The sequence below is a fragment of the Vipera berus genome, assembly GCF_964194415.1.
Source record: "Vipera berus genome assembly, chromosome: 6".
NCBI classification, from domain to species: domain Eukaryota; kingdom Metazoa; phylum Chordata; class Lepidosauria; order Squamata; family Viperidae; genus Vipera; species Vipera berus.
The window spans coordinates 15,424,115-15,482,206 of NC_138208.1; the positions used below are offsets into that span (position 1 = coordinate 15,424,115).

The 58,092-nt window shown below is 40.9% G+C and overlaps 1 protein-coding gene across 1 annotated transcript; it reads right to left on the bottom strand.

Annotated features, from left to right (window-relative positions):
• Positions 1–2,477: 2,477 nt before the first annotated feature.
• CERK (ceramide kinase) lies at positions 2,478–47,151 on the bottom strand. Its single transcript, XM_081330934.1, has 13 exons — positions 46,738–47,151; positions 36,750–36,863; positions 33,499–33,621; positions 32,373–32,498; positions 26,459–26,522; positions 20,277–20,422; positions 17,737–17,811; positions 16,596–16,748; positions 14,744–14,849; positions 13,545–13,615; positions 10,638–10,846; positions 8,144–8,352; positions 2,478–7,197 (listed from the first exon to the last, which is right to left on the bottom strand). The coding sequence occupies exons 1-13, from the start codon at positions 46,886–46,888 to the stop codon at positions 7,113–7,115; spliced, it is 1,632 nt and encodes a 543-aa protein (XP_081187060.1). The 5' UTR covers positions 46,889–47,151; the 3' UTR covers positions 2,478–7,112.
• Positions 47,152–58,092: the final 10,941 nt, after the last annotated feature.

The window sequence follows — 58,092 nt, forward strand, 5'->3', positions numbered from 1 at the left end:
TATGTTTCCCTTATGGAAAAGAAGCCACACTGGATTTGATGTGTTTACTTCTGAGTAAAGATTAAAAAAAATTGCATTGCCCACACTTCTATCTTTACAATTCTTACCTTCAGTTGCATATACCCTGAGAAGATTCAACAAGTCAATGGATTAGTGTTTGAATATGCCCAATTCAACAAGTGTGTATAGTCAAGGCTATGGTCTTCCCAGTTGCAATGTATGGCAGTGAAAGCTGGACCATAAAAAAGGCTGAGCGCCAAAGAATTGAGGACTTTGAACTGTGGTGCTGGAGAAGACTCCTGCGAGTCCCTTGGACTGCAAGGCGATCAAACCGGTCACTCCTAGAGATCAAACCTGACTGCTCTTTAGAAGGCCAGATCCTGAAGCTAAAACTCAAATACTTTGGCCACCTAATGAGAAGGAAGGACTCACTGGAGAAGAGCCTAATGCTGGGAAAGATTGAGGGCAATAGAAGAAAGGGACGACAGAGAATGAGGTGGCTGGATGGAGTTACTGAAGCAGTAGGCGTGAGCTTAAATGGACTCCAGAAGATGGTAGAGGACAGGAAGGCCTGGAGGAACGTTGTCCATAGGGTCGCGATGGGTCAGACACGACTTCGCAGCTAACAACAACAACAAATGCCCAATTCACAAACTGAAATCATGGAGACAGTGGAACAGGAAATGGAATCAGAATTGGAATTAATAAAGTAAAATGCATATGTATATATCACAAATCTATCTATCTACCTATCCTTTTTATTTCTTGCAAGGTTTGGGAAAGTTCTGAATGCCATCTGTACTGGGCAAGGGTAAATTTGTACAGGTAATCCTCAACTTACAGCCATTTGTTTAGCAACTGGTCAGTTACAATGGCACTGAAAAAAATGACTTACAACTGGTCCTTACACTTACGACTGTGGTAGCATTCCCATGGTCACATGATCAAAATCCGGGCACTTGACATCTGGCATGTATTTAAGTGATGCTGGATTCACTTAATTTTCATTGTTTCAGAAAAGGAAACAGTGATTTGATGTTGCATGAGCGCCGCAGAGAATATTTCAGCCCCAGGGGGCAATATAGTAAAATGCAGAGACCAAGATGATCGCTTCAGAGGAAAATTTAGGGAATGGCTTGCAAATAGCTATAATAGAGAAACTGTATGCCTTTCTCTGTTGGTACGTGATTACAACATAAACATATCCTGGCAATTTTCTTTTTTTTCTGCCGGTCCCCGTGAAGCCCTCTATGTCATCTGCAGCCCAGAAGTGACGCAGATCATACTTAGCTAAAAGTAAAGGTAAAGGTTCCCCCGCACATGCGTGCTAGTCGTTTCTGACTCTAGGGGCCGGTGCTCATCTCCGTTTCAAAGCCGAAGAGCCAGCGCTTGTCCGAGGACGTCTCCGTGGTCATGTGGCCGGCATGACTAGATGCCAAAGGCACACGGAACGCTGTTACCTTCCCACCGGAGTGGTCCCTATTTTTCTACTTGCATTTTTACGTGCTTTCGAACTGCTAGGTTGCCAGAAGCTGGGACAAGTAACAGGCGCTCACTCTGCTACGCGGCACTCGGGATTCGACCCGCCAAACTGCCGACCTTCCGATCGACAAGTTCAGCATCCTAACCCACTGAGCCACCGCGTCCCTTATACTTAGCTATACCAGTATTATTGCAACATCATCCAAGGACAGCTTCGAGTATATAAAATCTCTTTTATCACCCATTAGATGATAAGAGCCATGGTGGCACAGTGGTTAAAGGTAAAGGTTCCCCCGCACATGCGTGCTAGTCGTTTCTGACTCTAGGGGCCGGTGCTCATCTCCATTTCAAAGCCAAAGAGCCAGCGCTTGTCCGAGGATGTCTCCGTGGTCATGTGGCCGGCATGACTGGATGCCAAAGGCGCACGGAACGCTGTTACCTTCCCACCATAGTGGTCCCTATTTTTCTACTTGCATTTTTACGTGCTTTCGAACTGCTAGGTTGGCAGAAGCTGGGATGAGTAACAGGCACTCACTCTGTTACACGGCACTTGGGATTCGACCCGCCAAACTGCCGACCTTCCGATCGACAAGCTCAGCATCCTAACCCACTGAGCCATCGCATCCCTTATGGCACAGTGGTTAAGAGTGCAGTACTGCAGGCTAATTCTGCTGACTGCCGATTGCCAGCAGTTCGATTCTCACTGGCTCAAAGTTGACTCAGCCTTCCATTCTTCCAAGGTCAGTAATTGTTGGTGGCAATATGCTGATTCTATAAACTGCTTCAAGAGGGCTGTGAAGCGGTATATAAGTCTAAGTGCTATTGCTACTACCTTGGAGGGAAGTCAGGTCACTGCGTCATCTCGAAAGAGAAATAATAAAGGTATAATATAGTTCTTTGCTAAGTCAAGGATCGCTAGATAACACTGTAACCCAGCAATGGAATAAAGCCTGTTGGGATAAAGAACTTGAACAGATACAAGAGGAACACACATAACATCTGCAGTATAATTTTATTTCCAGAAATATTTTCAATTTAAAAACAAAAAGTTGCATTTCAATCTTGAAACCAGCAAGACTGATAAATTCATCCCCATGGCAACGTGGCGCTTCCCACCAAACATAAGACATATTAAGAATGCTGATTCTTCTTTCAAGCTGAGCTTTAAAGACAGATAGAATATGTGTTTGTACATTTATTAAGCACCAAACCCCAGCTAGTTTAATGGGGTTACTCTCAAAATCAGCATTCATAGGATTGCATTCCATATACAGAGAAATTGCTTTATAATAAGAATTACTTAATGCAGTATATGAAGCATGAATTGTGCTTTGTAACAATTTGAGGAAACAGAGTTCCAATGTCTATGTTTACCATGATTTCAGAACTATGCTGGATAGTCTCATTTGTTTTCTGATTTTGAAAAGTCACTTTTTATAGATACAACTAGGTTCTGGATAACACAGAATGTTGGTAACAATATAAAGTCTGATCAGTTACATCGAGCTAATATTTTAATAAGTCCTAATAAAACTTTCTATTAATATAACATTGTCCTCACCCCAGAAAGCTTTTTCGGTAGATTACCTGATGCTAACATTATAATTGTAAAATTACTACAAGCCAACATTATAAGCAGCTTGGTTATTGAGTTTTTCTAATGGTACTGATTCTGCTACAAAACTTAATTATTGACAATTTAGAATAGTCATACTTTTGATCTTTTCCTACTCTTGGAACATTTCCTAGCAAGTATTTGTTACTACAGAATTCATCTTTCTGCTGGCAAAAAACAACAACACCCTGCTATGTATCCAGCTTATTTTAAGCTGGATATCAACATTAAAGCTACCGTAAAACATGTTAGAGAACGGAGCAAATTTTTTTAGTCAAGCCATTATTAATTTTGAGAGCATAGATCATCCTGCTGAAGACCATAAACTAGAGTTAAGAGTTACAAACGTATCTGGGAAGATTTTGTAATTTATATGCATGGAAAATCTGAATATTTATGGAGTGTACATTGAACAAAAATGTTTCAAAAACCAGGCTTTCATTTCAATAAAATTCCAGTCAAGATACATTGGGTACAAAGACATATCCAACAGAGATATTTTATTCATTTAACTGGATGGAAAATAAGCTTTGGAGCAGAACCAAAGCTGGCAAAATAAATAATACTTTAGCTATGACACAATTTAGATATGAGTTATACAAATGTTTTTGGTGGCAATAACTTAGTTGTCTAGTCATGTGTCTAGCAGCTAAATATAGTATCAGCAGGACCACTTTCCAAGCAATTGGGGACTCTAGGAGAATAACCAATGGATCGAGTTCATGAGAAACATTTCATTTAAATAACTTGAGTGCTGTGCCCCAAATTACTGAAATAACCTATGGAGAATTGTAGAAATATCTTCACTGAACAGTAGCCTATCATTATTGATGTGTACGGTGATGAATAATGACTTATTATCAAACATTATATTTATGTCAACTAGATATTATAGCCATCTAAGAAAATACAAGGAATCCTACAATTCTTACAATGAATTTTATACATTTAAATGAAAATCAGCTCCCACTGAATTCAATAGGAGTTACTTCCTTATAAATGGACTGTTGGGGAAACGATGGAATGGAACATTCTCAAGAAAAGCATAGACAGAAAAACAAAATTAAAAAAGATATATTTATACAAGTTCAAAGACAGCAGAACAAAGCGAAAGTTTGGTCCAAATAATATACAAAATTTCTACAAAGGATATGAATAGATTTTCATTATCTTTGCAAACTCCTCTACGAAGAGGTCGTATTTTTTTCTTCTGTAACACAAAGTCCTTTACAAAGAAAACATATGATTATAGCAGTTTAATTCCAGAATATCATGTACCAATCCAGGGTATCAAAATAAATAGAGCAACTCACTTGTTAAATTTTATATGAATTAAGTAATTTCTTTAATCAGTTATTAGACGCAGTCTAAACATTCAAATATTGTTTGGTGATTACAAAATCATATGGAAGGTGACACTAGCACCTTCTGGCCAGTTTATTTATCAGGAAAACCATGAGGTTTTACTAGACAACATCCTTCAGGCTAGAAATGTACAATCAGATGCTTTGCATGCAAGTAGAAGCCTAGCATATCAGAAATTACTCTAGATTTCTCTTCGATATTCTAGATATAAAAAGCACTGTTTCAGAAGTGATTAACTTAAACATGCAATTGATTATATACCTATAATCTGAATTGGTAACATCCAGATTATTATTTTTTTCTTTTCATGGAAAAAGTGAGCTCCTGCGCAGTATAAATACTATTCTCATTTAAATGGGTTCCAAGTGGGTTTAATTAACAATATTTAATTAAAAATTAAATAGCCTGCCAATTGGTAAAAATGACAAGGCAGTTCTCTCTAGTTACAACAGTAGTCAGTCTACAAGAAACAGGTTGCTTTTTCAGCTACTCCTTGATTCTACTGCAGTGTTTCTCAAACTTGGCAACTTTAAGATGTGGACTTCATTTCCCAGAATCCCCTAGTCAGCAGACTGACTGGGGGATTTTGAGAGGTGAAGTCCGCAGGGCTTTTTTTTCTCATAGAACGCTCAGAACGGAGTTCCGGCACCTTTTTTGGATGGAACCTTGTAGGGTAGGCAAGGCGGGTTGTATGACATGTGTGAGTTCCGGCACCTTTTTCTTTTACAAAAAAAGCATGGAAGTCCGCATATCTTAAAGTGCTAACACTGATCTATTGATTGCACAGACAACCCTTTGTTGGAAAGAAACACTGGCTGGTATCCATTCATGTAAGGGAGAGGCTTTTTTGCCAACATTTTCTCTCCCTCCCACCCTCCACTGAGTAGGTGCTTATTTTTTACTACATCTCACAACATTACTGGTGCTCACCAATTCTGCAGAAGCGATTTAGGGAACCATGGAAAAAGATAAAAGAAAACGTAGGATAAAACATTTCATATACTGTATTCGGAAACTGTCCCAATTATGGGAGCATGGAAAAATTAAAATTCTGTGAGTCTCCTCTATGAAGTGGCATACACTTTTATCCTGCCTTTCCTGCATCATCTGAGGGGCTTCATCCTTTGTAGTTACTCTGGCTGTATGTACAGTTTCAGATAAGCTTTTGTACATAATCCTTTAAGACAGTGTCTCTCAACCCTGGCAACTTTAAAACATGCTTTTGGGAAAATTCTGGAGGAAGTCTACATGTCTTAAAATTGCCAGGTTTGAGAAATACTGCTTTAGGAGAAAAACAAAGGGATTCTTTGAAGTATATACATATATTACATTGGAATGCATAATATGACATACAAATATATAAGATGTTTGCTACTACTTGCAACCCAGAATGTGCATTTGGACTGCACTGAGATTGCTAATGTAAAGTAGCTCGAACAATGAATGAGAGTATGGTCATTTCAGGAGAAAACAAGGTTAATGATAAGATACTAACATATTTTAAATGTCTTTAAATCATACACCATTAAAGAATCATGATTCAAAAATCTCCTTAAAAGAATGAAGTTTCATCAGCCTCTGCTACAAGCAGAATGCACGTTACTTGCATTATAATCAAAAAATCCAAACCATATTTATTAGTTTTTTTAAAAAAAAAATCCACCTTTTTACTTTATAAGTAACTCAAGGTGGCAAACATACATAATAATCCTTTGTCCTGACCTCAATGGCAAAAATTCTACCAAATCTGCAGGCGTGCCTTTAATAACTTGCCATTCATCTAGTAGCCATAAATAACAAAGAATTCTATACACAAGTGGATTGTACATTTTTCCATTTCTCTTTCACAAATCCATTCTTGATACTATATTGGAAGGAGATGAAGAGAACTATGCCTCTAGCTCTACATTGCTAGGCCTCTTGCTTGGCAGAAACTATTTAAAAAAAATAAAAGAATCTGCTCATTACCTACTGCCTATATTAAATGAAAATAATAATAAGCAGCAGCAGAACTCAATATGAATGAAGGCCAGCATCAACTGAAGAACTGGCAACTGTGACTTCACATTGTTGTGAACAGATAATAATCTGTCAATTGCAAAAGGCAGCTTTCCTCAGCTTATATCTTGCGACAATACATCTAACACCATCAAACATCCACATCTGCCTATCCCAGGTCCTTGGGAAGGAATTGATAGGTGGACAAAAATATAAATCCAGTCTGAACATCTGGCTGACTGTGCGACAGACCATAATAATAATAGCCAGCTTTTTTATCCTGGCCTAAGAGAAGGAGCATCTAGCTTAGAAACATAGCAGAGAAAACCTTTAGCAAGTTAATCTACTTATCTTTTGTGGACTTATTTTCAAGGCCAAATTAAAGTCATCAAACTGCATTGTCTAATTATTACTATACAATATCCACAGAATCCATTCATAACAAAAGAAAGCAAATATTAGCCAAAAATCTTTCACTGTCCTAGGATGAAATAATTTAAAATAAACACATTAACTGAAAAGAAATCTATCCAAAATTAAAATTTGACCAGAAAAATAAAGTTTAAAAACATTTATTAACATGCCAGAAATGCTTGTCTGTATGTTGCCTTTTTTCCTTCATGTTCTTGCAGTGTTGACTTAAATTAACTGCTCAGGTAAGTTGCTTGTAAGGTGATTCAGGTTTGTGATTCTTTTCTATTCCTCTTGCAAAGAGTTTAATTAATTGGCAGTGAACTCTGAAAATGTAAGAAATGGTAAAATCTTCACATGATAAAATTCTATCCATTTTATCAATCTGCCAGTCACTAATAAGAACAAAAGTCTCTCAATTATTCACTGTACGAAGCTATTCACAATGGCAATTTGAGATAGCAAATACAGCTATGTTTTGTGTTTTTTCCTAGTATATTTTTTATTTGGAGAAATGCCATAATAAATAAATGGAATATAGTCCAAATTAAGACCTCTTCACATATATCGGTGTGTCTCTTATTAGCTTTTAGATTGTCTGGATTGTTTATAGCATCTCAAGTCCAAGTAACATATATATTGGATTCAGGTATAAGTCAGATATAGAATTTTTTGGGATTTGGCCTAGAATTTGTAAATAATAATATACATTTTAGCATATTATTTGAACCAAACCAATGGATGCAGATTGCTCCCAACCCCAATTTTAAGATCAGTAACTCTTACTAGTCTTGTATTCTGTGAATTTATCTAATCCCCTTTCAAAATTATTTACGTCAGTAATGGTCAACAGATTCTGTAGTAATGAATTCCACAGGACTAATTAGGTATTGTTTAACCATGTTTGGCTGAACAAACCATCATATACTCTTTTTATCATGTACTTAGAAATGTGTCCGGGAAGATGATTTTTAAAAAAAAAACATGAAAAAATATTCTCCCTTCCTGAGAACTATTACTGGAGGCAATAAACAATCTAAAGTTCTGCTTAATAAAACCTGCTGACATTTTTTTTAGGTGAGAGGATTAAAACCTTTTTTTTATTAGGAGTGCAAAACGATGCAAATGTAAAAGACACCAGATCTCTACCTGCAGTGGAAGTACCCTGTCAATTTTAAAGCCCCTCTTAGGGAAAGAACTAATATGTGAATTGCACTCTTAATCTCTTTATATTCGTAGATTCATTTTTTTAAAAAAAAGAAAGTCACTCACTTGACTTCAATAGTTGAACAATCCAGAGTCTCCCCATCACAATTCCAGGTACTGCTGGGAGGGAGGCAGCAGCAAACTGGGTGGTCTCTACAGAACTGACCAAAGTGTTTTTTCCGCATACCCTGGTCATCATTGTCACCATCATCAAAATGCTTTGATGTAAAACGAAACTTTTTAATCCGATAAACCTCTACAAAGCTGAAGTCAAACTGCAGAGAAATTGTAGGAAGCAAATTACAGCCTTCAAAAATTGTCAAAAGACATGTCAGTCTTAGACTTTTTTTTTGTCTAAATAGCACTTAACTAAATTTTGTTTAAAAATGACAGCGCTACAATGTAAAATACAGTTAGGCATACTCAGACATACAATAGCCTTAAGCACATCTAAGTCTAGATTCTGATAATTGTGCTATAAAATTCAATTTTTCTGAACCTTTTCTTTGCCAGTAGAATAAACCATACACTGCATACAAAACTATTTCTATGAATGAAGGTGAAATGTTTGCATTTGCTACAATTTTCATCTGAGCTACATTAAACTGATTCAATGCCACTAGAGTAGTACAAGCAATTCCCATGTTAAGGAATGACTGGAAGAAATCCCTAGATATGAAAGAGCTACCTGTTACAAAATGGTAGATGGTTCACCTGTTACAGTATTTTAAATGTTGGACACCTGACCAACAATGTGATACAACACAAAATGGCAGATGGCATTCTCCTCTCTTGCGTTGATGAACTGCTGAAGCTGCGCAATACTTACATCAGCATTATTGAAAAAGTGCATGTTCTTTTAGTGCAGTATACAGGCTGTTTTCAACAGTTCACAAAAGCACTATGTGGCTTCAGTAATCCGTTGGCTCCAGGAAGGGGAATGCCATCTGCCATTTTGAATCAGATCACTTTGCCTGCAGGAAAAGTGAGGGATTGAATTCCAGCAGGTTCTCAAGATGGTGAGAAATGAAATTCCAGTGTATTCTCCTTGCTGGAAGTCTGTTTCTCACATAACTCATGCTGTAAGGCAGGGGTGTCAAACTCAATTTCATTGAGGGCCGCATCAGCATTGCGGTTGCCCTCAGGGGGCCAGGTGGGTATGGCCAGGGTGGGTGTGGCCTACTGGGTGGGCGTGGCTAGAGTGCGTATGGCCTACTGGGTGGGCATGGCCAGCTCTACATCGTTCATATCAAGGCTTCCTATGGGGGCCGGGCAGGAGTGGGACAGATCTGAGGGTCTCTGGCAGAAGGAGGGTCTCTGGGCCAGGGCCAAGGCAGTGGGGGCCGTTCCCTCACTGTTTCCAGGATGGCTTCGCGGGCCACATGAAACCACTTCGCGGGCCGGATCCGGCCCCCGGGCCTTGTGTTTGACATGTCTGCTGTAAGGCATAAAACCTAAAGTTGTAAATTTAAAATTTTACAAAAAGCTTTGTAAATGTTGTTGCTCCTTCCTGATATGAAGAAGTGCAAGTACAGTAACCTGTTCCAACGTAAATACAAATTTGGGTTAAAGGCAGAATTAAGGAATGGAAGTGTTCGTACTCTGCGGACTACCTGTACAACAGATATGTTACATAAAGGTAACTTTTATATCTGCTTCTCCTTCAACTCTATGAATATTATACCCCATTTACAGATGAAAAACTGTGCAATACTGTCTAATGCACGCATGTCAAACTCACGACGTCATGTGATGCCGCATGACGTATTGGGGCTTTTTCCCCATTGCCGGCAATGGGGTGGGTGCAGTTTTGGCGTGATGCATCCGGCCCATGGGCCGGCAGTTTGACATGCCTGGTCTAATGCTATCCAGAGAACATTATGTAAAGAGAGATATAATTGTAAAATAAAACAACTAGGTTATTAGGCATAGCTGCAGGGAGGGCAAAGAATTAAATGTTGAAATGTTACCTCTTACACATTTGTGGGCAGCATTACAACACAAGTATGAAAGGGTGTAACTTGTATCATGGCATTACAATGCATGATTCATCACTTTGCATGTTTCATGCAAACTCAGAATATATTAAGGGCCCTGTTGGTTTTACTATTAGCTGGTTAATCATCCCGGCTGATGTTTGTACTTATTTATTTTGTGGATGTTTTTACTGTTTCAATGATTTGTAATTGTTTTGTTTTATAATTTTAGAATTATAAACTGCCCAGAGTCACTTGGTTCAGTTGGTTGGCTATAAAAAATTGAATGAATGAATAAATACATAAAATATAGCCCCATCCATGGAGTGGTAAGGACTAAGCAGCGTCAGTGAAAATAACCAATCGATTAAGTCTCCCTCCTTCTGAGAAGGACACTTAACTGGAGGGTGATGGGATGAAGCATCCTCTGAGCTGTACGTTCTAGAAAGTCTAGATTTTATCCATACTTCTTGTAAGTTATGCAACTGTTCTGTTCTGGGTTTCACCAGAAGACTATTAATCTACATCCGATTGCGCCACCGTTCCAATTGTGAAGATATACCGTTACAGAGCAAAATACGCACCTGATCATGCTGGTTTGTATGCCTTAAGAGGTATCTTAGAAAATTTAATCGGGAACATTTACGAACTAGAATGAGGTCTGCAGAGCCATCCGCCAGGTGAGCAGCTGGTGAAAGGCCTTTAGGACTGCGTGGACAGGCACAGCTAATGTTTACAGCATTGATGGCTAGAAACTTCCCTCTAATAACTTTCCATTCTCCTTCCTCATCCCCTGAAAGAGATATATTTGCATGTTGTTCTTGCTATTCTCTGGATTCTGAGCGATGTTTTAAGACATGCTTGACTCCACAAAGGGTGAAGTCATGGATGGCAATTTTCCCAACCTTACATCTCCCAGACGTATCAGGAACGGTAGGTAAAGGTAAAGGTAAAGGTAAAGGTTCCCCCGCACATGCGTGCTAGTCGTTTTCGACTCTAGGGGCCGGTGCTCATCTCCGTTTCATAGCCTGAAGAGCCAGCGCTTGTCCGAGGACGTCTCCGTGGTCATGTGGCCGGCATGACTAGACGCCAAAGGCGCACGGAACGCTGTTACCTTCCCACCGTAGTGGTCCCTATTTTTCTACTTGCATTTTTACGTGCTTTCAAACTGCTAGGTGGGCAGAAGCTGGGACGAGTAACAGGCGCTCACTCTGCTACGCGGCACTCGGGATTCGACCCGCCAAACTGCCGACCTTCCGATCGACAAGCTCAGCGTCCTAACCCACTGAGCCACCGCGTCCCTTCAGGAACGGTAACTGAGGTTTTAATCAAACTGAGTTTTACGACTGCTTTTCCTTCAAAACAAGTGATTTTTGCAAAAAAAAAAATATTATTATTTTTAAAAAGGCAGCGTTAATATAATGCATAACTCAACCCAAGGTCCCTGGCAAAACAGGACTTCAGAGAATCACCTGCACTGTTAACTAGAATCCAAGTTTGGATATTTGTGCTGATTTCTTCTCAAAAGCTCTAAAATTACTGATCAATCCCTAAGTCTCATATAGATCGTCCTCCACTTACAACCCTAATTGGGACCAGAATCTCGGTTGAGTGAAGCAGTCATTACGTGAGACACCACATGATCACTGCTCTCAAGAATCGCAATCCCAGTTCTCCTAGTTGCAGTTGTTAAATGACCACGTAGGTTGTTAAGCGCAGCACAGGACGGGCTGCCTGGGCTTCCTGAACACATGGGCTGCAGAGAGGACCTGGGTGTTCTACGACATCTGAAAGGCCTGGGTCCCTCTTCTTGACCAACTTGGGAGAACAGTCACAAGAATGACAGTGTTTGCTAACATTTGGCCAGATTTGAGGTCCCTTCCTCAAGTGCACTGGGAGATTTTGGAGGGAAAATGCCTTGGCATGCTGTAAGAAAAAAACTTTGGAAGTGAAAGTGCAAGCAAACCGCAGCTTTCTGAAAGGCTCAGAATGCTGGCCATCACTAGCATCTCTTTTTTTTTTTTTTGCCAGATTTGAGGTCATTCTGCCAACTTGTGGAAGGAATTTCTTCTCTCTGCATGGCAAAGAGGGGAAATCCCTTGGTGTGCTGGGGGAACAGACCTCAAATCCAATATCCCCTCCACTGGCAACCTTCCCTGTTGATTTCTTCATTGACATTTTGGGGAAGCCAGCAGAGAATGTTGCAAATGGTGATCCTATGCTGCAGATTGTAAATGCAAGCAGCTTTTTGGTCATGTGACCAGAAGGTCCAGTCCAACATCTTACAATGCCTGGATGTGATTTAACAGGCCCAAAACAGTTGGTAAATGACTGGTTGTACGTTGCGGATTATCTGTATTTCTTTACTGCTTTTTATATCTATAATCTGTCTTCCAGGAGTTCAAGGCAGCCTACACTGCCCTTTTTCTTCTAGTATAGTCCAGATGGCTGGACTGTTTTTCTTATCATGCCCAACCAATTGTGGTAATGTACAGAGGAGACAAGACTTGAAGTTTTACAAAGGCTACTTGCTATCCCTAATTCAGGGACATTTAATATTTTACGCTTCCCGTATCCCAAACATTTCCATTAGATTTTCCCCCCCAATATTGGCATGGACCTGAAATAGAATTTAAATCAAGAAGAATACTCAGTCTGGCCAGTTCTTGTACTTCAATTGAAATGAGAAATCTTTGATGGCATGGAGTGAAGTATAATCAAGCTGTTTCTTGAAGAGCTGAAAACTGGAAATCTACTTGATAATATCAACAGTAAAGGAACAAGCAGTCAAGAAATATGCCATGGGCTAGTAGAATAGCCATGAAGACCTCAGAAGAGTTATTCTGACGCTGTGATGTGTCTACACTTACAAAGATCGGAATAGTGCAAGCAATGGTTTTCCATTGTGACAGTCTACGGCAGGGGTCCCCAACCCCCAGTCCGTGGACCGGTACCAGGCCGCGGCATGCTAGCAACCAGTCTGCACAAACAAGCAAAGCCCCATCCGCGGGATGCAGGCAGCACACAAAACCACACCCCCTCCGGTCCGTGGAAATAACCTCTCTCCACGTAACTGGTCCCTGGTACCCAAAAGGTTGGGGACCTCTGGTCTTAAGGAACCAAAAGTTGGACTTCGAAGAAGTAGGATAGAAAGTGGTTTTTACACCAAGAAAAATACAGATTTCAGCATTACTTTAACTCCAAAGTTGGTAATTGAATACACTGCATTTACCATAGTTTCATAAACTGTACCAACTGCAGCATCTGTTATAAATCAGCATTTATACTGAGTGATAATAAATCTGAAAAAGCCTGTCTGATTATAAACTCCTCTGAATTTTCCCTGGGTTTCTATAGCAGTTAAATTCATTCTTTTCTTGTTCTGACTTGGAACCTGTCTTTATACTTGTCTTGCAAATAAAAGAGGTATTAGAAACTAACTGAGCAAATCTAACCATTAACAAGCAAGGTTCTACAAACTTCAAAGTTACTTTTAATCTCCTTTTCCGTTTTCTTCTGCTGTTTCTCCAGCTGTAGTTTACTTTGCTTGCAAATCCGGCACCTAAACAACAAAAGTAACAACTTCAATATTGAAAATATATCATAGGTATTAAAAAATAATTTAATTTAATTTATCAACAGGACAGCCTGCGGCTCACTGAGTTTTTGTTTCAGAGCTATTTCCTTAGAAGATTTCTCAGTGCTTTCAATGATGGCAGAGCTTCTAAGGTACTGCCTTCATTGAAAAAGCTGTTAAAAATTCAGGGAGAGATGTATTTGTCTCAAAAAAAGTCCACGTTGAACTCTACAGCACAGTCAGTTAGGAGTCAGAGGCAATGTTTTGTGTTATGTCATAAAAGGTTTTGTAAAATTTTCCAGATGAGTTCTAGGCGCCACGTGAGTTACCTTGGTTCAAAATATCTTTCTCTACGGTGCACTGTTTTATCCAATTAACGATTACACACAGACAAGCATGAGAATTTTACTAATACATACGTAAAGGTAAAGGTAAAAGGTAAAGGTTCCCCTGCACATACATGCTAGTCGTTTCCAACTCTAGGGGCTGGTGCTCATCTCCATTTCAAAGCCGAAGAGCCAGTGCTTGTCTGAGGACGTCTCCGTGGGCACGTGGCCGGCATGACTAGACGCCAAAGGCGCACGGAACGCTGTTACCTTCCCACCGTAGTGGTCCCTATTTTTCTCCTTGCATTTTTACGTGCTTTTGAACTGCTAGGTTGGCAGAAGCTGGGACGAGTAACAGGCGCTCACTCTGCTATGCGGCACTCGGGATTCGATCCACCAAACTGCCGACCTTCTGATCGACAAGCTCAGCGTCTTAACCCACTGAGCCACCGCGTCCATACATACATACATGCATACACCTAAACACACACATATATATTCACACACGTGTATATGTATATAAATGAATGACTTCTCTGCAGACAAAATGGATTTAACAGGACACCATTCATTTTGCTGCATGATACTGTGTCGTAAGTAGCATTTCAAATGTAATCTAGATAAGCAGAAAATTTCATGCCTGATGATTTGGAATCGTTTTTGTGAATCCTTGGCATGATTAACTCAACTTCTTTTTTTACATTCTTAAAATTTAGCCAAATCAGCAAATGTATTCCTGTCTTTCTACTCAACAGGCACTTGAAGTGAACTGAATGATTTAGCCTACCCAGTTCTGCAGGGCTTTTTATCTCTTGGAGAGCCCATGGCATGTGCTGCTGGTAAAAGAGATACTGTTCCCTCATAGTAATGATGCGAGAGGAAAGTCTTCAAACCTTGGAAGGGGAGAAAAAAAATGGAAGAAAGCATTAATTCTTGCTTTGTCTTCTACCTATTCTCCCACAGAGCTGGAAGAGAACAATTATTTTACATCTGCTCATTATTCTGTGGATGTTTCCTACTACTTGCTCTCTCAGGGCCCCAAATAAGCACTTTTTACACGCAACCTCTTGGCATTGTCTACATCAGGGGTGTCAAACTGGCAGCCCACAGGCTGGATGCGTCACGTGTAGGCCACGCTCACCCCGGCTCCACAAAGGCAAAAACGTTGTGATACGTCACGAGACGTAATCTACATGTTCCCTTTACATAAAGGCCACTATTTGTGGGTTATATTTCCACCTCTGCACTCGCTATTAGTGTGGTTATCCACTGGACTCTTTTCCCTAGAGAGTCATTCTCTAGAGCAGAGGTCCCCAACCTTTTGGGCACTAGGACCGGTTCCATGGAGAGAGGTTTTTCTGTGGACCAGGGCGTGTATGGTTTTGTGTGCTGTCTCCATCCCACGGATGGGGCTTTACTTGTTTGTGTGGACCAGTTGCTGGCAAGCCGCAGCCCGGTACTGGTCCACGGACCGGGGGTTGGAATCCCTGCTCTAGAGTCATATCTATGACTTTTTTCTTAGTAAATCTCCTTTATGTACCATCTAAATGTGCTCTGTAGACTTTCCTGACTTGGAGACTCAATGATTCAGAAAGAAATGCCTGCCATGTCTTCCATGCCCTGATTATTCAGACATAGAACAGATATCAAGTGCAACAGAGGAGTGACCTGATCAACCAGTACCAATCATAAGAACACATGATTTCCTTAACTAGACTGTTGAATGCAGGTATCACTCTAAGAAATAAACTATGGCTTGTTAACTGCTTTGGCTAAATTTACAAAATATGGTAAGATAAATACAAAACTAGCATTGTGTCGCCTAGAGCTATAGATGATCTGCATCAAACTAACATTCACTGCTTAAGCCACAAATGGCTGGGTTTAGGACAGAAAACTTTAAAACTAAATCTAGGGTCAAGTCAACCCTCCATTAGGGAAAGTTGGCCCATCCTATCTCACCAGGTTGTTGATGGGGGGGGGGAATTGTGCTAGTTACTACTCAGAGCTCCTGAAGAAAAAGTGGGATAAAGAAAAAAATTCAAAAAGTTCAAAATTGTTAAGATTTATATCTCATTTTTTCTCCCAGGTGGTATACATGATGAATTGCCTTCATTTTTCTCCACAATAAGATCACAGTAGGAGATATCAATAGAAGGGAAGAAGTAGGTTATGAAGGAACCATAACGGCACACTGGTTAGAATGCTGTACTGCAGGGTAACTCTGCCCACTGCCAGGAGTTCGATCCTGACTTGCTCAAGAGGGACTCAGCCTTCTATCCTTCTGAAGTTGGTAAATTGAAAACCCAGGTTGTTGGGGGCAATATGCTGACACTGTAAAACGCACAGAGAGTGCTGTAAAGCACTATGGGGCAGTGTACTATATAAGTCTAAATGCTATTGCTATGTTAAGAGAATGGCTTATTCAAGGTCAACTAGTGATTCTACACTACTAGAAGGCTTGGACCGAGGTCTCTACAGTTCTAGTCCAAATCACTATCTACAAGATAACATGAGAACAATGATTTAATTAAATGTATTGCAATTTTAATAGGAAAGATTTTAAAAATGGCGGGGGAGGGGAAATCTGTTGGCTACTTGTCATAAAAGATAGATGCAGAAGAGATACAAGATGTTACCTGAGAAGTCATATCTGGCAGGGCCCATCCAACGTTTCTGTTCACTGTCTTTTAATACATCTCCATAAAAACCATATCCCAATAGCGATACGCAGTATTTCAGAAATGTATTATTGCGATGTACTGAACAAACGTCCAGAGGTTGATTATCACCTATTAACAAGAGGTATTTCATTACCGAGTCACTGTAAAACTGTCTTATATTATAAGATATTATTCATATATAAAATATTGTAAAATATAAAAAAGTTGTCTTATTTTTAAAATAAGACAGTCTGCAAAAAACCCTCCTATTTTCTTTATGTCTATAGAAATTATCAAAGAGATCTAAGCTAGAATTAAAGAGAAATGTCAAGACAGTGAGAACAACTGATCAGTGGAATGGCTTGCTTCCAGAAGTTGTAGGTACTCCATCACTGGAGGTTTTCAAGAAGACAATGGATAAGCATTTGCCCAGAATGGTATAAGGTCTCCTGCTTGACCAGGAGGGTGGACTAGAAGACCTCCAAAGTTCCTTCCAATCCTTTTATTCTAAGTTCTAGTTATAGTGAGAAGCATTACAATGCTCCTGTGCTAGGATAATGACCACTCTATCCTATTTATGACTAAAATGGAATGAAGGAGGAAAATACACACAGCCTGAAAATATATCCTGGCAAACCAGGATACCTGGAATAGTGATTGTGCAGAAGTGATAGTTGTGTGCAACCAACTATTAATCAGCTAGAAGTTGCTCACCTACAAGGGCAAAAAATAACCTCAATAAGGAATGCATAACACAATGCTTTTATAGAACAAATGATACTAACGTTGTAGTGTCTATCATCTGTGCTTTTGAGTCATAGGTGGCTTATAAACTGAAGTGGTTCCTCAGTATAACTTTCTGCCAGCAGAATGATTTCATGGTCATGTCCAACTGCCACATCTTCTATGCCACCACTGTATCATAAATTTTAGTGGAATAGCAAGGCTCCTGCAAAATCCTCAGCTGGCATTAGTGACATCTTAATAGTCAGCAACTCTATTTTGGTTTTGCATTTGATTTTTTTTCCCCATTTGCCAATAGTAGTAACGATACTGGTAAGCTTCTTAAGAGTGTTTAAAATTGTGTCAATGAGCCCGAAAGAAAACTAATACTTACCCACAATGATATGTAATGCAGATGTTACTGGATCATTGATGCCAACTGTTGCATAGCATATACAATCGGTCGAACCTGGAAAATAAGTGAACTTTACACTGTCTGTAATTCAAAAGCATTATGAAGACAAAAATCATCTTAACTGAGGATTAAGTTGCCAAAGAGAGCTGCAGATTTCAGTTGTTTTGTCAGTTGTGTGGCTTCGGGGAACTACCAGATTATGCTGCTAGTGACCTTGGGAGACGGAACAAGAAATGCTATGGAGGGAATGGTCATCGAATGGAGTACATCATGGGCATCAAACTTGCCGCGTCATGTGATGTGTCGTGACGTATCGTGACTTTTTTCGCATTGCCGAAGCTGGGCCTCCGCATGATGCAACCGGCCCGCGGGCCGGCAATTTGACACCCCTGAAGTGCATGGTCCTCAGCTATATAATGAGCAGTGAAAGAGGCTCAGGAGATTTATTCCTTGCTTCTCGGGATATTAAGGGGAAGGTGGGAGATTTATACTTTCAGATTTGCAAGATTCTGTTAATGTAACTTTACAATAAAGTAGAACTAGCTCATCTGGCTGCAGTTCCAGGCTGGTTTAACTGGGAAGGCTAACAAAGTGGTACTCTTTGCCAAGACTGGAGCAAAATAACTATCCTTAATATGTACTCTAAACAAAAAAAAAAGATTTGTCAGATAGACAAATAAAAATATAAATAAAAAGTGAAGAATAAGTGTTTAAAAAAGTAAAAAGATAGACTAAGCCAACTATATTTTTGGTTACTTTTTACACAACAGTGACCGCAAGAGAATTAACATCAAGGCAGAGTCAACTAATTCCAGTGGAATACATCAACAGCACAGGCTGTCAGACCACCAGAAAGCACAGGGTTAATTGGATTGACTGTTGATTTGAACACTGACCCCCTTCTAACAGAAACTATAATTCACAATGGATTCTAAGCAACAGAGGTACATTTTCAGGCAGAAAATAAAGAGCAGGGGAAATCGATTTTCTGAAAAAAGCGTCTTTCTTCCAATCCTTTAGAAAGGTACGTATATTCTTGAAACCAGATTGAAATCTAGTGCTCAACTGTAAAATAAGAGCAGCCAGAGATTAAAAAATAAACTCCCTTGAAAATGACGTAGAAACTACAATTAAGCCAAGACAGTGCTGGGATGGAATACCATATTTGGCTGCAAAAATTCAGCCGATGGCTAGTTGGCAGCAAAAGATACAGAAGGCTCTATCTCTTTGCTGGCAAGGAGAGTGGGATTTTTGCAGCCCAGATAGACTGCCCTAGCATTAGGCCCTGGTTTGCTTTCCCCTTCCATGTAAATGCTCTTTTGAAGATTTAAAGTTCTTCAAAATTTAAAGTTTTTTCTTCACCTGTGCCTTCACGCATAATAATGACAAGCCTCTGTAACACAGTCTGAAATACAGCAGATGGCTGTTGGGAATGCAATGGAAAATTGGGAATGCTCTAGCTATGAAAAAATATACATCTAAAATTTATACTGAAGAGTCAGTGTTTCCAAACTTTTTAATCCTCCTTAAATAGTTTTAATGGACTCCAGAAGATGGTAGAGGACAGGAAGGCCTGGAGGAACGTTGTCCATAGGGTCGCGATGAATCGGACACGACTTCGCAGCTAACAACAACAACAAATAGTTTTAAATTGTGGTGGATACGTATTTCTTCCCGCTGACTCCTCTCTATATTGTGGTCTTTTTAATTTGTTTTTATCGTAAGTTTAATTTTGTTGTGAGTTGCCCTAGGAATTTCCTGTTGATCCCATCTATGAGTAACTAAGTAATTCTCTGCCCACTATGCAAAGAGGTTTAGGACATAGGCAAATAAGTCATATGCTTGTTGACTAAATAAGGATACATTTATAAGGTGATTTCTCATACTGACCTGCCAATGGTTTGCATTGGATGAGTTACTCAGGTTAGTCCAAGGATAAGCATATTTCTTTCAATTATATATGAACAATGTTTTTAGTTATCTGAACTGAATGTAACTAAAGCAAAAGCTCAGAATGCCAATTTATAACAAAACCATGCTCTATACTGTACACCTTTCTTTCTTAGACTTTTTATACCGTGCTATACTGCTAATTAGCATAGTTTGGATATGCTACTAAAGTCTCATGTGAGTTAGAGGCTAAAATTTGTTGTAAAAATGGACAATTCCATAAAAAGATTTTAAGGATGCTGACAAATCATAAATCGTGTTTCTCGTTGGATTCATCCAATCAATAAGCTTAGATTGAACTTATAGAAGCTGAGAACACTGCCTTTCCATTCATTTTCATTTTCAAATTTTACCTTCACAATATGCATATGTGAACAGGTTTAAATAAATATTAGGCAATCTAAGCAAAGCCTATAGTTTTAGGCAAGATCCAGTATCTGTTGAGGCTCCTAGTTAACCATTATGCTGTTCCACATACCGGTATATAATACTACTTTTTCATTTTGGTCCAAGGTGGTAAATACATGATAATAATGTACAGTAGAAGTTCACTATGTTGCAGTTCTTACCAGCAGGAATTATGCCAATCCTGAGACTGCACTGGACTAATTTTGCTTTGGGATTATTTTGATCTATGCCCGAATCCTTCTGAGATCTTCCAATTAGACCATGTATCACTTCACTGAACATTCCGTCCCCACCAACACAAACAACACTGCCGGAAAACACACAAATTAAAACTCACACTGACAGTCAATACATAAATGCACCAAAGGACCCAATATGAAAATAATACAATTTTATTAAAAGTTATCTTTATGCTACACTATTTAGTCCCTCCCCATGAGGAAATGCGTATTATTACTTGAAACAATTATTGAATGCATATTTAAAACAATTAAGTTAATGAGGCTGTGACAGGCATTTTTAATTACTATTTTGGATATTTAAAAGTAATATTTTCTTGTTTCTCCTGCTCCTGCATTAATGTCTTGTTATGAAAAGGGGTTATTGTTCTATCAATGGTAAATTTCATCCACATTATTGTCATTCATAAATACTTATCTTTCATAATCACTAGAGCCTACTGCTCTTCTCTCCAACTCTGTGGTTTGTCTCTAATAGCAAAAGCTACTCAAGATGTAAGTGCAGATGGGAAAACATGTCAACTGTCTATTCCCATGGGCAATATGGAAGCCTTGTAACGAGAGTAGTTCAGTGGGCAGATCTTTCCCATATATCTGATACTTTGTACCTCTTATGATTGGATATTGTGGCTAGACCCCAATTTTCCCATGATTGGTTCATATATCAATTACTACCCCAGCTTAATATGCCTACCCATAGAAAAACCTCTTTCCTTGGCAAGGGTACTTACAAGATATCTTCCCCAAGGGGCCATCTCACATGGACAGATACTACTGTATCTGTAGTAAGTATGATTAGAACCATCTATTTATATAGGGATACTTTAAGGATTATATTGATTCCATGGATGGAGGTCCACTGAGAAATGTAATAGTATGATAAGAGGATATATAAAAATATTTAAAAAGTGTTCAATTTGTGGACTTATTTGTGAGTTGTGATCACCAGAATCAATAGATCCAAGGCATGCATCCCTTTGTCATTCAGTAACATGCTTCTTTATATTACAGTTGGTCTGAGTAGCTGCCATGGCTCTTAAATTCTGATGCTTGGCTTACTATAATGTATGACTGGAGATATCAATCTTGTGCTCTCCAAAAATTTTAATTATAACTTCCTTAGGACTAGGAATTGTAAATTGTAAATAACTATTACAATTATTTGGAATTATTAATTATATAGTCCAAAGTTTCTGGAGATACCAGATTACCTAATACTGATATACTGCACAAGTTAGATGACAGTTGCCCAACCAACTGGAGGATCATGAGAGTTGAAGGTCAACACAGGTGAAAGGCACCAGATCACACACAATTCATTTTGCTTGCTACCTATTTTAATTTGTGATTGTGAGTTGCTATGGAAGTTCTGGGGGTGCCGAAAGATAAGATATAACTAATGCAAAATAAACAAATACAGGTAGTCCTCATTTAACAAGTGGGGACTGGCAGCTCCATCACTAAGTGACATGATCATTAAGTGAGACTTCACATGACTGCGATGGAACCTCACTTCTCTTGTGCTAGTTAAGTGAATCATCCATAGTCACATGATGTGCATGATGTTCAACATCATGCAACCGTGACTTGTGAGTTTACTGCTGGCTTTTCCATTGACCGCTTAGTGGACGCCAGCTGTGAAGTGTGCAAATGGCAATCACATGAATGTGGGATGCTGCAACAGTCATGAGAGGGCCAGTCATGAAGTTACTTTTACAGTACCACTGTAACTTTAGATGATCGCTAAATGGCAATTGTTAACTCAGATCTACCTGTAACTAAAAGTAAATAAAGTCAGATTCATTATGTATTTACATCTGCCTTTCAATCAGGACAAGATGCTGTATGTAGCATTCCACTCTCCTACCTTTTCCCATAACACCAAGAATACCAAACCCTGTGAAGTAATAATAATAAATTGAGGTTATATGCCGCCCAACTCTCAACAAGTCTGGGCAGCTTTCTGGGTGGGGAGCCCAAAGGTCACCCAATAAGCTTCCATGGCTGAGGGCAGATTTGTATATGGATCAGGTCCAGGACAACTCCCTTTGGCTGTCTTGCTTGCAGCTGACTTGCCCTGGTCAACTCACCACAAGAGAATTCAACATGGGCTAACTCAAGAGACAGACAAGTGAATTGCAATGGGCCTTGTCTTACTTTAGGTTTGAACCCATGGAATGGGACAATTCTCCCCGGCTGTCTCACTCTGGCCAACTCGCCACAGGACAACTTGCCGAGGGGCAATGCAACGTGGGACAACTCAAGACAAGTGAATTGCAGCGGGCCTTGTCTTACTTTAGGTTTGAACCTTCTCAAGTTAGAAATCTTCGAGGCTGGGCTGAGCCAGAGCTTGGAGTTCCAGCGGCCTATCGGCCAAGCCACAGAGCAAGCAGTCCTTGTGTGAATCCAGGCCACAGTGTATCCCGTGGGGCAGGACCAGTGCCTGAATGTCAGCAGAGCACTGGCCATTGCAGAGGGCACTCCAGAAAGAGGCAGTGGCAGCAGGCCTCCTCTCAGATACACTATGCCCTTGGCCTGGATCTGCACAGGGATTCCCCAGCATGCCGCAGTTGCTCCACAGCTTGGCCGTTGGGCCGCTGGAACTCCATGCTCTGGCTCATCCCAGCCTTGAGAACTTCTGAAGTTCTCTCTTGAAAGCAAGCAAGACAAGGCCCGCTGCAATTCACTTGTTTTATCCCATGTTAAATTGTCCCACGGCAAGTTGTCCTGTGGCGAGTTAACCATGGAGAGTTGTCCCATGGTGAGATGGCTGGGGCGAGACAGCTGAAGAGTTGTCCCATTCCAATCTGGATCTTCCTACTTCTAGTTCAATGTCTGAACTGTTTGTGGAGCCCTACAAGACTGACCAACTCAGAATCACTTGGATTTCATGAAAAATCTTTATTTCTGGTAGGGTAATGTATCTTGCAAAAAGGAGCATGGTGGCTCACATGGTTAGGATGCTGGGTTGACAATTTGCAAGCCTGTGTTCAAAGCCTGAGGATGGCTGTGTATCAGAGTGAGCTCCTGTCATTCGCTCCACCTGCTCACCGAGCAGTTTGAAGGCATGCGAACGCAAGTAGATAATTAGGCACCACTTCAGTGGACTCATTAATGGGAACATGAAAAGAAGCCCGAATTGGGCGTCTCCTCAGCAATGGTAATGCCACCTGCTGACTGTTTCACCACAATGTTTTCAACATGGAAGTAGTAGTAGTATGTATCTTGCAAGAATTACCAAAGTAATTCTCCCACATAACTTACACCAAGTGTACTTAATAGCCAGCTCGGTAAGTGGTGGCTGTGGGCCAGTTCCTCTTCTTAAGCCCTAAGTAGAAGGCAGTGGAAAACCACTTCCAAAAACCTTTGGAAAACCTGTTTAAGCAGTTGCCAGTAGTCAACACAACTCAAAGATATACACGCACACACACACACACACACACACACACATATAATTAAGGGGGAGTTACTCTGAGTGTCCCTTTGTGCTTTCCACTCCCTGGACTCAATATTCCCTTCTGTAACAGGTCTGTCGTTCCCCCCCCCATTGTCTTGCTCTCTCTTCTATATTCCCAAAATCTGTCAGGCTTTCCCTCATGCTACTGCTTCTTAATGAATTTCACGTTAATGGTAATTAAAAAAAAATCTGTTTCTAGTGATTTGCTAGCATTGGGTATATCCCTTAATTTGGACACATGGGAATAATGTTGCTCCATGGAAAGTAAAACATACTTTTGTCAGTGGGCTTCAGTGAAAAGTGGAGCTGTACCATGAATCTATGGAAAACCGCATTTGCTTTCCTGAGTCATTTTTTACTCAGGTGAACAAATGGAGTAAAGGACAGGTACTTAAATCTTGGTTTGATGCTTGGCTATGCAAAATGAGCTGGAATAAATGAGAGGAGCTCTCCCATTCATTCAAAGGAGACATGCACAGGAATAAATATCAGCTTTGGCTACAGCACAAGTGTTTATGTGTCAGTGTCTTTTTTTTTTACAAGCAAATCCAGTTAGCGTATTTAATGACTTAAGGTGATTCATTATGGAATTTGTTCTGTATTTGTCTGTGAAAGCAATGCATAGGCTCTGCTGTTTTAATCCAATTGTGGCAAAGGGTTGACCTTGTTACAGGTAAATGGAAGTCAAAACTATTAAAATTGAAGCATAAAATGTCTTCAAAGCCTTTTTTTAAAAAATGATAGGGATTTATGCTTGGCAGGCAAAGAAAATTTTCATCGAAATTAGGGGGGGGAAAGCAAAACACTCAACAGTGGAGCAGTTATCATTTGCAAAACTGCTAAGGAATGCTATGCTGACAGATTGAGCTGAAACTGTATGAAATTAGCACAGAGTGCTCACCTTCAAAACAAAACTAATGTATGATTTAACTACAGGCTGCTTCATTCTCCAAAAATTCAGTAATTTCTCTTAGTCTATTGCAACAAGAGACAGAAAGTTATGCAGGTCAAGTTTAGTTGGAAGAAAATCCAAATTTCCTATCAGCTCTACATTTTTTGCCTTAACATCTATGGGAGGTGCTTGTAACATCCACATTTGCCTATCCCAGTCCTTGAGAAGAACTCGTGGTGGTTAAAAATGCTAACTTCAGTCTGAACATCTGGTGGTGTGTTGGCCTTCTTCTTTGTCACCAGGAATGCTTTTGCCCTCATACAGGCCTAGTAGGCATTTTTAGAAATAAATAGTGAAGAGCTGCTTTCAAACTAAGCGGTATGGAATAAAGAATAGAGGAGTTGGGCCAGGGGCGTGGGCCACGTTCTTGAATCAGAAGGAAGTTGCTTATGCATTTTGCATGTTAATACGCACGTGGCGTGAGTTAACAAGTGGATGGCTTAGTTTGGATATGTCATGTAGGTTTGGGCTGTATGGTTTTCTTTAGTGTGAATTTGTTTCTTTTGCCTATGTGTATGTTTCTAGGCATCAGTTTGTCTGATATGAAATATAAATGCTGTTTCTCATGGAAACGCATAAAATAATGGGATTCAAAGCCTACTTTTGCCTTGTATGTATTACTTTTATTCGGGAACTGACTTGTTTGCAACTTCCCCAGTTTGCCGTTCAGATAACATTCCAAATAAGAAGCTTCATGTCAGATGTCTGTAAGAACCCATCCAAGCAGTTTTCTTTTGACAAGGCCCCATTGTAGATCTACACTGCAAATTTGAGATACTATGCCAGAAAAGGCTAGGCATTTATGTAAATGCAAACAACATGTAAGTGGCTTTTGGTAGTTCAGCTCCATATGTATTTATTTATGAAATTTATATATTGCCATATTTTGAGATGTTTGCAGGTTTAAAGAGGCTTGGCTTTAGTTGAAAGTGTGAGTATATTTATGGATATGTATGAGTGCATGTGTGAGCCTGTGTGTGTATGTCATGTGGCTGCGTGTGCTTATGTGTACATATATGGGTACAAGCAGGTGCATCTGTTTTAGAATTATCAACATTTCCTTAACTTTCCTAACATTGATTTTTATTTAATTTGCATGACTCTGTCTGATTTTTTCCCCCTTTACAGTATTTTAACAAACTGGGAAGTTGCTTGGCTCTCCTGTACCTTTGAAGACACTGAACAGACACATGTGAACCCCACTTACATGCCCCACAACTTTCAGCTGGCTACAAACCCAATCTCCATTCCACAGAGCACAAAATGTAGTGCATGTTACATTGAGCAGATAAAGCAAAGCCGATTTTTTTGGTTTATTTTTATGAAGGCAGACAGGGAAGGTAGGCTAAACATACGCTTGGAAAAACAGACAAATTCAGAAACAGAGACCGCCAAGAAGTCTGCAAATGAAAAGAACAAATGACTTACAAAACGGTTTATCTGGGAGCATCCTGGGGGGGGGGGCTCAAAGAAGTCAAAATGGCAATCATAACTGCATGATCAAAGCCCTGCATGTTAAAAAAGGATGATGCTTCAATCATGTGGTTGTAGCCACCATCTTTACAGTTTTGACACAGCCCCTTCCCCCATCCAGAAGCTCCCAGTTCATCCCTTGGTAACAAATACTGTAGCAAATAGATCATCTGTACGATTCTTCTAAGTCAAAGGAAAAAATGTGAGAAAAAGAGAACTTACCCATCGTATTTTTCTAGATGAATTTCAAGTAAGTTATCCTTAGCATGGTTGGCATGTTCGGTGACTGTAGGAGAAAAAAAATGAATTGACACTTTTAAGACATATTTACAATTTTTATTTTTATTTATTTATTTTAATTCCATTTATATCCCGCCCTTCTCCGAAGACTCAGGGCGGCTTACAAGCTTAGCAGTAGCCTTCATTCTATGTATATGCCTGCTTATTAGGGCTTTCACACACACACCCCCCAAGCAGCATTATTACAAAGTCAGCTTAATTGCCCCCAACAATCTGGGTCCTCATTTTACCTACCTCGGAAGGATGGAAGGCTGAGTCAACCTTGAGCCTGTGGTGGGATGCGAACCTGCACTAATTGCAGGCAGCTGGTGTTACTTAAGGAGGCATTAGCCCACTGCTCCACCAAGGCCACAATGATATGGATAAAATCAGCTAGACTCATGAAAATTTTTGAAAGTATGTAATTTGAAAATATATAACTAATATTGATGATCACTTATAACAGTTTTGGTTGAGGTTCATTTTTCCCAGCTAATGGAAAATGCACTTCTGCCAAAGGCATTGAGTAACCCAAGTCTGATGAATCTATGGCAAAAGCCCTTGCTTCATATGACTTTGTATTTTCTAAATGATTCTTGTAATTCAAAAATAAAACTTTCGAGGGTGCATATTTATGTTCTTTGGCAACATTTCTTTTAGCATCACCAGTTTTCCCTTTTGTAAAACGTCCACATCCAGCATGACAGTTCATTTCTAAAGGGGTGAGATCTTCATGACATCTCTCAAAACTGGAGTTTTATCCAGCAAAATGGATGGAGACACCCAGCTAATTTTATTTTATTTAGTTCATAGATTTAGGTAACTGCCCATTCAAATATATGGCCTTGGATAACTAACAGCTCATTTATCTCTATGGCCAGTCTTAGAGCACATAGTCAAATCTGTTTTAGAAATGAAGATTTAGGAACAGAATGGGGTTCAAATCTATCCACAGCCCTGGAAATTCACAATTTGACTAATACTAGTTACATTTCCTCAGCTCAACCTTTTTCCTAGAGTTGTTTTTGTGCAGGTAATATGAAGAAATATATTTGAAGAGATATAAATTTATCAAATAAAATAATGGAGTGAAGGGATCTCCACCAGCAAATACTAACTAGACAATGCCTGTGTAAACCATGTTGACACAGCACTGACCTGTCAAATAAGTGACTGTATAAAACAATCTGCTCTGTAGTAGTCAACTTAGCAATTGTAATTTCCTGGGGCAAACCCATTGTTTTAGAGGGGAAAATGAGCCATTACAGAAATATAACAAAGTTAGTATTAAGCAGTTGTATAAAGGAAAGCACTAAAAAAAATTCAACAGCTTAAGTGGCAATCAAGTACTTTAAAAGAATAAAGTAAAACCTCTAGAATGAAAATGCAGCTTTTGTTTAGCCAGTAATGAGCAGAATCTTAAGCAAGCAGGTCCTCAGAAAAATAATAATTATTTTATATAGATTGATAATTTGTGGGAAGTACTTTCGCAACTTTAGCAATTCTAGCAGATGCTTTTGCTTAATCATTTAGAAGCATTTCTCAGCATTATAATAATCATTGGGGTTTTATAAAAAGTGGCTCAGCAAAAGAAAGTTGCTAAATTTCTATTTCGCAATATTGCTTCTCAAAATGGACTATCCTGCAATCTGAATGTGTATCAGGACACTGCTACCTCCCAGTTCAGGCATGTCAAACTCGCAACGTATCACGACTTTTCCCCCATTACTGGCAATGGGGTGGGCGCGGTTTCGGCGTGACACATCTGTTCTGCGGGCCGGCAGTTTGACATGCCTGTCCTAGGTGGTGGGATGTATTTAGCAATATGTTGCACGGGGGTCTCCAGACTAACAATCCAACTTTGAATGGAATTCTGTAATGGTATGTGGGAATGACCTTGGGAGACAGGAAGAAAGAGCCTCAGACTACGTAACAGTCAGGTAAGAGGCAGCTGAGTCAGTAGAAGGAATGGGGTGTGTGGCAAACCACTGAAAAAGAACAACCTTAGTTTCTTGGACTGTAAAGGTAAGGAGAAGAAATTTACTTTCAGACTTGCAAGATTATGTTAAAATAACCTTATAATAAAGACAAGAGCGATTATTCCTGGATGGGCTTGACTACCTGATAAGGCTGACATCAACTTTACAAGTTTGAAAGTACTTTTCTTCCATCTCCCAAGGTCTCCCATTCCTACATACCATGACAGACTCCCTGTAATTTTCTGTCAAAAGCTGCTGTTTTTGAGCAAAGATAACTCTAACAAATGTAGCCAGAGTAAGAAAGCATGGAAGATTCAGAGAAAATGCAGAGCGATTTTGAAACATTCATTTGGAAAGAGCTAAACAAGGAGCCTCCAGTGGAGCAAGTGGAATTTTGCAAATGGGTTGAGCCAGCAAGATCAACTGTCACTCAGCAAGGATGAATAAATGTTGCATAGATTTATGCAAGAAGGAGGATGTGCTCGTGGGAGAACAGAATGACCAAAGGCTAGAACAGGATGACCTTAACATCCTGAACCCCATGGACTCAATTCTCATAATTTGTAATTTCATATTCTGCAGGGCAAATAGTGTTGAAGTAAACTAGTTTCAATTATTTTTTTCTTTTTCTTATCTATCTATATATTCTTAAAATAACATTGATGCACACACACACACACACACATATGTACACATACAGCATCAATGTTATTTTAAGATTATTCCTAAAGAAGTCTTATCAAAAGCTTTATTCAAACAGAGAAATGGGTAAAAGCATGCTAACAGTGTTTGAAAAGCCCTGATCACCATTAGAAATGTACCGACTGATTAAAGACAGACTCAGATTATCTGTACGGAGGGGCCTTTGCTTGCACATTGTCCATTTAAATGGACTTTTGATCAGACTTCAAGAACCATTTCCAAAGGGAAGAGTGGGAGGGGAGCAGAATTTCAGGCAGGAAATGGCAGCTGCTGTTAAAAGCAGTACAGACCAATCAGCTTGACATGAATACCTGCGAAAATACTAGAAAAGGTAATCTACTAGCAGATTTGGGAGCACCTAGCAATGAACAAAGGGATTACTGGAAGCCAGCCTGGTTTTAAAAAAAAAAAAGATCATGCCAGACAAATCTTTATTACCTTCTTTGATAAAGTGGATCAGGGAAATGCTGTGGACATAGATTTCTTAGACTGTAGTAAGGCATTTGACAAAATAGATGATGCCTACTCTTTGATAAGATAGAAAAACCAGATGGATTCTCAGTAAGCTGACCAACCACACACAGCAAGTAGTCTCAACGGAACTATATCTAAATGGAGGGAAGCGTGCAGTGGGGTACTTCAAGTTCTGCCTTGGGCCCAGTGCTCCACTTCATAAATGATCTAGATGTGGAGATGGAAGGGGAACTTATCAAATTTGTAGACAACATCAATCTGGGGGAATTGTCAACACTTTGGAAGAGACTCAAGATTCAGAAGAATCTTGACAGACTTGAGCATTGGGCCCTATCCAACAAGATCGGGCAGGAAAAAGAACAGGTGTATAGAAGAGGTGATACATGGTTGAACAAAAGTAACTGTCAGAGGGATTTGTGTCCTACCTATAGGACCATAAGCTAGGTAAAGGTAAAGGTTCCCCCGCACATGCGTGCTAGTCGTTTCCAACTCTAGGGGCCGGTGCTCATCTCCGTTTCAAAGCCGAAGAGCCAGCGTTTGTCCGAGGACGTCTCCGTGGTCATGTGGCCGGCATGACTAGACGCCAAAGGCGCACGGAACACTGTTACCTTCCCACCGTAGTGGTCCCTATTTTTCTACTTGCATTTTTACATGCTTTCGAACTGCTAGGTTGGCAGAAGCTGGGATGAGTAACAGGCGCTCACTCTGTTACGCGGCACTCGGGATTCGACCCGCCAAACTGCCGACCTTCTGATCGACAAGCTCAGCGTCCTAACCCACTGAGCCACCGCGTCCCTATAAGCTAGGTATGAGCCAGCAATTTGCTGCAGCAGCCAAAAAACCTAATGCAGTCCTAAGCTACAACAACAGAAGTACAGAATCACAATCACAATAGTACAGCTCTATTTGGCCACACTTGGAATATTGTGTCCAGTTCTGGATGCCACAATAGAAAAAAGGACGAGGAGACCCTAGAAAGAGTGCAAAGAAAAGCAAGAAAAATGATAAGGGGTCTGGAAGCTAATCCATATGATGAATGGTTAAGGGAATTAGGTCTGTTTAGTCCAGGGATGGGGAACCTTGCCTCTTTGATGACTTACGGACTTCAACTTCCAGAATTCCTGAGCCAGCCATGCTGGCTCAGGGATTCTGGGAGTTGAAGTCCACAAATCATCAAAGAGCCAAGGTTCCCCACTCCTGGGCTAGCCTAACAAAAAGAAGGATTGGGGTGACATAATAGCCATCTTCTGATACTTGAGGAGCTGTCACAGGGAGGAAGGGTTTCAGTTATTCTCCAAGGCACCTGTGGCCAAGACAAGAACCAACGGTTGGAAGCTTGTTAAAGAGAGATCCAACATGGAACTAGGGAGAAATATCCTGACAGTAAGAACAACTAAAAATGGAAGAGCATGTCTTTTCAAGTTGTGGGTGTTCCATCAATGGAAATCTTTAAGAAAGGAAAAGATTGGATAGCCATTTGTCCAGGATGCAACACCCTGCCTTGGGGCGGATGTTGGACTAGAATAGGGCTTTTCAACCTTTTCACCCATTGTACCACTTTTAGGATATGGCAACATCCGAGCACCACCAGTCGCCTAGCAAGGTGTCAAAAACTTGATGACCACCAAAAAAGGAAAAAAAGTGAAGTACAGGTAGTCCTCGACTTACAACAATTCACTTAGTGACTGTTCGAAGTTACAATGGCACTGAAAAAAGTGTCCCCACAAGCCACAGCTGAGCAAGACACCTGCCTGCCCGCCCGGCAGCACTCTTCTTCCTGTCTGAGGTTTTCATTGTTGTGAGCATTTCTGTTGAGGATTGGCAGCAGGGGTAGGGTGGGGGTGTGTTTAGTTTTTATTCCCCCCGTCTGCTGGGTGGTTGCAGTAGGTTTTGGTCACTTCACATGACCCTGGGACACTGTGACCGTACATTTCAACTGATCAGCGCTTCTTCTGGGCTCAGCAGAAGAGCCAGGATCAGTGCTGAGCTCTAGCTGGAGCCTGGCGCTGATCCTGGTGCTTCCGCTGAGCCCTGACAGTCCTACAGCTCCAGCCATCTCTTGCTCAGGCTTGTGTGGTGCTGCCACAAGTTCAGCTCATTCCCCTCCCCCGCTACCACTTTTCTAGGATGGTTGCGTACCACCTGCCAGGGGTCAAAGTACCACAGGTGGTACCCGTACCACTGGTTGAAAAGCCCTGGACTAGAAGACCTCCAAGGTCCCTTCCAGCCTATGATTCTATGAATAGTATCTACCTAGTAGGTATGCTGGAATGGAGAGTTGGTCCAAATGAGCATCGTTTAGAGAGTAGATGCTTCTTTTTCACTAGGCAAAATGGTTTTCCTGACAAGTCCAAAATTATGGCCCACAGTTAAATATAATTAAACAAGGTAACCAATCAATTGGCTTAATTGTGCCAAGCTCTGCATGTGCTCTTCCAGTTCAAGATGAAGAGCTGAAACATCTCTTTATGTAAACAAGCACCCTGGAGTTTAATAACCCCGGAAACCACGTGCCAGACTATTTCTAAAAATAACTTTCTCAAACTTAGTGTACTATAAGTGCTTTTGGATTACGACTCCTCAATTTCTTCAACATTTCTGGAGGGCAGTGAATTGGGGAAAACTGCTGTATGAAGAAACTAGAATGCTGTAATTCAAGGTAGTTATTTAGAGGAATCAGTAAACTCAAACGAATAACTCACCTATAACGTCAGTAGCGATGGAAGCCAGACTAAACAATGGAGCCACTTTTTGTTCATATATTCTTTCTCCTTGCGATTTTCCACTGTGTGGATTAATATATACAAGTAAGCGCTTTGGTCTGGAGGCTGCCAACATGAAAGACAGAGAAGAGATTATTTGCCCTTTAGCTACTCTAGAAGCTGCTGAACTACAAATCCTCAAATCTCTTTTTCTGCTCAGGAAAAGGAATCTAAAGCTAAGTCCATTTCAACTCAGGATTTCTCAGTCATTACTGAAAGATTTCCAGAGGGATAGCCGGCCAATAATTGAGTTCCCTTATTGAGGTTTTCTCATTCTAAAGACATTTCTTCCAGCATTCAAATGTTATTTAAGCTCATTAGTCTGCCGAGAAAATAGATAGACCCTTGTTAAGAATTGTATTCTCCATGATGTCAATAGCTGGAAAATGTATTGTGTTTCTTTATATATTCCAACTAAATACACCTCAACACGTCAACTTCCCTCCGCCCTGTGCGTTCCCACAGAGAGGGCCTCCTCAGGGTGCCACCGGTCAGAGAATGTCGGCTGGTGGCCCCCAGGGGGAGGGCCTTCTCTGTGGGCACCCCGGCTTTATGGAATCAGCTGCCGGTTGAGCTCCGGATGGCACCTGACCTTCGCTCCTTCCGACGCGGTCTGAAGACCTACCTATTTGAGCAAGCTGGCCTGGCCTGATGGGGGATGTGCTGGGGTTTTTATTGGGGATTTTTATTATTCTACTGTTTTTAGCTCAGGCTCTTATTTAATTCTTTTTTTAAATTTTTGTATTCTGTATTTTTTATATGCCCTGTTCACCGCCTTGAGTCCTTCGGGAGAAGGGCGGTATACAAATATAATAAATGAAAAAAAATGAAATGAAAAAATGAATGAAACAAGTGTAAAGATGAGGAGGCCCTTATGCTGCTTGAAATATAAGGATCTGCTTGCACTCATACAATTGCCCATCTTATTCAAAATGTAGGCAATAACAGTGTAAAAGCCCCCATCATTACTAGCTTCATTTCCCCCCCCCCCTCCTTCTCAGAAATTGGTTAGGCCCACAGGAAAAACAAACAAACAAAGGCCTGGTATTCTTTATCTGCAACATACTCTGTAAATCAAGTAGTTCTTTCAGTGTACATATCCATTGATTACACAGATGTTCATCAGTGCACCAGAAAGTCACTTCGTTGCACCGCCAGCGGTGATGCTGTGCCCTCGTTATGTAATACACTGCAAAACATATACAGACACAAATCAAAAGAGAATCACAGTTCCATACAAGCAATGTTGCTCTCATATATAACAACGTGTAGCATTTACATAATACTTGAGAATTTCGAAAGAAATTCATGTCTGATAGTTGGTTGAGGCCACAGATCCTGAGGGGGAAAAAAAAAGCTGCAACTCTGGGCAGGGTGGGCAAAGAATTCATCATCAGGTGACTCCTTGTCAATCTTTGAGATAGTCTCCTTTCCAAGTCAGGAAATCTTAGCCGGACTAAATTTATCTGCACTGGTATAAAATATTTGCCCATCTTAGAACAAAAAATAAGGAGTTCTGCTCCTTGTCTGCCCCCTATCGTCCCAAATACCATTGAATTTATGAGTGGCGCTACGCGCCAAAAAGTAATAGTGCTGAGCAAAGCTGTGAGAGCTGTGAAATTTGATTTAAGGCTAAATTAGTACTTTTTTTTCAAATTTTGTGACTTTTTAGAAGTGTAAATGTCAGCTTTCAGAATTTCCCAGCCCACATGCTGGATAGAGAATTCTGGGAGCTGAAGTCCACATACCTTAAAGTTGACAAGATTGAAACACAGTGATTTAAATTGATTCGGATAAGTTAAATAAGGTTTAATTTATTCCACACATGAAAGAGTTTCCCCTTTTCATTCCATTCGAAATCGCATTTCAGCAGCCACTATTGGAGAGGGTTATATTTCTAAGGTTTCTAGGGCAATTTATACAGTCCACAGCAACTTAACAACAATCTTAGAAAATAACTGAGGGTCAGGTTTATGGTTGAAGTGTTGGATTAAGAGTGGAGAGACCCAGGTTTTAAGCCACCTTCATCCACAGATGTTCTCTGGGTAACTTTGCATGGGTCCTTTAGCCCCACCTACCTTACAAGGTGGTTGTTGTGGAAAAAAAATAAGATGGGGGCATGCTAAGTGCACTGTCTTCAGCTAAATGAATAAATTAGTGATTCAGTCTTGTTTTCTGCATATTATATATGGATTAAAAGAAAAGCAAAATGTGTTGCCTAAGTGTATTTCTAATCCACTTGTTTCTCTGAGAATTTCAAGGTGGGGGACTCTCCATAACAACCACTCTGTTAAGACAAGACTGAATCCAAACAAGCTTTCTGTAATTAAGTGGGGATTAAACCTGGTGTCTATAGCCCAAATCTAATATTCAGATCATTACATTATACCAACAACATAAATTTATTTGTGGTTCCAGGGTTTCCCCCCCCCCAGTTATTAATCTACAGACGTTTTTTGTGATGAGGAAAAATCAGATAAATTGGTTGAAGTTTCCCAATTAAAAATTCATTGCACGAAGCAAGGAGATAATATTTTAAATCTGTAAAAAAAAGCTCTTTTCAAAGATCTTGTGTAAAAAGAAACTTTCACGGCTTAAGAAAACCATTTTTCACAGATAGTCGTGCATATGAGTTTTCAATGTGCAGAGAAAAAAAGAAAACTGTAACAATTTGGACACCTATGCAGAGCACATCATGAGAAAGGCAGGGCTAGATGAATCAAAAGTTGGAATTAAGATTGCCGGAAGAAACATCAACAACCTAAGATATGCAGATGATACCACTCTAAAGGCAGAAAGTGAAGAGGAACTAAAGAGCCTCTTGTTACGAGTGAAGAAGGAGAGTGCAAAACTTGGGTTGAAACTAAACATTAAGAAAACCAAGATCATGGCATCTGGCCCTCTCAATTCCTGGCAAATAGATGGGGAAGAAATGGAGGTAGTGACAGATTTTATTTTCCTGGGCTCCAAGATCACTGCAGATGGGGACTGTAGCCAAGAAATTAAAAGACGCTTGCTCCTTGGGAGGAAAGCCATGGCAAATCTAGACAGCACACTAAAAAGCAGAGACATCACCCTGTCAACAAAAGTGCGTATAGTCAAGGCTATGGTCTTCCCAGTTGCAATGTATGGCAGTGAAAGCTGGACCATAAGAAAGGCTGAGCGCCAAAGAATTGAAGCCTTTGAACTATGGTGCTGGAAAAGACTCCTGCGAGTCCCTTGGACTGCAAGGCGATCAAACCGGTCAGTCCTAGAGGAGATCAATCCTGACTGCTCTTTAGAAGGCCAGATCCTGAAACTAAAACTCAAATACTTTGGCCACCTAATGAGAAGGAAGGACTCACTGGAGAAGAGCCTAATGCTGGGAAAGATTGAGGGCAATAGAAGAAGGGGACGACAGAGAATGAGGTGGCTGGATGGAGTCACTGAAGCAGTAGGCATGAGCTTAAATGGACTCCAGAAGATGGTAGAGGACAGGAAGGCCTGGAGGAACATTGTCCATAGGGTCGCGATGGGTCGGACACGAATTCGCAACTAACAACAACAAGGTTTATTCATTCATTTAGTTTATTTCATCAATGCAGAATATTTATCATTGGATACCATGCAAATGAGCGACGTGGTGACTTAGTGGCAGATGTTTCTCTTCTAGGGCACAGAAAAACAAAATCTAGTGTGAACTCACATAAGCATCAGAAAGGGCATTCAGCCAGTAAACGCCCAGCTCCATCCAGTCGCCCCAACTCTTATGTTGGTCATGTAAAAACTATATAAGTCAGGCAGATGTTACTCTGCAGCATTTACAAAAGTTTTGAAAACTGAACACATGGCATGACAGAAATTCTGAGTTCAAGGAGCCAAATAGCAAGAGATGAACTATGAAAATGAAAAGAAAAAAAAAGAATGACTTGTCATTAAAAGACATCTTGATAATCCGCTTTCTGCAAAGAAGGATTTCTGCATAGAAATAATCTTTGATGCTTCACTGTAGCAAATGTGGGAGACAGGTTGAATTAATTTAGATCTTCTGTCAAGTAATAACTTATTTCAATTGGCATGCAACCTCTTGATAAGGCAGTCACAATTTTGTAGCTACTGCAGAAGAGGAACATAAAGTTTCATCAGGATTCTTTCCTTCCTCCTTCCCTCTCCCCCACCCGTGTGTGTGTGTGTGTGTGTGTGTGTGTGTGTGTGTGTGTGTGTGTGTAGCTCAGGAAGGTACGTGAATCCAGCTTCTTTTGATTCCATATATTATGCAAACCCATCATGTCAATTACTTAAAACCTATTTGCACTAAAACGTGGCTTATTGTTTTACCGGTGAATCCGTGAGGCTTTGCCATTTTTTGCCATCTTCCAGGATAAGATTGTTTCGCCTCCCTTTCTTTCTCCTCAACAGCAATGATCTCAGAAATAGGCACAGCATAGCTCTCTGCAAAAAAAGGAAGAGTTGTAAAGTAAACAAACAGCCTGGCTGGACCAGAACCAAAGGAATCTCTCGCCCAGCTTTGCTATTCCTGGTGGCCAACAAAAACTCTATGGGAAGGCCAAAACCAGAACACTATCTTTGTAAAAAAAAAGGCATAAACATTCTTTAGGCATTCACTTCAGAGGATATTTAAATTAAGCATGCTGCTGAAGAAAAGCAGAAAAGTACACTCTCAAAATACTCTGAAGACAAAATCTCTGGTCCCGACAACCGATCGAGATTGGATCTTGCAACAGTATGCTGGGACACGTATATTCGCCTTCATTCCCAAAATACATTTCATGAATGTATTTCGACAGGTTGAAATAACAAGGTTGACCCAAAGTACTAGGGGATGGTCTCCAACATATGTACCACACAGTATCTTTTTTAGTAGAGCCAAAAATGAAGATTCTATTGCGGGAAACCTGGAGGAATAACGGATGGAGGAAGGAATCCAAGTGACATGTACACTGATTCTACTCTTATTTTGAAATGTGGAAAGAGATCAGTGATGCGCTGGTGCCTCACCACCTCCCACGGCAGGACACCATGTGGCATGTTGTGTTGTGGCGCACGTGAGCGATGACATTGGAGCAATGCACCACTTGGCATCCTGCCATGAATAGCGGCACCAGCACATGGTATCCTGCCGTGGGCGGCGACACCGGCATGATGCGCCACGCGGCCTGCCACAAGTGAGGCGCCACAGCAACGCGCCACATGACATCCCGCTGCGAGCGGCCACAAGAATTCAGACGGCGGCGCAACAGGTGTCAGGGTGTGGAAGCCCTGGCTGCAGCTGTCCTGAGGTAAGTAAGACGTCCCCCGAAAATAAGTCCACGACGCACCATGTGGTCTCCTGCCGCAAGCGGCCACTGGCAACCAGAAGTGGGCCAGTGGCCACACAGGCTCCTGCTGGATGGGGCTGCTGCTGCCACCACTGCAAGGTGAGGCAGGTGTTGGGGCGTGTGGGAGGCCTCACTGTGGAGGCCCTCATGTAAGCAGGTGCTGGGCGCGTGGGGCAGCTCCATCCCCCACCCTACCTTGATTTATATGTGTGTGCCTCGCCCCACCTCATTCAACCAGATGGTGGGACGAAGTGGGCAGGGTCTTAACTGGAGCTTATTTTGGGGTAGGGCTTATATTAGGTGCGCACGTAAAAATCAAGCTAGGGTTTATTTTCGGGATGGGTCTTATTTTCAGGAAAACACGGTAGGAGGTGAAAAAATAGCATGGGGGAAAAAACTGTCAGATGATCTTCTCCAAAAGACTTCTTGCTTTAAAAATATGTAAGTAAGTGCTACATGCATTCATTTATTTATGCTGAATCTTTTTCTGTTCATACTGAGATAGTTGCATTGTTCTGGAAAACCTATATTTAGCTATTTATTTCAAAAACAACAATGAATTGCAAAACAGAGCTTATTTTAGCTCTGAATCCATGCACAGCAACCAGTGTGTTAAGCCTGATACAAAGCTTTATCTCTGAGTCCTAAATGATTAAAGTAGTATTTATTAGACCTGGCAATTTTAAAATGAATGGACTTGTAACATTTGGCTGGGAAATTCTATTGGCTGAAGTCCACTCATCTTAAAGTTAAATTTAAAATATACCATATTAGGATTGGCTAATCAGTAAGAGAAAGCCAATGCCTATAATGTGTAGAAGATCAAGAGAGGAGGAAATGCTAAAGATATTAAAGGGCAGACAAGACATGAGAGAGGAAGTAATTCATCTTAACTGAAATTTAAAAAAAAAATCAAGGGAAATAACTAGAAACAAAATGTATTCTAGCATTCGTGACTATGAGACCAGAGGGATAGTTTCCCAAGGTTTTTTTGTTGTCATTAAAGAGAACATCTCATACCTGTTTTATTCCAGAGCCTCTGTAGGTACCAATCACTGGCTAGCTTTATCTGGGTTTGAACGCTATGCAGATTTAGCTTCCAAGTCTCAGCAATGAGTGCATGGCTTGGAACTATTCAGAGAAATTGATGTGCTATTCCTGGATTGCCTCTTTGCTGGTAAACATATGTCTCATCAAAATATTTGAATGGATGCAAATATTTATATCACTCTTCAAAACCATGGTTTATTAATTAGAACTGCTTGTTAAGCCATAAGTTCTGGGTGCTCACTCCAAACCCAAAGAAGCTATTTTATTGCAATACATGCAGATCCCAGCACCGGGAAAATCCCAAGTACAGTGAGGGGAAAAAACTATTTGATCCCCTGCTGATTTTGTACGTTTGCCCACTGACAAAGAAATGATTAATCCATAATTTTACTGGAGGTTTATTTTAACAGTGAGAGACAGAACAATAACAAAAAAAATCCAGAAAAATGCATTTCAAAAAAGTTATAAATTGATTTGCATTTTAATGAGTGAAATAAGTATTTGACCCCTTTGCAAAACATGACTTAGTATTTGGTGGCAAAACCCTTGTTGGCAATCACAGAGGTCAGACGTTTCTTGGAGTTGGCCACCAGGTTTGCACACATCTCAGGAGGGATTTTGTCCCGCTCCTCTTTGCAGATCCTCTCCAAGCCATTACGGTTTCAGGTCTGACATTTGGCAGCTCGAACCTTCAGCTACCTCCACAGATTTTCTATGGGATTAAGGTTTGGAGACTGGCTAGGCCACTCCAGGACCTTAATGTGCTTCTTCTTGAGCCACTCCTTTGTTGCCTTGGCCATGCGTTTTGGGTCATTGCCATGCTAGAATACCCATCCACAACCCATTTCCAATGCCTTGGCTGAGGGAAGGAGGTTCTCATCCAAGATTTGACGGTACATGGCCCTATCCATCATCCCTTTGATGCAGTAAAGTTGTCCTGCCCCCTTAGTAGAAAAACACTCCCGAAGCATAATGTTTCCACCTCCATGTTTGATGGTGGGGATGGTGTGCTTGGGGTCATAGGCAGCATTCCTCCTCCTCCAAACACAGTGAGTTGAGGTGATGCCAAAGAACTCAATTTTGGCCTCATCTGACCACAACACTTTCACCCAGTTCTCCTCTGAATCATTCAGATGTTCATTGGCAAACTTCAGACGGGCCTGTGTATGTGCTTTCTTGAACAGAGGGACCTTGCAGGCACTGCAGAATTTCAGTCCTTCACAATGTAGTGTATTACCAATTGTTTTCTTGGCAACTATGATCCCAGCTGCCTTGAGATCATTGACAAGATCCTCCCGTGTAGTTCTGGGCTGATTCCTCAATGTTCTCATGATCACTGAAACTCCACGAGGTGAGATCTTGCACTGAGGGAGATTGTCAGTTATTTTGTGTTTCTTCCATTTGAGAACAATCTTACCAACTGTTGTCACCTTCTCACCAAGCTCCTTGGCAATAGTCTTGTAGCCCATTCCAGCCTTCTGTAGCTCTACAATATTGTCCCTGACATCCTTGGACAGCTGTTTGGTCTTGGCCATGGTGGAGTTTGGAATCTGATTGATTGATTGCTTCTGTGGACAGGTGTCTTTTATACAAGTAACAATCTGAGATTAGGAGCACTCCCTTTAAGAGAGTGCGCCTAATCGCCGTTTGTTACCTGTATAAATGACACCTGGGAGCCAGAAATCTAGGGGATCAAATACTTATTTCACTCATTAAAATGCAAATCAATTTATAACTTTTTTGAAATGCATTTTTCTGGACTTTTTTGTTGATATTCTGTCTCTCACTATTAAAATAAATCTACCATTAAAATTATAGACTGATCATTTCTTTGTCAGTGGGCAAACATACAAAATCAACAGGGGATCAAATAGTTTTTCCCCTCACTGTAGATAGCTTTTAAAAACTTCCCTGAAAAAAGCAATAGCAACCTAATTTTTTTTTAATCCCATTTATATCCCGCCCTTCTCCGAAGACTCAGGGCGGCTTACAATCTAAAGCACAATGGGCTTAGCAATAGCCTTCATTCTATGTATATACCTGCTTATTAGGGCTTTCGCCCCCCCCCCCAAGCGGCATTTTTACAAAGTCAGCTTATTGCCCCCAACAATCTGGGTCCTCATTTTACCTACCTCGGAAGGATGGAAGGCTGAGTCAACCTTGAGCCTGGTGGGATGTGAACCTGCACTAACTGCAGGCAGCTGGTGTTACTTAAGGAGGCATTAGCCCACTGCTCCACCAAGGCTCTAATTCCATATTATTGTCAAAATAATTACAAGAAGTTATCAGCAGCTGCCATAAGAAAGGCTGAGCACCGAAGAATTGAGGCCTTTGAACTATGGTGCTGGAGAAGACTCCTGCAAGTCTTTATTATTATTATTCTCTTTTAAAATTGGCCTTACTGCTCTTTGTGCTTTACTTGTTTCTTAGGAACTTAATAATCATAGTTAATTATAGCTGGTTTTGTCAACAAGTACTTGGACTCTTTGTGAGGTTGCCTACGACAAGAACTCAGACTTCCAAATGTCCTTATTGGCCCAGTAAATAACTTCTTTCTGTATTAAACCCAAGACAACAACAATAATATGATGATCCAGGAGGAGCATTATCTTTAGCATTCAAATGCTTCTGAAAAGGCCCAGTTTTTGCAAACTTCCACAGGAGAGCTGATCCAACCTGGGTGGAATGGGACCTTATCTGCAAGGCTCTGTTCTCTTAGCCTTTTGCTAATGGGGACCATCAATAGATTGTGTATGGCAGTGAAAGTTGGACCATAAGAAAGGCTGAGCGCCAAAGAATTGAGGCCTTTGAACTATGGTGCTAGAGAAGACTCCTGTGAGTCCCTTGGACTGCAAGGTGATCAAACCGGTCAGTCCTAGAGGAGATCAACCCCGACTGCTCTTTAGAAGGCCAGATCATGAAGTTGAAGCTCAAATACTTTGGCCACCTAATGAGAAGGAAGGACTCACTGGAGAAGAGCCTAATGCTGGGAAAGGTTGAGGGCAAGAGAAGAAGGGGACGACAGAGAATGAGGTGGCTGGATGGAGTCACTGAAGCAACAGGCGTGAGTTTAAATGGACTCCAGAAGATGGTAGAGGACAGGAAGGCCTGGAGGAACTTTGTCTATGGGGTTGCGATGGGTCGGACACGACATCGCAACTAACAACAACAATCAGCAGCTGAGTTTGACTCAGGCAGACTTTCCCTTCCTTACTTACAAATCACATGAGCCAACATTTCTCCCAGCCCTTCTATTCTCTTACTGAACCACCCAGAGGAAAAAATAGTTTCTTCCTGGACAACTGCAGCTTTTCTGCTTCTTTCTGAAGACTCCAGGGAGGGAGCTTTATCTGCGCTGTTTCACTATACACATAGTGGACCTATGATGAACGAGAAACTTCTCTAAGATGCATTAAAAAAAGGGATGTATCCACCCTGCTTTAGGACTGGACTAATATATACTGTAGGCTGGCAATCTGGTAAAAACCACTTATAGTAAAGATTTTGGGCTGACTGTCAAGTCACACAAAGCTAATGGTCAGAAAGAAAGCTAAGATTTTCTATTAGATCTGCCAGCTTAGCGGATGTCAGCAGCAGAAAATACCACAAATACAGTAATTCCCAAAACACTGAATGCTGCACACTGAAATTACTGAATATGCCAGAAACAATACTGAAAATACAGTGGCGGAAAAAGCCTTAGAAAATATCAGTAGCAATTTTCTTTTGGTAAAGAAGAATTCAGCCCATCTAAAGAAAAGCATAATCTGTAAATTCAAAATACTGAAACTTCATTAGAATTTGAGTTCTGTTAAAGCTAGGTACATTTCCTTCAAAGAACTGGGATTGGGGCAATGGGTAAATCTTAAAGATAGAAATTCCTTTCTTACACAGCTTCTTTTGTGGGGTTGTTACTTTGGTAGTGGAACACTTGGTTGATGTGGCTGGTTTTACGATAGACTTGTGTTTTTAATTTGTTGACGAAACAGCCAGGAAGAACAGTGTGGTATTGTTTTCTTCTTCCCAAGTCAACTTTATTCCTTTGAAGATGTTGTTGATAGTTTTGTGTATATTCTCTGATTGGTCCTTTTTTTATTATGACAACGGTGTTATCTATGTATTGGATCCATAGGATCTTTGCATTCCATCCTAAAACTCCCACTGATCAATATAAAGGTAGGATATGAATCTGAATTGTGTATCTTAAAAATCTCACAACAATAGGCCTGGTCCTTTGTCCTGAATAGAAACAAAAGCAATACTATAGGTAATTTCAATTTGTAATTTTTTTTAAAAAAGTATAAATTCATTTGTAAGCTATAGGTGCTCAATGTCACAATGCATGATTAAAAATAATAAATTATCTATGTCTTTAAAAAGATCACTTTATTTTTCTTTATTCTCAAAACTGTTTTACCATTCATGGCATGCTGTTTATCAGGATTTTGAAGGTGAATAGTTCCGTTTTCCATGTGAAGAATACTAAGGTGTTTTTTTTTAACTTTGATGTAAAATTTCTGCTTTATCTCCAAAAATTTCAGTTTCATTCCATGTAGTGCAGTTTTTAACTGTGCAAATTCATTTTAAAAGAGTATAAATCCTGAGGGAAAGCATTTAAAGTAATATGCAACTTTGCATTTTTTTTATTTGCTACTTTCTCTTATTCAGAAATAAGTATAGTAGAAGTTGCAGTTTTTTCATGTTCATCTGAGGAGTTTTCTCTTTATCAATTAATGCAGGTTCGAGTCCCACCAGGCTCAAGGTTGACTCAGCCTTCCATCCTTCCGAGGTAGGTAAAATGAGGACCCAGATTGTTGGGGGCAATTAAGCTGACTTTGTAATAATGCCGCTTGGGGGTGTGTGAAAGCCCTAATAAGCAGGCATATACAGTACATAGAATGAAGGCTACTGCTAAGTTTGTAAGCCGCCCTGAGTCTTCGGAGAAGGGCGGGATATAAATGGAATTAAAATAAAAAAAAAATAAAAAAAATAAGTCATAAAGTAATCATAGATGAAGAAGAGACTTTTAATCATTCAGATTACTGTGCTTGGAAATTCCTTGTGTCATAATACTAACCACTAGTCAGCAAAGCACTCTTTAAAATGCTTTGCAATATATTAATGTATTGCTCTTCAACGGAATAGAATGTAATGAAGTTCACGTTACATAATGTACCTGGAAAATAATACAATGATATTTGATTTCCAAAGGTCAACTGAAGCAAAATATGTTTGCTTAGCTGAAAACAATGCAGGAACAAGGCTAATTTCCTGAAGAAGAAAAAAAGAGGTTTCCCAACATATGGAAACTAAAATATATAGGCAGAAGAGATCATTGTAAAGGAAGAGGCAGCTATAGGGAGGAAGGCACTGTTGACTCAAGAATTGGGAAAGACTACCGCTTTAGCTTCTATGCAGCAAGTACTGCTGATGAAATAAACATCCTGAGGTATTCTGAGTGAAAGCTAGAAATTATCTGCCTGTATTGAAAGAAGGATTCTTTCAAATGGACAGCTCCTTGGGTTATTGGTTAAAAGCTTATAAACATCTTTCCTTAATCAGTGAACACCCCCTCGCCCACAAAAAAAGGTGTGGAGAAGATGTAGAATTGTTGCCAATGGTAAATCATATCTAGATTTTTTTCACCCCACCCCTGAAAAATTCGATAATTGAGGCAAGGTGATTTATATAAGGGAAATCTTTCTAAAAGCACACTTAATTACAGCTTCCTCTGACTGTAGTTCAGATAAGATAGTAAGATATCCTGGCTGAGCTGGATGATTGGTTCTTCTGGATATGTTGATTTCAACTCACCGATTTCTCAGCAAGGGATCTGCTGGCTAGGAAGTTGATGTCCACTTATGTGGAAGGTGTCCAGGTTGAGGAAAGCAAATATATGTGGAGAATGTAGTAGAGATGGAGTACAAGAATAGGTCCTTTTGCTTAAAAGACTTTGCAGATAGCCAAAAAGCATTCATAAAGTTTGAAGAACAATGATAAACCTATGAGCAATCAAAAAAGGCTGCGGTGGAAGCATACTCTGGAATAACCAGATTGGCCGGCTGGCTTTATGTCTCATTATTCACCACAAGTGATGGGTGAGTCTCACATAACAAGACGGCCTTTTAGATTATGTTGGACCTCAACATTTAGTATAAAATCTCTCAGAGAAGAGATGAGAGTATAACTATACAATAAATCTGTTGTCTGAAAAGTTAAATCAAAGGTTCTCCAAATTGCATTTTTGTTGTGGTTGTCACTGAAGCTGCAGCAAATCCAGAAGTCATGGCTTCTCTGGCCGTTAAAAAGTCTATGATGGCTTTGGCAGAGGAAGCTAATCCATACATATTATACATGTAATCATAGAAAGTGGTTACTGACACTGAGAGCAGACAAACTATTGTTGACACTTTTCAAATTGGATTCAAGTATATATGCTTCCCTGACATACATTGAGGATTATCAATAAAAGTTCTACAGATTGTTTCAATAGGCTCAACAGACATTGACTGAGAAAGCAAATGTTTCATGTGGTTATTTATGTACAGTACAGAGAAGTAAAACTAAACCAATCCACAATTTGTTGTCAGATAGGAATGATTCACCACAGAAGATTGATAAAACTATTATAAAACTTTTCACAGCAGTTGTTTAAATACCTGCATTTACCACTATAATGTATACTACTTACACAACTCATACCGATTTTAAAAAAACATTGGTGGCTGGGGAAGGGACAGACAAGTCCAAACATTTCCTAAGATCTTGACAGCAAGCTACATTTGTAAAAGATGTTTCAGAATTGAACCAACTGAGTCAGTTAATTTTCCTTCCTTTCACAATACGGGATCATAATTTGACAAATAATGACACCAATACTGAAAGGGGTGTGAGGTTTTTCTTTAGGCCCCATTTTTAAAAAAAATGGAAGTAGGGCCTTCATTTAGGGGCCAGAAGTGTCCCAAACGGCTTAAGGATTTCAATAACTTTTAAAAGGTAAAGGTAAAGGTAAAGGTTCCCCCGCACATGCGTGCTAGTCGTTTCCGACTCTAGGGGCCGGTGCTCATCTCCGTTTCAAAGCTGAAGAGCCAGCGCTTGTCTGAGGACATCTCCGTGGCCGGCATGACTAGCAAGGAACGCTGTTACCTTCCCACCGGAGTGGTCCCTATTTTTCTACTTGCATTTTTTACGTGCTTTCGAACTGCTAGGTGGGCAGAAGCTGGGACGAGTAACAGGCGCTCACTCTGCTACGCGGCACTCGGGATTTGATCCGCCAAACTGCCGACCTTCTGATCGACAAGCTCAGTGTCCCAACCCACTGAGCCACCGCGTCCCTTTTTAAAAGGTAGAGAGACTATTTTTTACTAAGATCCCAAAAAGGCAACTTCCTAAAATTAAAGAGACCAGCACATGAGCGCATCTTATCTGGTTCCAAAACTCGCTCCAGCTACTTTAGTATACTAGGGGTTCTTGTGTGTTTGTACATGGGTGCCTTCGTGTCAGTGTTCACTCCAGGCAATTGCTGAACACGTCCTTGCAGTTTTCTTCTAATCCAGGGGTCGGCAACCTCGGCTCTTTTATGACTCGTGGACTTCAACTCCCAGAATTCCTGAGCCAGCTATGCTGGCTCAGGAATTCTGGGAGTTGAAGTCCACGAGTCATAAAAGAGCCGAGGTTGCCGACCCCTGTTCTAATCCCTAAAAAAAAAAGACATTAAAGCGTTGCCTTGGTAGGTCTGCTTCAATTCAAAAGAAGAAGGCAGAGAAGAAGGCCTTAAGACCCTTTGGCATCTTCTGGACCTTGCAAGTTAAGAAGGCGACTTGTTCCGTGGGTCAGCTACTCTGCACATGCCCAAGGACCCGGGTGCACACCTCCAGATCTGACCCACCAGGCTCCCCTTTGCAGGGAAGCCGGCGAGGTCACCGGCAGTCACTCACCTCGGCCCCTGCGCGGCTGCGGCTCCAAGCTCCGCCAAGCCAAGAGCCCCAGCTCCCGGTCTAAGGTGACCTCCTGGGCGCGCTGCTCCAGCACCAGCAAGGAGATGAGGAGCTGGGTCCGCCGGCCAGCCGGAATGGACCGCTCGCCCATGGCTCTTCAGTGACCCGGCGTCCTTGGCTTCGGCGACATGATTTAGGGCGCTCAGTCCGGAGCTGGGCGAGCGCCGCCGTCGCCGCCGTCGCCGCCGCCGGGCGGGCCGGGTAAGTCTGCCCGTCGGATGTTTTAGAATCTGTTATCCTTCAGAATTTGCAAGCCCGCGCGTAGGGAGCATGCGCGAGAAGGATTTGCGCACGCTCAGCAGCAGCAGCAGCAGCAGCTGCTGCGGCTGCAGCGGCCACGGCGCGGTTCTCTAATACGGCGCCGGCGCTTCTTCCGCGGCTTAGCTCGGTGGACTGGGTCGTGGTGGGGGGGGGGGATACTGCAGAGCGGCTAGATCGGCCCAGCCAGCTCCCGCTCCTCCTCCTCCTCCTCCTGCTGGAGCTGACCTTAGTCCAGGGGTCTTCAAACTTGGCCCTTTTGTGACTTGTGGACTTCAACTCCCAGAATTCCTCAGCCAGCCATGCTGGCTGAGGAATTCTGGGAGTTGAAGTCCACAAGTCACAAAAGGGCCAAGTTTGAAGACCCCTGCCTTAGTCTGTCTTGCAAACCTGCCAAGCCCAGCTAAGAGTGGGAAAACCGGGCTGCCGTCGCCCTCCTGCCAAGTGGGCGGTTTGCAAGACGCCGAGCCAAGTTGGCCCTTGGCACAGAGGTGTGCCACGCAAGTGTCCCCTTTGAAGCGCTCTCGGAGGAAGCGCCCTCGAGCTGGCAAGACGGGAGTTTCGCTTCCTTGCCCTTAACTGTTGTTACGCGACCTCGTAGTTGCTGGCTTCTTTGTCCGACCGTCGAGAATCGGGTCCTTGAACCTTCCCTTAAAACAGGCTCCTATATCGGCTTGGGTGGTGTTGTTGTTTTTTTTGTTTATTTAAATCACAAATCCACCCGCAGCCTCTTCCCTCATCCTATGTCCGGAGAAGCAGAGTTGAAAGATGATCTTTTGTTTGTTTGTTTGTTTGTTTGTTTGTTTTGGACACGTCTTTCGCATTCGTGGCTCTGACGGAGGAGGATGTTTTTCAAAAATGGCAAAATGGGCAGCTTTTCAAAGTTGCTCCAGATTTGCTTACTTTAGCTCTTCAAGGAAGCTGGCAGATGAGACCAAAGCAGAATCTGGCCTGTGTCCATATCCTTACGCTGGGCAAGAGACCACTGTGGTTGGCAGACAAATGTTAAAAATAGCCGTCCCCAGTGTTTTTTTTGTAAAAGAAAAAGGTGCCGGAACTCACACATGTCATACAACCCACCTTGCCTACTCTACAAGGTTCCATCCAAAAAAGGTGCCCGAACTCCGTTCTGAGCGTTCTATGAGAAAAAAAGCCTTGGCCGTCCCAAAGCCTGATATTGTAAAATGGGAGTACAATATGATGGCGTGTTTGTGGTAGCAAACTAGAAAATCATTACTTTATCATAGTAGCTGAGTATTGCTAAACTTTGGATGCTGTGCTATTTTTGTGCATATTTTCCTGTTCAGTTTAAAAAAATGGTGGAGAAATAAAGGAGCCATGCTTGTTCCTGAATCTACGGTATTTTATTTTTAAGGCATTCAAAGCTAATGTGCAGCACAATGTATATCCTGTATTTCCAACATGGAGTCAGGGCACCATATAGTCCCCTGGGATGTTTTTAGAAAAGTAGATGTTGGCTGGATGCAACCGAGATATTTGGTTGTCTTCTAGTAAACTGTTGTTTTATAACGGGGCATTTTGTATGCTTTCCAAATTCCAAATATGTTTAGTGACCTCAAAGGTTTGGGAGCCTCTGCAATAGGTCCTATAATGTAAACATTCTTATAATATTTTCAAATCTATCAGTGGGATCTGAAAGATTTTGGAAAACGAGGCAATTCTTGCTCCAGGTTTATCTGTATTCCACTGAGTGAAAATAGAGGTACAGGCAGCCAATGACCATTTGTTTAATGAGCATTCAAATTATGACAGCACTGAAAAAAGTGACTTACGATGTCCTCACATTTATGACCATCACACTGTTCCCAATGGTCGCGTGATCAAAATTTGGGTGATTGGCAAACAGCATGTATTTACCTTTTGCAATCTTCTGGCAAGTGAAGTCAATTGGTTAGCCAGATTCTCTTAAACGTGTTACTAACTTAACAAATGCAGCGATTGCTTAACAACCAAATGGAGCAAAACTCACTTAACTGTTTTGCTTAGCAACAGAAATTTTGGGCTCGATTGTGGTCATAAGTCGAAGACTATCTATACTTAAGCTTCTGAATATGCCATAGCAGAAGTTTTTCTTCTAGGAGAAGAATGGAAAATATGGGTGTGAACCTGAAGATGTTCCTTGCACAATGCCTTCAAAAGAACAATTCATGCTTTTTTTAGGGAGCTGTGTTTGTCTAAACTCCATTTTTGGAAAAGGCCTGAATTGGGAAAACTGGAGAATTAATACTCAGTTTTGCTAACTAGAAGCATTTTCAAATGTTACAGTGAAGAATGATAGAATGATAGATAGGATGGAAATTTGGGGAAATGGGCAAGCTTCAGGTCATACCAATCTCAAATTACAATTGTTTTTAAAAAGAAATATGCATTCACGTGGATTAAAAGCAAAATGAAACTGACATTTTCTGATGCTCTTAAGAATGAAGCTAAACTTTGGAGAATTGGTGAATAATTCTACCAACTTGATCTAACAAAACCAGAAATCAAATGTACTTCTGGATGACTTCAGTTCTTGGCATCCCAATCAAAGCCATGGTGCAGCAATTCCATCTTTCTTGTCCTTTAATATATGTGGAACAGTATCAGTTGCTGTTTCTATCAGAAGAAACAGCTTTCAAGTTTCTATGTTATGCTTTCATTATATATGCTGCATTAGTACCTTTCCAAAACTTTTAAATGAACATCATATTTCTTCTTTTTCTTTACCTTTGCATTGTTTGCTATAAAAATAATTAGAAAAAGAAGGCATGCATAATTTAAGATTAATGATACATGCAAAATGTATGTTTCACCTTTCTGTAGAAGTAAAAGGATTTATCAGTGAAAATAATGCTTCTGACTTAATACTGTCTTTTGATGTAAATCAGAGGTCCCCAACTTTTTGGACACCAGGGACCAGTTCTGTGGAGAAAGGTTTTTCCACGGACTGGAGAGTGACTGGTTTTGTGTGCTGCCTGCATCCCACAGATGGGGCTTTGCTTGTTTGTGAGGACCGGTTCCTGGCATGCCAAGGACCGGTACTGGTCCACGGACTGGGGGTTGGAGATCCTTGATGTAAATCATGGTTAGGATAGCCATGTTAATTTACTGACAAATGTTCTTATTTGGAGATACATATTTTTTTTAAACAAGTCATAGGCAGTCTGGGTGTTTGCTCTGATTTTTCCCCTGTTTTTTTTCTAAGAGCATAAAAAGAATTTAGTGTTTTCAGTTTGCAGTGCATTAGATTAACTGTTGTAGGAGGGGAATTGGGATAATTCAGGCAAAAAAGCAGAACTCTTAGTAGCTTCTGACTAACAAATTGCATTAAAGTGCACAAGCTTTTGTGAGCCACTAGTGACAAACAGGCAGCTATGCCTTTTACAGTGGGACAAAAAAGTATTTAGTCAGCCACCAATTGTGCAAGTTCTCCCACTTAAAAAGATGAGAGAGGCCTGTAATTTTCATCATAGGTATATCTCAACTATGAGAGACAAAATGGGGGGAAAGAATCCAGGAAATCACATTGTAGGATTTCTAATGAATTTATTTGAAAATTATGGTGGAAAATAAATATTTGGTCAATAACAAAAGTTCATCTCAATACTTTGTTATATTTATTTATTTATTATTGGGACTTATATGCCGCCCTATCTCCCGAAGGACTCAGGGCGGCTAACAACAATAAAATAATACAAAAGTTAAAAAGAAATTAAATTAATGGCCCCAGTAGAATAAATTAAAATTAAGTTAAAAATTAAAAACATAATTAAAATCCCTGTCAGTTCAGGTCAGCCTGATGGAAAAGGAGTGTTTTGAGGCTGCGGCGAAAGGATCAGAGATCCGGGGCCATCCGAAGCTCAAGGGGGAGTTGGTTCCATATATACCCTTTGTTGGCAATGACAGAGGTCAAACGTTTTCTGTAAGTCTTCACAAGGTTTGCACACACTGTTGCTGGTATTTTGGCCCATTCCTCCATGCAGATCTCCTCTAGAGCAGTGATGTTTTGGGGCTGTTGCTGGGCAACACGGACTTTCAACTCCCTCCAAAGGTTTTCTATGGGGTTGAGATCTGGAGACTGGCCACTCCAGGACCTTGAAATGCTTCTTACGAAGCCACTCCTTTGTTGCCCGGGCGGTGTGTTTGGGATCATTGTCATGCTGAAAGACAGCCACGTTTCATCTTCAATGCCCTTGCTGATGGAAGGAGGTTTTCACTCAAAATTTCACGATACATGGCCCCATTCATTCTTTCCTTTACACAGATCAGTCGTCCTGGTCCCTTTGCAGAAAAACAGCCCCAAAGCATGATGTTTCCACCCCCATGCTTCACAGTAGGTATGGTGTTCTTTGGATGCAACTCAGCATTCTTTCTCCTCCAAACACGACGAGTTGAGTTTTTACCAAAAAGTTCTACTTTGGTTTCATCTGACCATATGACATTCTCCCAATCCTGTTCTGGATCATCCAAATGCTCTCTAGCAAACTTCAGACAGGCCCAGACATGTACTGGCTTAAACAGGGGGACATGTCTGGCACTGCAGGATTTGAGTCCCTGGTGGCGTAGTGTGTTACTGATGGTAGCCTTTGTTACCATCAGGGGACACATACAGAGAGGCCAGGGCAAATCTCAGAAGAGGCATTAGGATGGCGAAACAATATAAACACAAAATGGAGAACCACTTAGCAGACAACGATCCGAGGCAAGTATGGCAGGGACTGCAGCACTTAACCAACTACAAGGGCAGTACGAGGAGCATGATTAACACTGATGCCTTGTTGGCTGAGGAACTGAATATCTTCTTCACTCGCTACGAGGTAAAAAGACCAGACCCCCTAGCCTCTGCTGGCTGGCCTTCTGATTCTCAGCCACTCACCCTGTGTGAACACCAAGTGAGAGCTGTATTGAAGGCTGTGAATCCCAGCAAAGCCGCAGACCCAGATGGGGTGCTGGGGATAGTGGTTAGGAATTGTGCCAACCAATTAGCAGGGGTCCTGACAAGGATCTTTAACATCTTGCAAATGGCATGTGTACCATCGTGCTTGAAAGCAGCTACCATTGTCCCGGTCCCCAAGAAAACTGCAGTTGAATGCCTGAATGACTACAGAACTATTGCATTAACGTCTGTAGTCATGAAATGCTTCGAAAGATTGGTTCTCCAACATCTCAGGACATGCCTCCCACTGGATTTTGATAAACATCAATTTGCCTATAGGGGAAATAGGTCAACAGACGATGCCATAGCTACTGTTTTACACTCTGTAGCAAGTCATCTTGAGAAACCTGGAAGTTATGTCAGGATGCTTTTTGTTGACTATAGCTCGGCTTTCAACACCATTTTGCCGAGCATTCTCATCGAGAAGCTGACTGACTTGAAATTCTCCCCTGCCATCTGCGATTGGATTCAAGACTTTCTCAGGGACCGGTTACAAACAGTGAGGGTCGGGTCTGCTTTGTCCACCCCCCTGAAGCTTTGCACCGACTCGCCACAGGGCTGTGTGCTTAGCCCCTACCTGTACTCTTTATACACATATGACTGTATATCATCTGACCCATCCACTGCGATAATTAAGTTCGCAGATGACACAACTGTGGTGGGTCGCATTACAGGTGGGGATGAGACAGCATACAGGGGGGAGGTACAAAAACTATCCATATGGTGTAGTAACAACAACTTGCACCTGAACATCGGCAAGACGAAAGAGATGGTGCTAGACTTCCGGAGGAAAAAGGAGGAACCTGTCCCATTTTACATTGGGGAGGGCTGTGTGGAGAGAGTTTCCTCCTTTAAATTTCTGGGAGTCTACCTCTGTGAAGATCTGACCTGGAAAGTTAATACAACCCAGGTGGCTAGAAAGGCCCAACAGAGGCTTCACTTTCTCAGGGTCTTGCGGAAGAACAGGGTAGAACAACGGCTAATGACCCTCTTTTACCAGTCTACTATAGAGAGCGTCCTCTCGTATGGTGTTGTGGTTTGGTATGCTGGTCTGACAGCCATGGATAGGAAAGTATTACAGAGGGTGGTGAGTACAGCACAAGACATTGTGGGCTGTTCCCTGACACCACTGGATGACATCGCCAGGGCTCGTTGCCTTGGAAGAGTGAGGAAAATTCTCAGGGACGACTCACACCCTGGACGGTATCTCTTTACTCTCCTACCATCCGGTAGGAGATATAGGAGTATAGCCAGCCGCACCAACAGGCTGAAAAACACCTTTTATCCATGGGCTGTTAGGCTTTCGAATGAGAAATAACTTTTGTGAATTTTATGCAGAATTGACTTGGGAGGCTGGTGTGTGGTATAGTTGGTTCACATGGTGTAGTAAGATGGAGGGTTTGTTGTCACTGTGTGTTGGGGGGTGGGAGCACAAAGGGAGGCTCAGCTAATCTCAATGTATACATAGTTGTACTTTGACAATAAAGATTCATTCATTCATATACTTTGGTCCCAGCTCTCTGCAGGTCATTCACTAGGTCCCCCTGTGTGGTTCTGGGATTTTTGCTCACCATTCTTGTGATCATTTTGACACCACGGGGTGAGATCTTGCATGGAGCCCCAGAACGAGGGAGATTATCAGTGGTCTTGTATGACTTCCATTTTCTAATAATTGCTTCCACAGTTGATTTCTTCACACCAAGCTACTTGCCTATTGCAAATTCAGTCTTCCCAGCATGGTGCAGGTCTACAATTTTGTTTCTGGTATCCTTCGACAGCTCTTTGGTCTTGCCATAGTGGAGTTTGGAGTGTGACTGAGGTTGTGGACTGGTGTCTTTTAAACTGATAACAAGTTCAACCAGGTGCCATTCATAAAGGTAACGAGTGGAGGACAGAGGAGCCTCTTAAAGAAGAAGTTACAGGTCTGTGAGAGCCAGAAATCTTGCTTGTTTGTAGGTGACCAAATACTTATTTTACTGAGGAATGTACAAATTAATTCATTAGAAATCCTACAATGTGATTTCCTGGATTGTTTCCCCCCATTTTGTCTCTCATAGTTGAGGTATACCTATGATGAAAATTACAGGCCTCTCTCATCTTTTTAAGTGGGAGAACTTGCACAATTGGTGGCTGACTAAATACTTTTTTGTCCCACTGTAATACATTTTTAATACAGTCAAAAAATGTGCTACCAGATTTGCTATGGAACTAGAAAAATACAGGATCATGAGTAATGGAAGAGTTATTAAAACCCCTTAATTCTCATTTTCATTTTCATATTAGAGTTAAGTGTGAAATGTTTTGTCTTTCCTCCTTCTCCTTGTTCAGTTCAAAAAGACCTGATTTCTTCCTTGTTTGAGAAACATGCATGAAAGAGAGCAAATATGCTAATAGTCAGAATTGAATTATGGTTTGAATTAAACCTAAATGAGTTGAACTTGTGTTGCTTAGGCTAGAAATGAAATTTAGCTGCTTAGTCAAAGCTCTTCACAGAATTAAAAAGCTAATCAATTGATTTTAGCTGGATTTAGTTTTTCCGTGTAAATTAGAAACTGCATTAGAGAGGAGTGATAAAGGTACAGATGATGCTTAATGCTATTATCTTTTGGCATTCCATATAATATAATCCATGTATTTTGTCCGTGCTTAATGCGGAATCCTGCTTAGTCCATTTGAAGCCTGAAAACTGTTTCCTTTGCAGTGTAACTTGATTAGGCTTTAAGATGGCCTTTTGAATAACATGGAGTGGAAATATACCTACCAGACTGTAATGTCTTCTCAAAGCCAAATGATAAGCTGTAATAAGTTATGTACTTTGCAGTACAGTGTTATTATTCTCTTTTAATCTTGGCCTTACTGCTCTTTGTCCTTTACTTGTTTCTTAGGAACTCAATAATCATAGTTAATTATAGCTGGTTTTGTCAACAAGTACTTGGACTCCTTCTGAGGTTGCCTATGACAAGAACTCAGACTTTCAAATGTCCTCATTGGCCTACTTTTAGCCTCCTTATTAGCCCAGTAAATAACTTCTTTATGTATTAAACCCAAGACAACAACAATAATATGATGATCCAGGAGGAGCATTATCTTTAGCATTCAAATGCTTCTGAAAAGGCCCAGTTTTTGCAAACTTCCATAGGAGAGCTGATCCAACCTGGCTGGAATGGGACCCTTATCTGCAAGGCTCCGTTCTCAGCCTTTTGCTAATGGGGACCATTAATAGATTGTGTATGGCAGTGAAAGTTGGACCATAAGAAAGGCTGAGCACCAAAGAATTGAGGCCTTTGAACTATGGTGCTGGAGAAGACTCCTGCGAGTCCCTTGGACTGCAAGGCGTTCAAACCAGTCAGTCCTAGAGGAGATCAACCCTGACTGCTCTTTAAGAAGGCCAGATCCTGAAGTTGAAACTGTAATACTTTGGCCACTTAATGAGAAGGAAGGACTCACTGGAGAAGAGCCTAATGCTGAGAAAGGTTGAGGGCAAGAGAAGAAGGGGACGACAGAGAATGAGGTGGCTGGATGGAGTCACTGAAGCAGTAGGCATGAGCCTAAATGGATTCCATAAGATGGTAGAGGGCAGGAAGGCCTGGAGGAACATTGACCATGGGTTCGTTATGGGTCGGACACAACTTCGCAGCTAATAACAACAACAATAGATTGTGTGGGGAACATGCACCAGATAAGTTATTCTATAAGGACAAAGTGCTCCTGAAGAAATTAGGAGCCAGGTCATATAGATTTTGATGGATTAAAACCAGCACATTGATTGCACTTGGAATCCTATATGCAGGCCCACTCTACCAACATTTTGGGCCAATAGCAGCTTTCAGGTCATTTTCAAAAGCAGACCATGTAGAGCAGGAGTCTTCAAACTTGACCCTTTTATGACTTGTGGACTTCAAGTCCCAGAAATCATCATCCAGCTTTGCTGGCTGAGGAATTCTGGGAGTTGAAGTCCACAAGTCATAAAAGGGGCAAGTTTGAAGACCCCTGACGTAGAGCATATTGCAGTAATCCAATTTTGTGATAAGAACTGCAAGGGACAAGGCAGGAAAACATAGCAAATATCTCTTGGCCACAGCCTTTACCCACCTGTGTAGGAAGAGCCACAAGTCCAGGTGGGCCCTGAAGTCTTCTGCTTGAATGAAACAATCCTTTTTTTAATACTTGCTCAGCTGAATATTAGAGCAAAGAAAATGATATTTGGGTATGAAATTCTCTGAATGGCCGACACAGAAGTGCAAGTAAGCTTCATTACTTAGTCAGGTCTAGTAAGTTTATTACAGTCAAAGACCAGAGACCACTACTTTGTATGAAATCTGCAGAACTAAGTGATTTTTACTCTCTGCCTTTTGACCTGGTAGCACACAGGTTGGACTGAGCAGTTTGGTATTCTTTCTAATTTTCTGTATAACATCAGATCAATGTCTAAGGGCAGCAGCAATGGCATATATAATTAGCCACAGTCGATTAAATGTGCCTCAGAAAAATATAGGGAAGGAACTATTTATTTCCATAAATTCTAATTTGTAATTTATATATAAAAAATCTACATGCTGAATAGAAGAAAAATATTGTCCTGCGTTCCTTTTTTTTTTACTAGAGCTGATCTACAGAAAAAGAAGTACATTTGCACTTGAAGCTAAAACACTGTCATTTGCTAACAGAGTCTTCTTCCAGCCTGAAATGGTCCAAGTGTGTTTAGTGTAGTTTTGTGTCCTACTTTAAGAAGACACATCTTTTTGAAGGTATTATCTCTCGCAGGTATCCTCTAGTTGTGTCAGATTGCAACCTTCATTAGCATAACCTGCATAGGGAACAAGTTGTAGTTCAAAAATATCAGAGGACATCTCTTCACCTGGACTTCTGTAAGAGCTATCATATAAGAGACCACCAGCTTTTAATCAGCAGTCAAAGCAGGCTGAGATGAGTCATGGGAGAACAATTTTCTCTGTTAGAAAAAGGCTGTATTTTGCTAGAAAACAGTAATTCTTTCAGGTAGGTGGGTAAATACCCCTCAACTCCAGGAAGGTCATGCAAACCAGTAGACTTTGTTTTTTATTTATTTTGGGGCCTTCCTCGTTACCATATCCTTTGGTACTAATTTCCGAAAGGTTATTGTTTGCTTTATAAAAAATGAAATCAATGTTTTGAAATATGACTGTGGTTTTTTGTGTTTTTTTCCATATTTGCAAATATGAATTCACACAATATATAAATTATAATGTCAGATCTGCCATTTTCAGCTTTTCTGCTTTGCTGCCATCCTGCCATAAAGTGCAAGAGGGGAGGGGAAGGCAGTGGAATGTAGAGTAGTGAAGGTGGGAATAGGAAAGTAAAGATAAATGGGGGGAGGGGGGAGGAATACAACCCTTGATGGAAACCAGAGGTGCCAGGACTGGAATGCACGTGGTCTGGGAACGGAATATGAAACTCCAACAAGTGGCACCAAACATCCAGCCATTCCCAAAACAGCTAAACAGCATGCCATTGGACACTGATGGACTGGTCAAGGTGGGAGGGCCAGGAGAATGGGAAAAAGTGTAACCTTTGCACGGGAATATTCAGAACTAGCCTTTCTTTCTCTGCAACTACTAGAGTTTAGTAAACGAATCTATCACTTCAACCACACGGAATTGAGGGTCTTTCTTTTCTAAAGATCTGGACTGGGGCAGACCTGACATATATTAAGAAAATGAAATTGTTGTGTTCTTGTAATATATTATTCCCAAACAACAAAACCTTATTGCAGCTTAACACAATGGTGTCCTCCATACCATATTCTAAGACAATGGCTGGATTCTTGTAGTTGATCCACAAAATATCCAAGCCTACTTTAAATGTGTCTAGTCCATTGTGAAAAGCCGACCATGGAGGATTGGAATGAGGAAGCAATTTCAAATGCTGCATGCCATAACATGGCATCAAATGTAGAATCACCATATAGAGATGTATAATTCAGAAAACATGTAGAAATAATTCAGTTGAATATGTTTTAGATGATTTATTTATTTAAATTTGTATAGTTACCTATCTTGCATAAGTGACTTTGGGTGGCGAACACAATTAAAAACCAATATAACAATGCAAAAGGAAAATTA

Coding starts and splice junctions, on each gene's coding strand:
- CERK (XM_081330934.1), bottom strand. CDS start 46,888: ATGGGCGAGCGGTCCATTCCGGCTGGCCGGCGGACCCAGCTCCTCATC. Junction 32,499..33,498: donor AGAACTACTTGATTTACAGA/GTATGTTGCAGA, acceptor TCATGTTGGCAG/CCTCCAGACCAAAGCGCTTA. Junction 7,198..8,143: donor TGTTCAACTATTGAAGTCAA/GTGAGTGACTTT, acceptor TTACATTTTCAG/AGTTCACTGCCAATTAATTA.